Source organism: Merops nubicus, unplaced genomic scaffold (assembly GCF_000691845.1).
Source record: "Merops nubicus isolate BGI_N331 unplaced genomic scaffold, ASM69184v1 scaffold8637, whole genome shotgun sequence".
Taxonomy (NCBI): Eukaryota; Metazoa; Chordata; class Aves; order Coraciiformes; family Meropidae; genus Merops; species Merops nubicus.
In genome coordinates, this window is record NW_008622255.1 from 1 (window position 1) to 52,451 (window position 52,451).

The 52,451-nt window shown below is 45.0% G+C and overlaps 3 protein-coding genes across 3 annotated transcripts; 1 reads left to right on the top strand and 2 right to left on the bottom strand.

Moving 5' to 3' along the window:
• Positions 1-1,244: 1,244 nt before the first annotated feature.
• DOCK5 (dedicator of cytokinesis 5) lies at positions 1,245-30,509 on the top strand (the record flags this gene model as incomplete). The annotated part of the gene is made up of 28 exons (XM_008944714.1): positions 1,245-1,351; positions 1,797-1,933; positions 2,635-2,730; positions 3,652-3,750; positions 6,181-6,275; positions 6,682-6,760; positions 7,273-7,373; positions 8,471-8,529; positions 9,000-9,154; positions 10,938-11,023; positions 11,545-11,701; positions 12,094-12,134; positions 12,247-12,337; positions 13,472-13,591; positions 14,516-14,605; positions 15,370-15,474; positions 16,717-16,858; positions 18,836-18,917; positions 19,103-19,187; positions 19,651-19,737; positions 20,205-20,381; positions 22,651-22,734; positions 23,166-23,303; positions 23,408-23,574; positions 24,339-24,516; positions 26,755-26,893; positions 28,354-28,469; positions 30,408-30,509. Coding segments are annotated over 28 exons (3,115 nt in total), but the record flags the coding sequence as incomplete, so codon positions are not given.
• A 6,704-nt stretch (positions 30,510-37,213) lies between these two features.
• Positions 37,214-40,070, bottom strand: GNRH1 (gonadotropin-releasing hormone 1 (luteinizing-releasing hormone)). The gene is made up of 3 exons (XM_008944712.1): positions 39,930-40,070; positions 39,231-39,326; positions 37,214-37,255 (listed from the first exon to the last, which is right to left on the bottom strand). Exons 1-3 carry the CDS (start codon positions 40,068-40,070, stop codon positions 37,214-37,216), a joined length of 279 nt encoding a protein of 92 aa, XP_008942960.1.
• Positions 40,071-45,083: 5,013 nt separating this feature from the next.
• KCTD9 (potassium channel tetramerization domain containing 9) lies at positions 45,084-51,818 on the bottom strand (the record flags this gene model as incomplete). The annotated part of the gene is made up of 11 exons (XM_008944715.1): positions 45,084-45,297; positions 46,047-46,180; positions 46,449-46,554; positions 47,309-47,458; positions 48,448-48,543; positions 48,628-48,695; positions 49,329-49,457; positions 50,288-50,346; positions 50,800-50,896; positions 51,010-51,053; positions 51,697-51,818. Coding segments are annotated over 11 exons (1,122 nt in total), but the record flags the coding sequence as incomplete, so codon positions are not given.
• Between the last annotated feature and the right edge of the window lie 633 nt (positions 51,819-52,451).

A 52,451-nucleotide genomic window follows, 5' to 3' on the forward strand; every position in this document is an offset into this window, starting at 1 on the left:
ACCAGGGATAGGATGAGAGGAAATGGGCATCACTTGCACCAGGGGGGGCTTCAATTGGATCTTAGGAAGGATTTCTTTCCTGGCAGAGTGGTGAGACCTTGGCCCAGGCTGCCCAGGGAGGTGGGGGAGTCCCCAGCCCTGGAGGGGTTCAAAAAACATATGGATGTGGCCCTTGGGGCCATGGTTTGGTGGTCATGCTAGTATTGACTTGCTGGTTGGACTTGATCTTAGGGGTCTTTTCTAACCTTAATGATTCTATGATTCTAAGTTTGTTTGTCCTCTGAACTTGTCTCATTTGTTGGGAAGATTTTTGGAAACTTCCCCCCAAAAAGCCATTCTGATTATGATGCACATACTGTGTGTGAATCTGAGGAAGCACTTGCAGGGCTTTGGAAGAAGTCAGTTCAGTTTAAAGGAATCTGTGCACCTCAACTGCACATTCTTGGACACACTGAGATTTTACTGAAAACCAAAATTTGAGGACTGGGGAGTGATCAGTTGAAATTTTGTGCCAATTTCCACCAATTTTTAATGATTGCATCTGAGGTAAACTGAAGTGTGTGGCAAAGGCACCTAGCCTTGGTCAGGGAAACAAAAGTCCTGTTTATTCAGGAAATTCGTGGTGCTGTCTGGGTTTCTGTTCTTCAGGGTTCATAGCTCTGCCCAGAGCCTCCCAACCACACTTCCTTCTTCTGACACAGAGAATTTCCTCGTGGACAGGAGACAGACAGCAAATGTACATGGAATTTAATTTAATGGAATTTCAGCTTGGAGTGAGTCATCCATCTGGTGGAAGGGGCATCTGGAAGGTTACACTCTTCCTGTTGTATAGAGCAGTGTTTTGAGTTTCAGCAGTGGTCTGCTGAAGCCTTGCAAAGTTCTGCTTTCACTTTGTATGATGAGAAGGATAATTGTCTTACCCTGGCAGTGGAGGGCAGATAGTATTGCCTATTAAATAAGCTTTTGTGGTGTGTCTAGTGTGTCCTGGGATGCAAGCTTCAGTTTAGGAGGTTTTTAAGCATTCAGTTTCTGAATACTGTTCAGTTTTACTAAAAATCCTGTGCTGAGTTTCTTGAAAATACTTCAGGGCTCTGTAGTGATTTGCCCAGAGACAAAGTGAGCACCGTGTCCACACAGTGACAAAACCACTCCACTTGCCCCAGTGCAGGACTGTGGAAGGGCAGGGTGGAATCACACTGGGTGCAAATGTTGACCAGCTGCTTGCTTTGTGGTTTGCACCCTAGTATCCTCTTCACCAAGTTTATCCAGAGCATTCCTGACAACCAGCTGGTGCGACAGAAGCTGAACTGCATGACCAAGGTCGTGGAGAGTGATCTGTTTAAACAGTTTGGTGAGTAACAGACTGGGGGCTCTGGGTTCTGCATGGGGCCAGGCACCCTTCAGAAAGAAAATGTCTTTCCATTTCACATGTTCTATATGTCAGTCATCAGTGCTACTCTACCATCAAATCTAGTTTTAGAAATATCCCTTGCCATGGAACAACTGAAACTTTTTTTGCAGTTCAGCCTTTATCAGTGTGTTCCTCAGGGTCCTGAGCCAGCGTGCTGATGTAGAAAGGCAGGAGGTGAGAGTGTGTTATTTCATGTAATACATGGAATTATCTATTAGGTTATTTATGACTCTAGTCTGTTAGTGGCAGCTCAAGTGGATTTAAGCATCTTTTAGTGTCCAAGATAAAGTTATGAGCAGAAAGCCACAGTGTGGTCCCCATGTGTACTGAACGCTGGAGAACTTCCCCAGACCAACAAGATGTGGTGCTCTGTTTAATTTTTCAGAATGCAGAGATGCTCTTCTGCCACTGCTCCTGGATCAGCTGAGTGGCCAGTTGGATGACAATTCAAACAAGCCTGACCATGAGGCCTGCTCACAGCTACTCAGCAGTGTCCTTGAAGTCCTGGATCGGAAAGATGTGGTGAGCATGAACTGTCAGGGGGGGCAACTGAGGTTAATTCTTCTTTAGAGAAGTTATGGCAGGGAAATGTTCACAACTTATGCTTCAAAGAGTTACAAAGTTCTGATTTTTACAGAAATTATGTTGCCTTGCTCTGCAGTTCTTTGAATGTCTCTGCATTTAAAGTACCTGTATCTAAACAGGAGCTGTGAAAGGTTTATTGGTGGCTATCACTACAGTACAAAAAGCAATTACTTTCATTTCTGGGGACCAAAATGTTCCTCCCAGCTACTTCGGTGGCTTGTTGAATTATTTGGAGCAAGTCCATGAAAGTATCTGGTTTCTTGTTTTCTTTGCTATGAAATAAAGACAATGATTGTTAGTCAGGAGAATGCAGCCGTGGAAATAGGTGCTAAGTTTCTGTGAAAAGGACAGTTTCGACTGAAGAGCTGCTCAGGGATAAAAAAGCCAAATCAAAGCCCCAGCTTCAGTTTAGCTGTGCCAGGATGAGCTGGTGAAGCTGGTACAGATCAGTTATGCCAGCTTTCCACCAGTGTATACCTACAGGTTTGGGATCGATTGCTTGTGTGTTCTACAGCTCCTTTTTTGCATCCTCTAGTAACAACTAACCCCTGTCAGGGCAGCCCTCCCATGCAGGGAGCACTCCATAGAACAGTATAGATTAAAAACTGTCTCAAATTTTCCTTCTTGTGGATCCCCAGGGCCCCACTGGTGTCCACATCCAGCTGATCATGGAGCGCCTGCTGAGGAGAATCAACCGCACGGTGATTGGGATGAGCAGACAGTCTCCACACATTGTGAGAGCCTTGCACTTCCTTCAGTTATTGCTTTACCATTTGTTGTAGTGGAATTTATTCTCCTGGGAGATTTCAGTGTGTAGCAGTGGTTTATGAAATCATCCTTCCGTTTCCTGCAGGGCTTCTGTGTCACTGAAACATGGCTTTTGGTGATTTTCTCAGTCCAGGTACTAGGATACAAATTGTCCTGCTCCAGCAGCAGTTTGAACTGAGTCACAGTTGGCTGTGATTTCAAGTTCCTTTGGGCCCCCGTGCACAGAGAATTTGGTTTCTGTGCAGCTTATAATACACAGGGAGTCTTTGCTTAAAAAAAAAAGCTCTTTTGTCACCTTGGCTGAATAGGATTAAATGCTGAGGGGTATTTCTGACTACTGTGTGGCTTCTGAAAAGGTATAAGCAAGTTGGTGTGTTTTAATTTGCCCTGTACTGAAGATACAGAAAAAGAGAAAAATCAAGAGCTGGGCATATGTAGCAATGTCTTATTTTGGTAACTCTCAGGTAAATTTAATGCTATTGTCAATGTGTCAGCCATGAGAATTCCACTTACAATTACCAATGTGTCAGCCATGAGAATTCCACTTGGCCATAGTAAACCTGAAAATCATGGAATCATTTAGATTGGAAAAGACTCTTAAGAAATAATGAAGTGGTTTGTATACATATATATATATTCCATTGTTCAGAAGATATGTTTTTTGTGTAAACTGTGATCCCTGGGGAGGTTTCATACTTGAAATGTAGAAAGTCTTGACTGGTTTGGGGTAGAGGACTAAACAGTGACAGAGACTGATGTCAGGACATGGATAAGCAGGTTTGTGATCAGTGGTGTTTGATTAGGCAGAACTGTGACAGTACATGCCACACTTTGAACTCACAGTGCTTAATACAGGGAAATAATCAAATGGTTTGTTCCTTTCCTAGGGTATTTTTGTGGCCTGCATGACAGCCATCCTGAGGCAGATGGATGATTTCCATTACAACCATTACATCAACACTTTCAAAACCAGGCAGGACATTATTGTAAGTAAGCAGGGCTGAGGGATTAGCTCAGTCCATAAAGGATTACACTCTGCTTCTGAAAGGTCATTCCAAGTTGCTGTATTCACTTTGGAATGACTCTGCTGCATCCACCAGCAGTGACTTCAGGGCAGCTAGTGCCACGGCCACTGGGGATATATTCCCATCACCCCAGCTGGGGACACACAGTGCATGGTGCTGACTCAGCAGAGCCTGAGAACAGCATTTGTAGCACTGAGTAAAAACACATTTTATTGAAGTCTGTGCCAGCAAAAAGTCAGGAACCAGAAGAGTGAACACAGATGAAAAGGAAAAGCATTTCCCCTCTGCCTCTTGTTGTATCTCTTTGTGATCCTGTTCTCTTTAATTCTTTCCTCTCGAGTTTAATTAAATGCTTTAGTGAGCAGCAATGCAAATAGCTCCCTCCATGTTAAAAACAGTGTACATTTCATAACCCCAAAGGCTTGTGGTATGAAACCAGGTGAAACATAAGTTTGGGTTTTTTTAGAATTAACAGCTATGTCCAGACTTTTCTCCAAACTGCCCAGAACAAGTCAGAACCAAACCCAGTATTCATGCAGATCTCTGGAGCATGACACAGCAACTGTTCTGGCTTTTTTTTTGTCCTTGTTCTGCAATTTAGAAGTGCTTGCTTCTCTAAACACTGGCTGGGGAGGAGCTGGGAGTTGTGTTCTTCCTGTAAAAGCCAGATCAAAACCCACAGGAGGGTGTTTGTAGTTCATTTTGGATGACAAGGTGATCTCTTTTCCCCTGCAGTTGGAATTCCTTGCATCTGTTGGGCAACATAGCCACCTACAGGACACACACATTTTTGTCACTTTGGCGTCTAAGGCTACTCAGCTACACTGTCTAGAGAGAGCACTCATCATCTAGTTTTGGAATTGCTTTTCGTATTACTCAGGGTTTTTTTCTGTGAAAGAAGCAAAACCAAAATCAAGCAGACTCAGGAATTCTCATAGTGTTCCTCAAGTAAATCAGTGAAAAGATTTTCAGCAGAGTTATGCAGCAATCCTGTGTCTGAGGAAGAAGAGTGCTAGGAAGACAAATCTGCTGAATTTTGGAAAAAGTGGATTTAAGGCAGAATTGAAACAAACTTTACACTGAGTGAGCCTCAATTCAGAATTTTTTCCTTTTCCTGAAGAGCAGTTGAGCTAATAGGAGATCATTGTAATAACTTAAGTACAAGGTAAAGGTTAAACAGGTGCCTGAAAGCTTTCCTGGAATGTAAACTTCAGACTGAAGCTCAGCTTGCAAGCTAAAGATGTCTTATCATACTGTTCTGCACCTTCTGACTCAAACAGGAGAATATTTATTTTGTGTTTTTTTGTGTCTATGTAAGGATTCTATGTGAAGGCAAATCAAGAAGGTGAATTCTGTAGCTAAAACTACCTAGTTATCTGCTTAAATAACAGATACTGGTCAAAATAACAATTTTTAACCTAATTTTTACAAATCCTTAAACCTACAGAAGCAAGTCTACAGTTGTGGTCGTGTAGTAGATGTTGATACCAACAGAACATTGCATTTTGTTTCACTGCAATAATTGTGGGGTTTTTTTGTTGTTTATTGTTGGGTTTGGTTTGCTGTGGTATTTTCAGCCCTGGCATTGCATCATCACTTGGTTGTTTTACCAGTGTTATAAGTTAATTCAGATCTTCAAGGTGCCCCATGTCAAGTCCAGACCTTTCCATCAAGCTCTGATTTAATAATGCCCAAAAGATTTTTACTGAGGCAGCACCAAATTTCTCTCTCCACATCATGTCACTTGCCAATTCTTCAGAGCAAGCTGTTCAGCACAACAGATTTATTTTTTATTCTGATGATCTTTGCAATCTTTCTCATGTGACCTTCTTTGTGTCCCTCTCATTTTGGAATGCTAATGCTCTGTCTTTGTGGAGAATAGAATCCATTCAGCAGGTCACAGGTAGCATCTATATCTGTAGAGACCACAATAGAGAGATCAAGAAAACACTAAACTAAGTGGGAAAGTGAAAATAGGTTCTAAATTTCCATCTTTATGGAAGATACTGCATAAGGCTGTTACACTGCCATCATTCAGACAGTTGGAAACAAGTCCTTTAATACCAATTTTGCATTTTAATCCAGCTTGTGCACCAGAACTCCCAACAACACAGCTTAATTCAAAACAGTAAAGACAGATTTAATTAAACAGATCAACATGTTCTCTGGAATTATTTCTCCTTCTGTAATTGAATGGATGAGATGTCAGAAATAATTTAGTTATTGGAATATACCCACACAATAAGAGATCCTTCTTAGGAGGTACAGTGTATTGATTGCTAATCAATGCAGTTGTTAATCAATACAACTGCAGACATTTGCATTTCCCCATGTTTTCACATGGACCACTATAGTCAGCTTGATGGGCTTTGGGTTTTCTTTTTCCAACAGGACTTCCTGATGGAAACATTCATTATGTTTAAGGATCTGATTGGAAAAAATGTCTATGCATCTGACTGGATGGTCATGAATATGATGCAGAGCAGGTATGTAGTTGCTCCTGGTTTATCCTTTGCTCCTGCTTTGGAGCCTTTCTGGTTCTGAGAAGGTCATGAAAGTGGCAAGTTGTTTGAATGCTGCAGTGGTGAGGACAGGCTAAACTTGAGCTACCATCTGGAATGACACTGCCCTGTCAGATTGGATGACCCAAAAAGTGTTTTGTTTTTTATCCACCTCCAGTCAAGGTTTCTTTTGTTCAGAAACAGAGGAATGGCTTCCCCTGAATGTCCCTCTGCAGCGGCAGAGGTGAAATGGCATTCTGGAGGAATACCTGTCTGGTCAGGGAGGGTCTGTTCTTGTCTCCTGAGCTTACATGTAGGAGTCATAAAACCAGAACTGCAATGTTACTTTTAAAAAGAGCCACTTTTTATTTGGTGGCTTTCTCTCTTTCAGGGTTTTCCTCCGGGCAGTGAACCAGTTTACCTCTGTACTCAACCGATTCTTCCTGGATCAAGCAAACTTTGAACTCCAGGTAATAGTTCCATTGTTTCTGGATGTTCTTACACAAGTCCCACTGTTACAAGATCCCTGGATATGGAGCATGGCTGTGGAAAAAAAACCACAGGCTTTTATAGAAAAGCAGCAGAACAAAAAGCAGTTCTGAGGCACAGAACTGTGGTTAGTGCAGCAATTAGTTGCAAGGCAAAGCAAGTGCTGCAGGCTGCCCAAGGTCGAGCTGAGCAGCATGCTGACGTTGGCTGGTTTGTGCTTGGCTGGTTAAGAACACAATACTGTGTGGATGTAGCCACCATCATTTCCTTGAGTTGGAAAGTACAAGGTAAAGAACAGAGAAATCTTAAGTTGCTGGATGCTTTTTCTTGCCTGCTGTGGCTGAGAACAGACTCATCTGGAGCTCACTGTTGGTACAATTCCTCATCCACACTTACCTGGGAGACTGCAGCTTTTGGGACTGTGTAGCTCTGTCATGCTGGCTGTTCCTTTTCCTTTGTCTTCTCCTGGTTTAGGCTTGTTTCTTTTCCACAGCTCTGGAATAACTATTTCCATTTGGCAGTGGCCTTTCTCACACATGAATCCCTCCAGCTGGAGACCTTCTCGCAAGCCAAGCGCAACAAAATTATCAAGAAGTGAGTTTACATGTTAAAATGCTGCCAGGCCTTTTTGCTTGCAAGAAAGCTCATTTGTACTGTTCCAGACACAGCCCATGCAATCTTAGAATGAGGTGAAGCATGCCATGGAAATGATTAATTAATGGATGGTGATAAAGGGAGGAGTGGTGGCTAGGACAGCTGTCAGGTCTTCACACTGTGGATATCTAAGTGTGGTCTGACAGATCCTCAGTTGTTTGAGCAGAACTTAAGCACCTTGCCAAAAGATTCTTTCCACTGTAAGATGTGTGACAGGAGGCTGGCCACAGTTCCCCAGGCACTACCTGGTGCAATTCCTCAGCCACTCTGTAAGGTGTGTAAGCAAGGATCCTAAAAACCCAGCAACCTTTTAGTCCCCTCTCTTTGCTTTTTCTGTGTTGAGAGCAGGAGCACTTCAGAGCACTTCAGAGGCATTCATCAACCCAAACCCAGTAATGTTTAGTAACTTGGCCAAATTCACAAAGACACTGAGCAGCTTTTACTTCTGCATTTAGCTGGAATCAAGTGCCTAAATATCTTTGTAGACCTTGACACAGAATTTTGTTAGGCCATACATAGCTGTGTTTGCCATCTTTTTTTCTGGAATATTGTCAACTTTAAGAAGCCTGGTAATTAAATATTCTTGCATTCTCTTGATGTCAGCAGTTAAAGCTTTAGGGAAAAACATCAAATACAACAAAATTCTGGGTAGAATTGGATGAAGCAGCAGGGCTGCAGCTTTATTCTGCTCTCAGGGAGCCTGCAGTCTTCTGTCGTAATGGCACGTGGCCATTCTCTTCCCCTGTGCACTGAGCAGTAGTGCTGGGCAGGGTAAGGAAGAAAATAGATGAGGTGGATATCTAACTAAAGGCCTGTAATGTTGAGGAGCTTCCTGGCAGACCCTTAGCAGGGAATTATTCTGTGGGGCCCCTTGCTATAAATGCCCAGTGTGTTCAGGTTTGTGTGTGATGGGCTTTTTTTAAGGAGAGGGCAATAGATTTTGTGGGTTTGCCATTAAATTTCTTCAGCAGCTTTGCAAAGGTAATTTCAGTGCATAGGCCTTTGTCATCTTTTTCTTTCTAATGCTTTTTTTCTAGGTATGGGGACATGAGGAAAGAAATTGGTTTCAAAATAAGGGATATGTGGTACAACCTGGGTGAGTTCCAGCTACAGAATTATCTTTATTCAAGCTGTGTTTCAAATCCTTCATTTCTTTATAAAAGCTGCTCATGTTTAATGTGGGGAATTGCACTTAAGGTTCAGCTGGTTTAAAGCACAAAATCTCTTTTCCTTAAATAGCTTCCCAAAGCTCATCTTCTTTCATGTCAGCTGCTGAGACAATTTCCTAGATTCCTTATAAAGGATGTTCTGCTGTATGAAGAACAAGAGGAGAATTTTTGGGAGCCTTTGTGATTTGTAGCTTAGCATGCCATTCAGTTCAGTTATTTTCTTGGCCTGTTCCTGAATTTTGGAGCTGTAACATGTTAATTCTACCCTAAGTAGCCATTATCCACCTAAAATAGGCGTTCAGAGCAGAATGTCTGTGTCTTGTGGTCTTTATGTGCTTAAACATTCAGCTGTCCAAATCCTGCCAGCAGGATGTATCTGACTTGGCCTTTCTTGCAGGTCCACACAAAATAAAATTCATTCCAGCAATGGTAGGGCCCATCCTGGAGGTGACCCTGGTCCCAGAGCCGGAGCTGCGCAAGGCCACCATCCCCATCTTCTTCGACATGATGCAGTGCGAGTTCAACTTCAGTGGGAACAGGAACTTCCACATGGTGAGGGAGCCTGCTGCCTCCAGTGCTGATGTTCCTCCCTGTGTCTTGGCCAAGAACTAGAAAAAAAAAACATTTAAACCAAACCAAAACAAAACCCCACAAAACAAATATTGTCCCGAACACTTTGGGAAGTTACTGTGATCTGTAGGAGTCAGGACTCTTCAGTTCCATCCCAGACTGCACCTTTGCATGACTGCAATAATTAATTCCTCTCTTTTCATGCCCTTCTGCACCTTCAGGTGTGGAAATACCCACGTCTAAATTGTGAAGGAGTTTGGAGACCCTAAGAGAATACTCTAAAAAAATGATCATGGAATGTTTTGGGTTGGAAGGGACTTCTAAAGGCCATCTAGTCCAACCCCCTGCAGGGAGCAGGGACAGCCCCAGCTAGAGCAGGGTGCTCAGAGCTTGGTCCAACCTCCCCTGGAATGGTTCCAGGGATGGGGCAGCGACCACCTCTCTGGGCAACCTGTCCCACTGTCTATTTACATTTATAATAACAATGTAAGTTCCCCCCAGACAGATTTTTGGCTGTAAATGTTAAGTCACTCTAAAGAAAACTGCTGAACAGTCAAGTGTTAGGACTATGTAGTTGCTTAGTTACTGAGTAATCCCTTATTAACTTCAAATTTGGCAACACATTTGTGAATACTAATGCCACCATTATAGAAGGGAGAACAGTGAAACAAAGGACACACATGACTTGTTGGGGCTACATGAGTCAAAGGACAGCAGGAAATGGGACCTGGATCCCTGAATTCCAACCCTGTGCTAACTTCTGCAGAGTTTACCTTTTATTGCTACTGAGGAAGCACCAGAAAGTAAGGGATGGAAAAGAGGAGCTTTGCTTTTGCCCTGAGGTTAAGTTTTCACTACATATTCTAAGGACTTACTCTTCCAGCTTTCCTCTGAGAATAGCAGACATTAACATCCCAGCTGGCAGGCAGGGGACACTGTAGCTGTGCTGTAGACAGTCTTCTCCCTGGAGATGGGCAGGAGCCATCCATCCAAAAGGCAGTCACCTTGGCATTTCAGGCTGTTGTCAAATGTGATGTGCATCTCCCTAAGCAGCATCCTCCCACCAGCTCAGACCCCAGCTTCAGTGTGCAGACAGGCTCTGTCTTCCCTCGGGGTCATTGGTCTTCTTGTGGCTGGCCCCAGGGTCTCAGGGGTCTTTGGAATGGGTAGAAGGAAGCAGGATGTGTGTGGCATGGATTTTCCATTCCAGTGGTGTTTGTATACTAGCTCTGGTTAGAACTGAGACTGTGTCCTTGACCTGCTGGCTCATAACAGAGGCTATCTTCATGGCTAGACGGATAATCACACAGGGCTTGGGTCCTGATTCAGGGGAAGTTGTTTTAATTAGCAGTCACACGTGTTTATGATGGCCAGAAGGTTGTGGCTTGACCTGAAGTGATGGTGGGAGTTCAGGAGTTTCTTTAGGATGAAGGGATGACTATCCTGTAAGCTGGCTGCTGGAGTGCTCCTCCATCCTAGCAAAACTGAACTGCTCATGGATGAGGGAGAAGGGGAAGAATTACCCCAGCACACGACTTTCCAGCAACTGAGAGAGAAGACTTGTATTTCCTTGCTCCAATCTTGTCATTTTGGCTTCTTGCCATTTTTATTCAGCTCCAGCAATGAAAGTGTCCAGTGTCTGATGGTGGAGCAGTTCAGAAACACCAGGAGCAGATCAGAATCACCAGCCACAGGCATTACTGACACTCAGACCACACTTCAGAGACATGCTGTCTATTTGATTGTGGGTTTTTTGCCTTTTCAGTTTGAAAATGAGCTGATAACCAAGCTGGACCAGGAAGTGGAGGGTGGCCGAGGAGATGAACAGTACAAGATTTTGCTGGAGAAACTGTAAGTTTTATGAAGAACATGGAGGCTCTTTTTTACAGCTTAGGTGGCAATTTTTTTAATGCAAAGAAACCCTAATTCATTACTCCAGTGGTTAGAGAGACAGTGCAGTTAACCATGATCTTAATGCCATACAGGTATTCTGAGACCAGTTGCCTCAAAATGATGCTTTTATTCTGGAGCAGCAACTTGCCCAACTCCCCTGAACTTGGAGATGAAAATCTAGAGGCAGGTGCCAAACTGCAAGGGGCTTGTAAATGGAAAAGCTTGGGAGTGGGAGCCTCAGAGCTAGTGGCATCAGAGCCTTCTTTCAGCACCAGGAGTAGAACCTGGGTTTCTGATCAAGGCAGGCTTTGACTGGGGTATGTCAGGGCTGTGGGTGTGGTGTGCTGCTCCTTGGCACTGTGAGAACTGTTCAGGAGACGTGTTTGACTCTTGCCTGAGAGACCGTGGGTGATTTACACTGAACCACAGCTCAGAACAGTCTCTGAGTGTTCCCTTCTCTGTCTCTGGGTCTTCTGCAGCCTCCTGGAGCACTGTCGGAAGCATAAATATCTGTCTGCCTCTGGAGAGGTGTTTGCTTTTCTGGTCAGCAGCCTGCTGGAGAACCTGCTGGACTACAGGACCATCATGCACGACGAGAGCAAGGAGAACCGCATGAGCTGCACGGTCAACCTGCTGGTAACTGCACACCACAGAGGTCTGGACAGTCTGGAATCAGATTGCAGGGCTGGATCTTGTCTGCATGGCAGTCTGAAGCCCTGAAATACAGGCAGGAAAGGTGGTTAGCTGATAGTTGGGTCAACAGGGGGTAAGGTCCTTGTTCTGCTGCAAAGAGCCCGTGTAACTTTGGACAAATCATTTTCTTGGATTTAACCTTTCTCTAGAGGTGGTAGCAGCCCCACTGCATGTGAAAGGGATGGTTGCAGGGATATATGCACCTAGGTAGGCAAAATGACAGCAGAGATCTTTGAAATAGTGACAGCTGCTGCATAGGTTACCTGTCTAGAGATGATTACACAAGTCCATGGCACTTTACATCAGAAACATTTGAATTTTTCTCTTCTTAACAGAACTTTTATAAGGAGAAGAAACGAGAGGACATTTATATCAGGTAGGCTGTTTCCCTCCATGAACCTGTACAGAAGCATTTATTTCTCTCAGTGCTCTGCACACTGCTGCAGGAGTCCTTCACATCAAGTCACAATTCCTTTTCTTCTCCTTAGGTATCTGTATAAGCTCCGGGACCTGCACACAGACTGTGAGAACTTCACAGAGGCAGCATACACCCTGCTCCTCCACGCAGAGCTGCTCCAGGTATTGCACTAGAGCCAGTTTTAGTTCCCACTCTCAGGGTATGAATTTTAAATGAAATGCAAACAGTAAACAATTGGCTTTTTTAGTTCCTTTTTTCCTAATGTGACTTTGCATTATCTAGGTTCTGGTGGTCACTGAGCTTCAAAATAGTGCATATTGCCCAACAGCTAAATGGACAAAATGTTATTTATCCATTTGTTACTCTTGATGCAACAGTGCTGTAATGAGGTGGGAGAAAAAGACCATGTTCAGGATCTTAGTAGAGTTTTTTTCCACTTCTGTGTGAACAGGGTGAAATGCATTAGTCTGAGCCATCTTAATTTGTCAGCCTCTTCATGCCTGCCACAGATTAATAATTGTACATGTTCAGTTAGTGTCTCTGCATAAAGCCTTAAGCCAAAATCACACCAGTTTTGCAGATATAATTAAACTTGTATTAACATTTTAAAGTGATTTTTAAATACAGCTAAAATAAAATTGAACAAGTTCAGATGAATTCTTAAACTGATTAAAAATGAACTTTTAATATAGCAAAAAAAAAATCATAGACTCATTAAGGTTAGAAAAGGCCTCTAAGATCATCCAGTCCAACCATCACCCAACACTCCCATGACCACCAAGCCATGGCCCCAAGTGCTGTATCCACACATCTTTTGAACCCCTCCAGGGCTGGGGACTCCAGCACCATCCTGGGCAGCCTGGGCCAATGTCTCACCACTCTGCCAGGGGAGAAATTCTGCCTAATATCAAACTGAAACTTCCCCTGGTGCAGCTTCAGCCCATTGCCTCTCATCCTATGACTTGTTACTTGGAGAAAGAACTGAAGCTTCGTGGCTGCTCTCGTGTAGTGGCAGAGCATGATCATCAGCTGTTTTCCTGAGCAGCTGCCTGGGGTGGTTTAAGGATTTACTTCCTGGCTGCAGGTCTGAGATGCAGGGTTTGTGTCTGTGTTCCTGCTTTAATTAGCCAGCAAACTCAGCTCATACCATTGCACAACTTCCTTGCTCTGCTTTTGCATTGCTGGTGGGTTTACCTTGGATGGGTCCCTGCAGAAGGTGAGTCTAGCCACTGGAAGGGTTTGTTAACCTCAGAATGTTCCAGTTCTCTCAATGTTGCCTTTTTCCCCTGTGCCAGTGGTCCGAGAAGCCCTGTGTGCCCCACCTCCTGCAGAGGGACAGCTACTATGTCTACTCACAACAGGAACTCAAGGAAAAGCTCTACCAAGAAATCATCTCCTTCTTTGACAGGGGCAAAGTGAGTGTCTCTGCAGTGTTCTCACAGCTCACTGGTAATTGTTTGGCTTGGGGAATGGAGCTGGCTGGAGCTGCTTTCAAGGTTAAAACCAGATGTGGTTCTTGATGCTTCAGCCTGGCTTTGTGTGTCCTGGTGATAATTGAATTCTTCTATTTCCTTCTTGGTCAAAAAGCATCTGAAAAATTAACCCTGTTAAAGGTACTGGGTGGGTGAGAAAGCTGCAGGTGTTTTCCTTTCTTCTTCTGGGTGATGGCTTTTGTCAGGTCTGCACTGCAGTAGCTGTGGCTTGTCTGGCTGGGGCTGAGCTTGGGTTAAGTTGCACTTTGGACAGATGGTTCTGTTTGGGCTAGATGAGACAAACCCAAGTAACTAGTAATGGCATGAGACAAAATGAGCTTAAATTGTACCAGGGGAGGTTTTGATTGGATATTAGGCAGAATTTCTTTCCTGGCAGAGTGGTGAGGCCTTGGCCCAGGCTGCCCAGGGAGGTGGGGGAGTCCCCAGCCCTGGAGGGGTTCAGAAAATGTGAGATGTGGCACTTGGGGCCATGGTTTGGTGGTCATGGGAGCGTAGGGTGTTGGTTGGACTTGATGATCTTAGAGGTCTTATCCAACCTTAATGATTCTATTCTCTTCTAAGCCTGATGCAGGGATGAAGTGTTAGTGTTGGAGAAGACCACCTGGGCTTCTCTTTTGATCTGATCCCTTTCAGATCTACCAATGCAAAGGGCTGGGTGACTATAGTAATTGCTAAAAATGTGCAGCATGGAGTCGTTGGGAAGCTGGCAGTGCATTAAGGGGCTGCCCAATGGAAATCAGCTGAAGTGTTGGTTTACCTGTCTGTGGGAATGAACACTTTTAACTGAGCCTTTTATTTTACTTGTGCTCTTCTTCCCCCACCTGCCTCCTTTCACCCTGCATGGAGATGTGGGAAAAAGCCATTCAACTAAGCAAAGAGCTGGCTGACATGTATGAAAACAAGGTCTTTGATTATGAGGGACTTGGTAATCTCCTGGTAAGATTTCTTTTTCTTTCTCCATTTTCAACAAGCTGCTGAGTGCTTATAAAATACATTTATGTTAAGGAGAAACTGACATAACCCCCAGGTTTGGAAAGCTTAACATTAAAGGAATGTTTTCATAATGTTTTTTAAAGTGGGTGGTTTCGACCTTGTAATTAGCATGACAATATCACGGGCATATGTTCAACATTCTTAGTGTTAATTGAGTAAGGTAACATCTGCATGGGGTACTTTCAGGCCCCATAAATCTCATCACCTTGTTATTTGTGTGGTAAAACTGTAGTGTATGAACACACAGCTACAGAATCATCTTGGTTCTGAGTTGTGTGTTTTAGTGGTTGAAGATGTAACCAGATGGTCTTTATGTTCTTTCAATATAAGAATCATCTGCCCAGTTTTATTTCTGCCAGTTCTCTGACATTTGTCACCATTTGTGTCTGCTCAATTTCAGAACATATTTATGTTTAATTTGTGTTGCAGTAGTTGAGGATTTCAAGTATCCTTCTGAAATCCTAAAAACACATGGCACTGCTCTCATGTCTGCAGACCAGGAAATGAAGTTGATTCTGGCCCAGACAAACCAAATATTTAACCAAGTAAATGGATAAGTATGAGCTACTGTATGAAAAACCACGTGTAAAAAGCGTTCTGTAGGGGAGGACTAGTGGATCAGGAGTTGTCCCTGGGAATGTGAGCTACACTCTGACACTGTCCTTGAATACTCCACGGTGAAAATGTCAATGACTTTTCTTTTTCAGAAAAAACGAGCCACTTTTTATGAGAATATTATGAAGGCCATGAGACCTCAACCAGAGTACTTTGCTGTTGGATACTATGGTCAGGGTTTCCCTTCTTTCCTCCGGGTAAGGATTCTTCAGCATTCAAGTTCTGGAGTGGTGGGTGCCTTAAAATTCACAACTTTTGCAGAACTTCCAAGAACATTCAGATGCTAAACTCTTCTCCCTTTGAATGCCACCAACATATCTAAGTCCTTTAAGTATTTCACAGCATTTCAGCATATAAAAAGAGACAAGTAGAGACCAGATTTTTTGTGTCACCAGCTTTATTAGTGTGTTGCAATAGAATTTGTTAGATAATTGGTATGTTATGTGGACTTAAACAGGATCTACCTTTTGTATTTGTGCCCTATGCACTTCCTCAGAAATCTGATTGTTGCTGTTAGAAAATGTTTAGCTTGTAAAGAACTTACCTCATTGCATTTCAGCCTGAATCAGCCTAATTTTCAGGACATGGGTCATTTCAGTGCTCGAGCACATTGGTGAGAGTCTGTCCCAGGCAGAAGAACTCAAATACAAAGATGCTTCCTGTCTGGGACTGCTGCTAAGCATTGCTGGGTCTGTGCTAGCTCTGATATCAGAATCCAGGACAGTTTAGAAAAATGACTGGCCAGGCTTTGCTGTTCAGTCTGTGGTGCAGACCCTCTGTGTATTCTGGTAAAGGCAACTGAAGAGAGTCTGGAGTGGCACAGGGGTAAAACTCTTGTCTCTGTGCATAGGGAGATCCCTCAGTCCATGTGAGTTGGTATAGTTGTACTAGCAGTGGGCTGGCAGGGAGTGTGCAGCTCCCTGTGGTAAAGAACTTTCCAGCACATGTTCTACTTAAAATTGGTCCTCTGCCTGAGATTTCATCTGCTGCATGTGGGAGTGAGAACTCTGGAGCTCTGGAAAGCATGAACATGTTCAGTAACACTTGTGTGGAATAAGGAGACTTCTAGACCAATAGGAGGTTCCACTGCAGGACCTTGCTCCTGAAAGCTGCTGCTTAAAATTGGTCCTCTGCCTGAGATTTCATCTGCTGAATGTGGGAGTTCTCAGAGCTCTGGAAAGCATGAACATGTTCAGTAACACTTGTGTGGAATAAGGAGACTTCTAGACCAATAGGAGGTTCCACTGCAGGACCTTGCTCCTGAAAGCTGCTGTGTTCACTCCAACCTGTGTTTCTTCTCTCATGTGTTCTGACTGTCTGTTCAGCTGGGAGACAACCCATCATATAAACTACATCTCTGAGACTACTCTGTCTGTCTGGAAAACTCCTTCTCATGGCTTTGTTTAGTGATAATTCTCTTTTTTTTCTGCTACCCACAGAACAAAATTTTTATCTACCGTGGCAAAGAGTATGAGCGAAGGGAGGACTTCAACCTGAAGCTCTTGACCCAGTTTCCTAGTGCTGAGAAGATGACCAGCACTGCCCCTCCAGGAGAAGAGATCAAGTCTTCTCCTAAACAGTGTATCTTTTGGTTCTAATGTGTTTTGGCACATTCAGGAGGCAGATCCTCCTCCTAGAATAACAGGATTGGCAAACAACAACAATAAGCAAGGAACTTGTAGGTTGTAGCTCCAGGGGACTTGGAAGGCAGGCACTGGGCATGAAGATGAGGCTGTGCAGAACTGCTGTGGTGAACTTACACTGAAAAAGAGAGACAGCTTGATATTGTCACAGTTAACAGAGTTGCTGTTAGGCTGAAACCTTAACAGATTGCAGGTCAGGATTTCTTGTGCTGCCTGCTCAAGCAGGTGGTGCTGCCTGCTGCACTACAGGTGGGATCCAGTTTGGTATTTCGAGGTGAAAGAGGTAAAAGACAGGCAGTAGAAGTGGGATAGAAAGAAAGTGAAAGTATCCTCTGAGGCTGTCTTCTTGCTTGGAGTTAACATTGATGGAGCAGCTGGGTTGGGGGGGTTTTGTTTGTTTTTTTTCTCCCAAGAAGTCACTTTGTAAGAAGTGTGAAGTGATTATGTTGATGAAAGTTGTTGGGGGAGCAGCTGTTCTTTTTCCTTTTTTTCTTTATGCTGGTGGAACTCCACACTGTGTGCCACAGCACGGGGCTGGGCTTAAGATCCTCTTTCTCTTAATTGTGAGCAAGACCAAGTGCAGCCTAGTGCAGATGCTTCAGATTCTTTTTTGTGACAGTAAAAACCAAGTTACTGGGCTTCTAGCTTGGGTCATGTTGTACAGGCCAGAATGGAGAATCTGATGGTCCATTTTGGCTTTAAAAGTCTGTGTACAAAGGCACAGCTCAAGCAGTGATACCAGATGCTTCCCTTGCAGTACGCCTGCCAAGCACTAAATCCACATAGGAAATTAAAATTCATTCAAGACCAAACTTGGTATCAAAAATGCCTCTTCTATTGCTGCTTTGTTTCAGCTACTTCCTTTGCATCTGTTTGTGTTTGTTCTAATTTTTTTGGCTCAAGATGAACCTGAACTGCAAAATTTGGATCCAGATCTGAACCCTTCCAAAAGTTTGGGGGTGTTTGGTTCCGGGTCTTTGGCATAGCCCCATTGCAAAGGGGAGCAGCTGCATAGCTTGGATTTGGTACAGGTTCTTCTCCAACTCCTACAAACACCTTCTGAAAAGATGAGGAGTTTGAGTGCCCAGATCACTGTTGTGTTAGGCTGGGGGTGGTGGTTCTGTAGTTTAATTTCATGCTTTTTTAACCTCCTTTGTCTCAGGCTCTTTTTTACTTCTGCTTAGAATGTTTCCTTGCTCTTTTTTTGATAAAATGCCTTGTTCTTCCTTTGGTGGTTCCCTGCTCATGTCCTGGAGGTACCAGGTGAGCTGTGCACAGTCCCAAGGAATGCCTCCACACTGAACTGGGCTGGCTTCCACCAGGTCTGAACTAGAAGCTGTGCAGCATGCTTAGCATGGCAGGAAGCCCAAGCTAATAAGCTCTCCTGAGAGAAGGAATAAATTAGCTTGGGCTCAGTGCTTGATCTAATGTGGCTGTGTGGTTTGGGGTTCAGATTTGGCTGGTATCCAGCTGGCTCCTTGAGGAAGGCAGAATGACCTTGCCTTGCTTGGAAAATACTGTTTAGATAGAACTACCCTCAGTGAAATTAAGGATGTGTGGGGCTGCCCTACCCACCAGTAAAACATTGCCACTTCAGAGTGCAGCCAGCAGGTGATTCACAGGAATAATCTGTTGATGTAGGTCAGATTGTTCATGCTTTCCTCTTCTGTACAGGTTTTTACTTCTGCAAAGCCTTCAGTCCAGTCCTTAAAACAGAGCTCTGGACAAACAACACTGTAAGCTGTTGTGCTTGGGAATATGATGAACTAGCAAGTATTTCTCTTCACACATGACAAGAGCACATGGAATTGTTGAGAAGTCTGACATTTCATGAAAACAGGAAGAATACTTGTCTCCCTCTCATTATTTTCCCAAAAGAATTCGTAGTTCTTCATCCTTAACTATAGCTGCTCAGATGTGCAGTGCTTTATTGTGAAGCCTGTGATGAACCTGCCACCTAATTATAAAGACAAACCTGTTCCTGAACAGATCTTAAAGTAATTTCTTTTCCTCTATATTTTTCTCAACTAGCCTCAGCACAAGGTGGAGTGTCTTTGGGCCTTGTGTGAATTTGTTTCACAGTCCAGTTTAAACTGGGTTGGTTTTGAGGAGAAACAGAAGAGCATTTATTTGAGGAGGAGGGGAGATGAGAAATCTCATTCTTTATTCTGCTTCTTTCTAGCTACTACAGAGCAAACGAGGTGCAGCAGTTCACCCACTCCAGACCAGTCAGGAAAGGAGAAAAAGACCCAGACAACGAGTTTGCTGTGAGTCCTTTGCTGTTAATGCCTCTTGGCTTGGGTGTCTGTGCTGTGAGGAAAGGGCTCTGTGCTTTTCTTCATTTTGTTGGTGTTTTGAACAACACTGTCACAATTTTTCTTCCCTCTGCCTGTGGCAATGGAGTTTTGCTGTTAAAGTGTAGGAGAAATGAAGAGCTGCACTTTGCATAGCAATCTTTACTTCAAGCCAGTGGGATGATGTCAAGAGGCTCTGTAGCTGAAGCTGTAATGTTCAAAATCCTTGACCTAGAAGCCATAAATACTGTGCTGATTCACATCTAATGTGAATGATGGAGCCATCCTTAACAGCATCTAACCATGAAGGTTTAGTTCAGCTTCAGGCCAGGTTTTAAGATGTGCAGTGGAGAGTGAGCCTTGGCTGTAGGGCAGCTTTCCTTGCTGCCTGTGGGGTGGACTGTTGCTCATCTGTATTTTTTCCTTCTCTGTCTAGAATATGTGGATAGAAAGGACCACCTACACAACAGCATATTCATTTCCAGGCATCCTCAAGTGGTTTGAAGTCAAGCAGATCACAACGGTGAGTTCTGCATATAGGCTGGATCTCATCCCATCCAATCTCTCATGGGGTAGAGAGTGTTGCCCCAGTTAGGACTACTAGTCCTTCCACTGTTGGACATGCCACACCAGTAACATCTGCTTCAGATAAAAGCAAGTGTGTGTCTTCTTTGGTGGGCTTGTCTTCTTATGTCATTCTGCAGACAGCTTGACCCAAGGCAGCAAAATTTTACATTGCCTTTGTAATGCTTGGGAGAGTGGCTACTTCTGTGACACACTCCACAGTCAGCAGCCAAGTCCTAAACCCTTGTTCCTTCAGGGAAAGGTACAAGATCATTCTTGCATTCATCTTTGAATGGCAAGATGCTTAGTACAGGGGGTCCAAAACCCTCTGCTGGAAAATATTGGGCTGCCATTTATACAGGAGGAGTTTCTTAACTCCATATTCAGTGGAGGTGAGTGAAGGTTATTGTTTCTTCTTCCCATCAGGAAGAGATCAGCCCCTTGGAGAACGCCATAGAAACGATGGAGCTAACCAATGAGAAGATCAGCAACATTGTCCAGCAGCATGTGTGGGACAGGAGCCTTCCTGTACATCCTCTCTCTATGCTCCTGAATGGGATTGTGGACCCAGCAGTCATGGGGGGATATACCAACTATGAAAAGGTCTTTTTCACATTTATCTGTAGCTCAGCCTGACCTCTGCAGTGTTGGAGACCTGGATTGAAACGGGGGGGATTTGAGCTCAGCTGTTACTCCTAGTGCACTCTGTAGCTGTAGCTGTGTGTTCAGAGCTCAGAGAAGAGGAGACAAGGACACAGACAAGAGATTTCCTCTAGAAAGCAAGGTGGAACTCTCCCCATCTTTGGTTTTAGTGCTGTGAGTTGCCACAGATGAACGATCCAGCTCTTTTGGGCCTCCTTGCCAGTGGTGATAATAACCTGGTCCTACCTCGTGGGGGCACCGAGGTGCTTGGTCAGCCCAGTGAGCAGTGCAAGTAACACAGAGAAGCAAAGAGCTGGTGGTTCTCCCTTCTGTTAACACTGAATGGAGAAGCAAATGAGGATTTCTCTTTCCAGCAGATAATCTGTCTTTGGAGTCTTGCAGCAAAGAGCATTTATTTCATGGGAAAAAAAAAAAAAGCAGTATTTCTTAGCCAGATGTGTTCAGCTGACTTCAGCTGAACAGTGTATGTTCATCCATTTTTGTCACATTTAACTGAAGCTGCTTCTTCCCAATATCTAAGGATGATATTCCCAGCACAAATGATGTTCCCAGCACAAAATACATTGCTCATTTCCATAAACGGAATGGATGGTGTTAAAACATGTTTAATTCTTCTCAGATGCTTTCCAGTCACATGAAGTGCAAAAGCTAAATGGGAGAGGGTCTGATTTATCTGGGGTCTAACTCTGCTGATTCCAGAGGAGCTGCATGCTTTGCCAGGGCTGACTTTGGCCCTAAATCCTCCTGTTTTATGAATTAAGGGTGACATGAAGTTTAGAATTACGAAAGTGGGAAAGCAGTTAAAACTAGGAAACACAAGGTATCTGTAACCACATCTGGAAATACTCATTTCTGCTTCATATTTTCCTATTTCAACTAAAGATCAGTACAGAACATTTGGCTTTTGTGGGCGGCTGAAATCTTGAGATTTTCATTGTAACCAAAAGCCAAAGTCTGCGTTTTCAACATCAGCTTTCTTGCAATAATGAAGCACTTTCAAGAAGGACCCTTTGGGACCCACCCTCAGTCCTCTCCCAGGGTGACCTCCTCTTGACATCAGCCTCTTTCAGAATCATATCCATAGGCCTCAAACACTTGTACACACAGTGAAGTTAATGGAACACAGAACTGAAAAATAGATGCAGAAGTTGACATAGATCAGAGGCATGATTTAAAAGCAAACTGAAAATGATTAGGGGTTTTATCTAGGAACAAGAAAAATTAAATTCGTCTAACCAGGAACTGTGAAACATTCCAATGCAACACACTGTAGCCCATAATGTGAATTGGCACAATTTTAAGGCTTCAGTCCAGGAAAGTGGACTTGTGTCCAGCTTCAAACTGATACCAGATTCTGCTGATGAAAGGTAAACACATAAGAAGTGTAGACTAAAGGTGCTTTGTTGAATCAAACCATGAGTCAAAATCTCAACACAGTCTTTATTTCTACTGAATCTTTGTAACAAGCCCCATGTGAAAATGTTCTGCTTAAGGGCTTAAATCATAAAAGCTTGAGGAAATTGCAGGCAGGAGGTGCTCTGGTCAGCTTCTGCAGCTGAGGTTGGTTGTGTGTCAGTGTGTCCTGCAGGTCACTGCATGTGAAAAATGAAAGACTTTTTGAAGTAGGAAATCAAGGGACTGGGTCTGCTACTCACACTTGAGCCAACACGTAACGTAACCTTGGTTATTCAAATCAAAACTGGTTTATGAGAGGGGAATTGGAATTGAGGAAAGCTCTTCTCATGAAGTGACTTTTATATATAGCTGTGTTTCACTGAAAAAATAGTTTTGGTTTGGTTTTTAAACAACAAAAAAGTCTCTTTTCTTCCAAGTTTTCAACAAATAACCGTGGTTCTTTATCATAGAATCACTCTGGTTGGAAAAGACCTCTAGGATCATCAATTCCAGCCTTCCTCCCAACATCTCCCTGACCACTAGACCACAGCCTCAAGTGCTACTTCTACTGTTTTTGGAACATCTCCAGGGGTGATGACTCCATCACCTCCCTGGGCAGCTTGTTCCATTGCCTAACCACTCTCTCAGTAATGGTCAGACTACACAGAGGTTGTCCCTTTGTGTCAGGGAGGTAGTAGAATTTGGTTTTAATTTGAGAAATAACAGCAATGAATTGCTTTTAAAGTACAGGGGTCTTCCACTCAGAGTGTGAAAGCAACGTAGTGTCTGTATCATCTTCTCTCTTTGCTTTCAGGCCTTCTTCACAGAGAAGTATATTCAAGAACATCCTGAAGATCAAGATAAAATTGAACTGCTTAAGCACCTGATTGCTCTGCAGGTATTGTGTTCTTACAGTGCAGATTGCTTCCCTTCAATTATTTACATTTTTCATACAACAGGGGCTAGGTAAAGCTACTTCACAATCATACAGCTTTGGGGGCTAAGAAGTGATACCCCAACATCTGACATGCTGTGTTTTCCAAAGCAGAATATAGAATCTGAGTGAGAAACAGGGAACTGTAGGTATAGATGGGAGGTGTTCATGTTCCTTGGAGCTCAAAGTCAAGTTATGTCAGTGTCACAAGTTAGGAGGCAGCAGCTGAGCTTCCTTACTGTGTGATGGCTTTTTTTTTGCCTCTGCACACTGCAAATGATGTTGATTTAAGTCCTTTGAGTGTATCCAAGATGTGTAACATGCATAGAAAATTCCTCCCTGGAGCAGGAGAGCTGATCGGTCCTTTTGTAGCTTGATTTTGTCCCTCCTTTCAGATGCCTTTGTTGGCAGAAGGAATCAGGATCCATGGTGAGAAGCTGACAGAACAGCTCAAGCCTCTGCACGACAGACTGACAGCCTGTTTCAAAGAGCTGAGGAAGAAGGTGGAGAAGCAGTATGGTGTGATAACGTTGGTAAGCATGCCTAGCTGTTCAGTGTTTTCCCTTAAACACAACTCTCCCCTTCCCCCCTCCTGAGTTCCTGCTCCCTGATTCACCACAAGCCTGTTTGTCTGCAGCCTCCCTCCCTCACCGAGAGGAAACAGAGCAGGTCAGGCTCTGTCGTGCTGCCCTACATCATGTCTTCCACACTGAGGAGGCTCTCAGTCACATCAGTGGCATCTTCTGTGGTCTCTACATCTTCCACATCATCTGACAGCACGTCCTCCAGACCAGGTTCTGATGGGTTAGTAACCAGCCTTTACGTGTGGTTTACCAGAGTGGGGACATGCTTTGGCTGGAATTAGTTCAATGGGATTTTATTCCATACAAAATAGTAATACCTACACATCTGAAAATTTAAATGGAGGCCAATGTTATTCCATTTGACAGACAGGGTGTGTGAAGCAGCTAGGGATAGTTCTGGGATTTGAGCCCACAAGTGTCTGTCTCTGGAGTCCCAGTTATCTGTGTGGTACTGAAGAGGGATGGAGGCAGTGTGTGTCAGATGCACACTGCTCCTGTCTCCCAGGAATGCTGGAAAACAGAGGTGTAAGAGGTGTAATTTAGTTTGACATGGTCTGCAATGAGGTGAGTAGTCACATGGTGCTGGTTCCACCCAGCCCCTTGCAGCTGCATGTGTGGCATTAAAAGGAGCTGCCACAGATGGAGACATCTCCTGATGTCACTTGATATCATCTCTGATAGTCAGGGAGTCTGGGTGACTTGCTGAAGGTCACACAGCAGACTCTGTGGTGGAGTCCAGGATAAAATGCAGGTCTGTCTCCCTCTGCAAGTAGATCACACTTTATCTTGTACATAAGACATCATGCTCAAAATTGTTGGGGTGACTTAGGAGCACTGATCTCACTGAAGATTCCGTGGTCATAGCTCAGGTGTTTCACAGGGATCTCTCCTGCAGCCTAAGATCATGGCTTTTAACAGGCACTGCTTTAAATGTCTGAGGGACTAATGGTTTGTGTTTTTTCACTCTCTTGGTGTTGGCCACAGATCTATTCTGGAACCTCTCTTGGAGAGAAGGATATCAACAGCTTCCAGAGCTGAGGAGCTGCCCATGAGAGACGACGGTGATAACCGGATTAGCAAACTCAAACGGAAGGACTGGGGGATTAGCAAGTCTCAGGTTATTGTAGAGAAGGAACCAGAAACAGAACTGACTTCCAAAATGGTAAATAATAATGATAATAATATCCACATAACAAGATTTTAGTGTTTCCTTTGCTTTCAGCCATCCTTGTCGTCGGGAGCTTGGCTGAATAGCGGGAGGGGTTCAAATACCAAAAGCCTTGGTCATCTGAGCAATTCTTGCTTTTTTTATTTGGAAAATTTGTGTCACAGCCTGAACTGCAGTTTGGCTTGAGGTACAGAGTGGAAGCGTGAGGCAGTGATATTTCATCTAGGTGCTCAGTGGCCTCATTTCTTGTAGGAGTGGAGGACTGTGTGGGGCACTCAGCACCACGTAGAATTGTTCTGGCTTTGTTGGAGTAAGCAGATACTGCTAGCCCACTCAAAAATCCAGCTGGCAAGCCAGATGTTTAGCTGCTATCACTCAGCATCACTGCACAAATCAAATGGACTGCAAGGTGAAGATCAGTTTGATAGATTGGGGAGTTGAAAAAAAAGATGGTCTGGTAGTTAAGTCACTAGCTTGGGACTTTGAAAAACTGGTTCTTCCAACGTGTGCTCTGCTGCAGACCTTGTGAGGGCAGGAGTGTTTACAAATGGAGGGATAAAAGAGAATTTATACCCCCAGAGCAATCTTGTAAAGAGGAATATATTGGAGATGGTGAGGCATTGAGGTTGACAGTGGGATTCAGAATAAGTTTCAGGCCAAAAGGAGAGTTATGTGACCTTGGAGTATTCTCCTGATCTGTGCACAGACTGTGTTACGCTGTCAGAGCACGTGTGAGAATTAGACATCTGAGTTTCTGAGCTGGTGGCTCAGTGATACAGAGTGATACTGATGTGATTGAGTGATACTGATGTGATTGAACACAAGCTGCGTAAATAATGAGAAAACATGAGTTCTTCTGTTTCCCTTTCTGTCCCAAGATCTCAGCTGAATCTGGCAGGAACAGGCCATGCTGCTATATATTCAGGAATTCTCATCAAATCTGAGCCATGCTGCCAGCACTTGGAGTCTGCAGGATATTTATAAAAAGGGGAACTGTGGTTCTAGGATCATGTCATTTGGTATTGACAGGAACATCTGGGATTGTAAATATTAGTGGTTCAGGAGGCCTGGCCCTGTGCCTCTGGAAAAGCTGCCATTGAATTAAACAGATTTAACCCACAAACTGTGATGTCAGCTGCTGATCACTTTATTAAAAGTAAAACCAGAGGGAAAGGACCTGGGAGAAAGCCCATTTGTATCGACCAGTTTGCTAGGACAGGAAGACACTTCTGTCCAAGGAGAGGCACAACAGAACACCCACCCTCCCTTGTCCCCTCATATCTGAGGGCAAATGACATGTGTGATCAGCTTACTGAAAGGAATGAGCAGTCAAGGGCTGTACTCAGGCTTAAGAACACTGCAAAGTGCAGAGAAAGCTGTTTTTTATAGCTGGTCTGTTCCATAGCTTCATAATGCAGCACAGGAATTGGACAGGCTGGTTTTATACAGCTCCTGACTAAGCTGCCTGGGAGCTGGAAAGCCAGAGGGGACTCAAGGCTTGCTGTATGTCCAGCAGCTTTGGTCTTTATAGTTTTTATATTCACTACACAGCAGTGTGTGGTCCCTCCTCCACAGTGAGAAATATGGAACTGCTCAGTGGTGGAGGTTTGATCTCTAAAAGAGCCCAGGGAGCCCAATGACACGTGTAAGTGGCATCCCTCTCTGTAGAGCAATAAACTGATATTTAAAAAGACCATGATGGTCATGCACTGGACTCTTGGGACCCTATCAGGTGGCTTCATGCTTTGAAGAGCACAGGGGACACCTGTGACACTGGAGGGGACTGGAACAATGCAAGGGGTTTGCTCTCTGAAGCCTGAACTGGATTTCACAGCCCCAAGGAGCTGGATGATGCTGACAGTCCTGACTTGAACTCAGAATTTCATCTTTGCTCCTTAGAAAGACTTTCCCCCAGAAAAAATCAGCTCACAAAGCTGCTAGTCAAATGCAGCAATTTTCAGCCCAGCATTTGCCCTTCTTGAATAATACACCGAGGTGGTTAAAAGCAGATTACTGTTGCTGCCAGGTTTGTAAGGCCCCACAGGAAACAGGATGTGTCTTAGTGGCCGTGGCTTAGCCAGGGCAGTGGTTTCACTCTGAGGTTCCCCCTGCACCCACCTTTCTCTTGGCTTTTCTGGAGCTTGGTGCCTTTGTGACAGGTCTGATGATCTGATACCTGTGCAGCAACCTCGCTGGCTTCTAAAGGTTTTGTTTGCTCTTTCTTTCAACCAGGGCATGTCAGGAAAAGCACAAAGGCCAAAGAGTCTTCAGTTAGGAGACAACAGGCTGACGTTGCTTCAGGGTTCTTCACTCCAGCAGTCAACCACTCGCAGCCCACCACCCATCACTCCCAAAACCCCAAGAACCCAAAGTAAGTTCTCTTCTGGGGCAGCTGCCACGTCCTTCAGGGCAGCACCTGCAGCAGCAGGAAAACCTCACTGGGGAGGGAGGAACTGCTCTGAAGAACTTCACAGATAGTGTCTCTGGGCTGTTCGTGTTTGTAGACGTTTTTGTTAGATAAGAGAATTTGGCTGCATTATCAAAGGCATTGCAGTCATACTGGTGAGTTACATCCACTTGTTCAAAAACGGTAGATCAGATGAATTCCAGAGGATGATTTTTATCACTTGCAGTTTCTTTCCTGTTTTCTCCTGTATTGACTTGTGGAAGGTGTAAGAAACCTCAAAGTCAACATCACATGAATCAATGGAAACACTTGTAAATGCATCAGGTCAGGTGGTTACAGCACAAACTAGAGGAATCTCTCCTGTGAGCTCACTGGATGGAACTGTGTTAATCCAGAGTGCTCTTTCTGATCAGCTCTGTGCATCATTTTTGTGGGCAAGCCCTGAAGGCTTTGTTAATTAATGAACAGTAACTCCCATGATGTGGAAAAAAGTTTCAGAAGTTGCTCTTCAGCTTGGAAATCACCTAATAAATGTTACACCAGAAAGAGATGGAATTTATCCTGTAGAGTTAGCAAAATGAATACTTTCCACACTTAGCTTCCTTGCATGTCCAGTAAGCTCTGTGGTTAATTCTGAGGCAATACAGAAATATGGCTGAGGTAAAAATAGGACTTTGGTGTCACCACTGACAACTTCCTTGCTTTCTGTTGCATTTCTCCTCTACTCCTCTTTTTTTAAAAGAACAGAAGTTCATGTGTAGGACCTGACTGTCCTCCCTCTTGGGTGGATTCAGAATCCAGTGTAGATAACAACCTAAATCAGCATAAAACTGTTGTGAGAGGATTAAAATTTAAAGAAAAAAAAAATCAGTCAGGGTGGGGATGGAGTGGGGAGACAACCAGAAACACAAACAAATGCAGGAACATTGTATGAAGAAAAGTCTGTGAAAGGAATGTGAAACCTCACTCTTCCACTTAGCAAGAGGTTTTAATTGCCATTAGTAGCAGGGCAGCTTCCCAGGAATTCTTCTGAAGTTTGGGTACTTATCTACTCCATCAACTGGAGTTAAAATCAAAGTGAATTCTCAGGTTGAGGCCCGGGCTGAAAGGAAACCCCACTGCACACTGCAGATGTGATAATGGATTCAATTTTCTGGTCTCTCAGGCGTGCATTTTTCACATGAGCTTAGGTTCATTTGATGAAGATAGAACTCTGCTGGGCATTCTGAGCTTGAGGGAGGTACAGCTGTGCCTCTGCTTTGACATGCCCACTCAGGTTTAGCCACTAAAGCAAAGAGCTGTTAGCAGATTGAAAGCACAAGATATTAAATGCATCTCCCTTAAAACTCTACGTGGTCAATCCCATTTCCCGTTGCTTTTCCACCTCCTTTAATGTCTTTTCTTCTTGCTGTCCTTGCCTCTAGGTTTCCCCTCCTTGCAGGCAGATGGATTGGCAGCTGCTAGCTTACAGAGCACCCCACCCCCACCCCCACCCAAAAGCAAACCCTACGAGAACAGCACCCCCAGGAACTCTGCAGAGGTAAGGAAATGAGAGCTGACATCTTCTTGGAAGGCAGCTTTGGAGAAAGAGACACCCGTGGAATTTTCCAAGCTGCTTCTAGGGTGGTGCTGCTTGAAACTTGTCTAATCATTTTACTGTTTCACTCCCTGAAACCACAAAAGAATAAGAAGATTTTTTTCTTCAGGAGAAGGCTATCAAGTGCAGTTCCTTCTTCAAGTGGGAGTTGTGTTGTCCTTGGTTATTCAAACTGTGTGTGGGGGTGGGAAGATATATTGAAAACAAACAAGCACAAGGATTGAAAAGTTCCAAAAACATGATCAACATAAAACAGCACAGTAGTTTGGGCCTGAAAAAAAAGGGAAAAAATCACACATTTTCACAAATGATAAATGTCTCTGAGTCCTCAGCTCAGAAGAATCTAATTTTTCAGGGTATGTGTCATTAGTCACTTAAACCAGCCTGGATTGTATCACCATCTTAGCCACAGCTGCCTTCTCAATTTCATGAAGTTGGTTTCCTTCTAGGAACACCAAATTACCACTTTTTTTAATGCTGTGTCACTGATGTTTCTCTTACACTATGGGATTCCAAATGACTTGCAGATATTAAATGTGCAAAAATTCTGGTCAGAGTGTCAAAATCATGTCACCTGTCCCTGAAATGCAGGTGCTCCTGATAAGACACTGTGGTCACTTCCCAGAGTGCAGCAGCAGCAGCAGGCATCATCCTTTTGCAACTGGGAGAGGGATGGAAGTTTTCCTCAGTCCAATTTGTAAATAATTTTATGGAGGATCTTAGTGGGATGAGCTGGAATTCAGCCAAAAAGCACTTAAAGAGTGATTGCACTGAAAACATATTATCTCTGACAGCACAGGAAGACAACAAAAGAGCTGATCACTTCATTCTGTTAGGAAGAGATGATGCTGGTGGAAAGCTTTGAAGGAAGGGATAAGGTCTTCTGCTTTGCCCTTCAGTTGGTCAGAGCTGCCTGTGCCTCTGCAGAGGGGCAGCACAGCTCCTGTGGGTGGTGTGAGTGGCGGAAATCCGCCAGCCCTGGGGATGCTGTGGGAGTCACTGCTTGAAGAGGATTAATAAAAGAGCCTCCTTCCCTTGAGTCTTGTAAGAAAACTAATTACTAACATGTTCTGACTTGCAACATTGACCTTGGCTTGCAGCCAAATGCAAAGGATTGGAGAGTCTGTAAAGAGAGGTTGTAAAAGTATTTTCCAAAGCCTGTTATTACTTTGTTGTTGTAAAGTTGACTCTGTTCTCCTTCACTTAGAGTAGTCCTGAAATCTGAGCAGTTCTGGCCAAGTAAGAGGTGAGCCACACAAGCTGGTTCCTCACCTTTCACATCATGTTGGGTTACAGGATGCCCCTGAAGACAAGCAAAAAACCAACTTGAAAGAACCCCTTCGTGCACTTCCCTGCAAGGCTGAGGAGCACCCTCCAAGCCTCTCTGCTGGGCTGCAGGGCTGTGGCTTGCTGGAGTAGCAAAACTCTTTGCTTGCTGCCATTTTATGGACTTAGCTTCACAGTTCTGATTGGGAAGTGTCCCATCCTTTTGGCCCCTACTTGGTGCAGCTCATCAAGCCAGCAAGATAAAAATAGTTGAGATTTGAAACCCTGAGGGAAATGAGTTCAGAAGGAGGGATGGAGGGGCAGATGGCTCTGATTTAAAGTCAGGCTGCAGGTCAGGAGCAGCTAAAACAGATCTGCAACCAAAGTGTATTCTAGCAACTAAAGCCTTTCTGCTGTTGCCTCCTGTCAGTCTGTCCTTGTTTGCCCCTCTCATCAACTGCACGAGGCACTGAGAGAGGCTGAAGTCAAAGATTTGGCCCTGAAAGAAACCTCAAGTACTACAGGGCCTTCTGGGCTTCTTGTTTGGTTAAGGGAAATGTCTCAACTTGTTGCTAATGGTTTATTTCTCTGTGTGTTTCTGTTTTATCTTCTCAGGTTGCTCCACCACTACCCAGCAGACGTGAAGCCAAACCTCCCCCCCCACCCCCAAAAACCAGGAAATCCAGCGTTGTCTCTTCAGAGCAAGGACTGCAGTGAGGAGCATCCCTTGCTGGTGTGACAGCAAGTGCCCAGACTGAAACAGCTGCTTCCTTTTCACTGACATGCTGGGGCTCTCTGACCCTAAGGACCAGTGACTGTTCCATTCCAGCTCTTCCATTCACTCCCCATGGCCCTTGCTTTGGGAGCTGTTATTGTGACTGTCTTCACCACCTCTGGTTTACCTTTCCAGTACTGAGACACTGATCACAGAACAGCAGAGGTCACCCTACTGGAATTCTCTCTGTCTGAGTCTTGTCTGGCTTAGAGTTGTCTCACCAGTGCAATTTCAGCAGCTTGTTCCTCATGTGAGTGTGTCACAGTGGTGATTTGCACCAGTGTTTGGAACAAGCCTCACCAGCAGGAGAGGTGTCCTGCAGTGTTTCCACAGGAGTTCTTCAGAGCTGCACTTGGGCACCAATTGCTCCCTTGGTGCCTGGGGCATGAGGTGAAGCAGATCAGAGCCATCCAGGTCAGAGCCCTCCCCAGGCTGTGGCATGGCAGGTGCTGGTCTGTGATGTGCAGTCTCCTGAGGTCCTGGATTGCAGGCAGAGACCTGAGCACTGTTAGCAGAGCAAGAGGTCTGTTTTTCCTGCTAGTCCTTGCATGTGTTTCAGATGAAGCCCAGACATCCTGCCCTGTGCCAGCTCTGCTCCAGCAGTGCCAGGTGCTCACTCCCCGTGGGGAGTTCAGGTTCACCTAAACAACCTTGGCTGTAATTTCACTGTTGATTCTGGTTTTAACACTACAGAGTGGTTGATATTCCTCCCTGAGTTCTCTTACCTGCTTGGTTTGTGCTTGCACTTGGGGCTTGCACAATATTTCATCTCTGTGCTTTTCCAGAGGGTGGAGAAAGTTGCTTCTCCCTGTGAATATGGGAGAAGAATAGAAGCTGCTTTGATACCAGCACTGTACTGGTACCAGCAACTTGGGGAGGATGAAGTGTGCAAAACTGGTTGCACATCCTGCCTTCAGAAACAGTCTGATAGTCACTGTGACCTCTACTGGGGCTGGGCAAATTCATGCAAATATAATTCTAATTCTTTTTTTTTTTCCCCTGCACCCATTTGTGGCAGTACTTGCACTTTGTTTTATAGCCTCCCTTGATCTAGGTTTTTAACAGCCACTAGACTTGAAGGAGCCGTTTAGATCTGGGATGTGTGTGAAAGTTTTGACAATTAACCACCTAGTTTCCTGTTGCCTGGATTACTCCTGCTCTCTGTGCTTTTTCTTTCCTTGGAGGATAGGGTAATCTGTTTAATTTTACTTTTAGTTATTTATTCCCTGCTCTGCCTGGATGTCATCATCAGTCTGTCTATTTGTAGAGAGAAAAAAATGACCTGATCTTAGGTTTTAATGTTTTTAAATTCCTGTGACCTGTGCAGGAGGCTGTTGCAGTGTTGGGATAGCCTGTCCTCACAGCTGCACAGGGACTGGAAATTCAACCCAAATGTCCTTGTTGTTCATGGACCAGATGGGCTTTAGATGCAGCTCTCCTCTCTGCCTGAGCTGCCACTGGAGTCTTACCGGTACGAAATGGGATGTCACCATTGTTGATGAATGCTCCTTGCAGTGTATTTCTGCTCTGTTCTACTCTTAGAACATCCAGATGACTCCAGAGATTCTTCCAGCAGCTCTTTTTGTGCTGCATGGAGCAGGATTTTTCTTAACTGCCTTTTTCAGAACTAATGCACTGGGAAGAAATTCAGTTTTCTTGTCAAGCTACATAATTGAAACTTTCTTTATCTATCCCCCCCACAGCTGCAGCTGCCCATTGGTGCCACATTTGCCAGTGGCAGACAAGCCAGTGAAGTTTGGGGGTTTCTTCCTTTGTAAGAACTATCCACTTGCCCTGTCCAGGCAGAATACTTTGCCATGCTGGTCTCCCTGTGTGACTGGCCTGTTTATGAACAGCTTTTGTCATGGCTGTTACTTTCCACTCGTGTTTTTCAGGAAAGGGAAAAAAATCACTTGTTATTGTTGTTCCCTTTCACTGTGGAACTCAGGAAACATGGGAGCTGGCCTGCAAGGTTTAGATTCAGACTTTTTGGAAAGCTCAGAGTTTCTGAAAAGTCATCAGCAAGAGGGACCAGCTGAGGAATTTGGATCCAGGTTTATTTCTGACCCTATACAAAAGTTTGGCTGTTTGGTTACAGCTTGTGGCCTGTTCAGCACTGGTATTGATGAAGATTCTGTCATGGGCTTTCTCTTCCAGGAAATAATTTTCCTTGTTAACTGTAACTGTCATTTAGCTTCTGATTGTCTGGGAGAAGCTGGGGTGACCCACTCAAAATCCTCACAGTAGCAAATACAAATACTGTTGGGTTGGGTTTTTTTGCAGGCCACTGCACCATTGCTCTGCTCACATGACTTAAATGGGGTTTATTACCTGCTGAAAAATAGAAGTTCCTTAAACCTAATGAAAGCTTTTCTCAGCAGAGCCTTTTCCAGGGAAAACCAAAACCAGTGAAGCCCCAGGGATTGTTTTGTTCAGACTCAAGTAGAACTTTCTTTTGTTCTCACATTCCCTTAGCTCCAGTGTGCCTCCAGTCAAAGCAACCTGCAGGAGCTGCATTTCCTTTGCTCCCTGCCTGGCTCTGCACACCAGATTGCTTTCATCAAAGGGTCTGACTGGATTCACATCACAGAACAGGTTGGAGATATTTTGGAAGCTGCACTGCAGTCACATCACATCCATCTGCAGTCCTGTTTGCTAGAGCACACATACAACTGTCTTCTGGGCTGCTGCCTTCTCAGGGGAAATCTTTGAAACCTTTCTGGACAACTTGCCCATGGTTCACCCCCTCTCTCTGGAGCATTGAAGGACTTGTCAGCTCCATGTTATGTCTGTGGACATGGATGCTGCTTGACTTGAAAACCACAGGGCTTTCTTGTCTGTCTTTTTTTTTGTCCACTTCTTCCTCTTCTTGTAATCACTGTCTTCCTTCTGCTGCACGCATGAACTAAAGGAACCTCTGAAACTCCACTTGAACAAGAACTTTTTGTCTTTGGTGAGAGTTTTGCTCTGGGCAGAACAGCAGGATGTGGTCTGGATTGTAGAAAAGTACATATTAACACCACCTATTGTTAATTCAGTGCCTTTCCCCATTCTGCCTCTGCCTGTTACCTCATTCTTAGGTGCATTTCCTTACCAGAGCAGGGTTGCTTTTAGCTCCTTTGGTAAGTCAGCAGAAACAAAGGAGACTCTGCTGGAGTTCCAGAGGGTGGTTTGTCTGTGGTGGGTAGACACAGTAGCTATCAAATCTGCCTGTTTCTGTTCCAAGTGACTTTTTTTGAGTCTTGCTTCCCTACCTGTTTGATCTGCTTTAGTATCTTGAACTTGTAGATGTGTATGCTCAGCAGGTTGTGGGGTTTTTCCTAGAGGAGGGAACTAGGCCATGCAAAAAAACCCTCACTGGAGGAAGTCTGACCTTAGGAAGAATTTTTCAGCTGATCTTTAATGACCCTTTAGATAATGCTCTTTCATGTGAGAAGCCTTGGTTCTGACAGCTTTCTGTGGCAGTTCTATAGACCAGGTTTGTGACTAATGTCCTTAACATGTAAGTGGTTAATCATTCTCTCCCCTTTTCCCTTGGCTCATGTAGCTGCCAGCCCTGGGCAATAAGAACAGTTGCTGTCTCCCCTGTGTGCTGATCCCAGCTGCCAAGACCTGAGCTAGCAAGGTGCCCAAGTCTCCTCAGGAGTCAGGCAGCAAGCAGGGGTGGCTGTAGCCCATCCCTGTGGTGGCTGTAGCCCATCCCTGTGGTGGCTGTAGCCCATCCCAGTGGCACCAGCACTTTAGGAAGCATCACCAGTGCTTTGTGTAGTTTGAGCAGTGGTGCAAACAGGCCTCTCACCTGTATTTTCATCTTTGGTTTTTACTTGGAGGCAGCTCCTCAAGAAGGAGCTCCTGTATGCCCTGTCTTGCCCTGCACTGCCTCACCTCACAGGTTCCTTCACCTTTGGCTTGGCTTCCTCTCCAGAGTTCAGGCTTCTCTTCTGGCTGTCCTTGGCCACTTGGAGACTCTTGTGGCTGAGGCATCCTCTGAACTGGAGAGCAAGAAACAGCTGATGCCTGAAGAGTACAGAGCAAGGAGATTTCCCTTCCTGAGATGCTTGGGGCGTTCTCCTTGGCACATCTGTGCCAGCAAGGGGGGTAAGGTTGGGGTTCTTTGCCACTCAGGTGATGATGGAATTTCTGTACTCTGCCTAACTGATTTAGGGCTTCATGCCAGTTTTAGGAAAACAAAAAATTATCCTCAAAGTGTCAGATTTTTAAAGGGAATTGAAGTGTGTGAGTTGAGCATGGGGCCTGACTGATGGAAATAAAGTGGAATTAAGTGCCCACACTCTGGAGAAATCCCACCAGACCCTGGATTTTTTTAAAGTGTTCTGCTCTTTGCTACAGTCCCTACCTGCAAAAAATTGTCCTCAAAGTGTCAGATTTTTAAAGGCAGTTGGGAACTGAAGCGTGTGAGTTGAGCATGGGGCCTGACTGATGGAAATAAAGTGGAATTAAGTGCCCACACTCTGGAGAAATCCCACCAGACCCTGGATTTTTTTAAAGTGTTCTGCTCTTTGCTACAGTCCCTACCTGACTTCAGCTCTGAGAGTTAATTTTCAGAGGCAACTTGAGGTCTCCCTCCTTGGTTTTCAAAATGAGAATCATCTTTCTGTGTTAATTTGATGCTTTTGGAAACGTCATCTCCTGTCTTTTAAACTGGAGGGCTAAAAATGGGAGGAGAACAGCCCATAATGGTGTCATCTCTGCACAGCAGCAAGGAAACAAACAGCACTGTTTCTGCCCAGTGCACAGTTTGGAATAAAACAAATCTCAAAGTTAAATATCCAGTCTGCAGAGAAGAGAGAATGTAATCCCATTTCACAGCCATGCTGCTCACAGCCAGTGTTACATTTCAAGTCTTAGAGGATTTATTTCTTTTTCCTTTGGAGAAATACCCACAACACTTGTTTTCTGGAGCTTTTAATTAAAATTTGTCATGCTGTGATAAATTCCTTTAAAAATGTTACAGGCTCTAATCCACATCAGGGGAAGAGAGGAACAGACAGCTTTCCATTTTGGTGGATTATTGGATTAGGAAAGGACACTGATTCCAGTGAGAGCAGCTCTGGGATCTGCAGGGGCACAAACTCCTGCCTTGTATATGCAGTGGATTTTGGGAACCTGCAGCTAATAAATAACCTTCCCACTGTGCAGCCCAGTGTACATCCCACAGACCAACAGTGAGTTCAACTTGGAGCACTAATAGCTCAGATTTTCTCTCCTTATTTATTTTTATAATTGTAAATGAAAATAATAACTTTAAGATGCCTGTAATTTAACTGATTTTTTTTATATAGTGTAAACATTCCTGACCTGTTAACTGCTACCTTCTTTCAGTTTTTTTTCTTTTGATTAAAATCTTCTCTATCTTGTATTTACTTGTTGCAGACCAGGTTATCTAGTGGAGCAGGGTGAGCTTTTCCTAGGAGGACATCAGAAGGAGAAAGGGAATAACTGGTGTGGTTTCACTGGTGGCATGGCAGGAGAGGGGCTGCTGAGAGCTTCACCCAGTTCTGCTCCTGTGAACAGTAAAGCACCTCCAGGACCATGTGCTGGGTGCTATGGAGAGGCCACAGAGGAGTCCAGAGGAGCTCAGCAGAAGGTGAAAAGTGCCTGTTGGTGCTGTGTTGGTTTGGCTGTTCTGATTTTAGGCTGTCCTTGAAATCCCTGCACAGGAACGACTTTGAACCCACTCTCCACACGTGTGGTCTGCAGTTCCTGTGCTATTTAAACAGGTCCAAGCCCTCAGCAGCTCTGAAATTCAGCCCCAATATGGGTGGTGTTCCTTGATGTCACTTTTCATTGTTGGTATTATAAAGATTTAATGGCATGATAAACCTTGGGACATGTTTGCCTTGAATTCAGGAGAGTGTGGATGTCATGTAATGTGTTTTTTTGAGCCTTTTGAGGTCCTGGGTGTGATGGGTCAGTTCTACAGCCCACCTCTGCAGACTGCACATATCTCCTTTTTTTTGTTCTCCTGTTTCTTTTAGTCCTCTGCAATTGAATCAGCAAAAAAATGCAGCTTTTAAATTGGCTCTGAAGAAAGAGGAGGAGCTAAGCTCTGGAAAGGGAGCCTGCATCTCTCTGGGTGAATGACATACAATTCACTAAGTCTGTAAAGCAAGGTGTATAAATTGTTGTGTTTTTAAAAGTGTACTAACCCTTGTAAAATTTGTAAATACCTTTTTAAAATAAATGTAGTTTTTATGAGTGAACCAGTTGAAAAAAAGAAAAGTTTGTATAAAAGTCTTTCATACATGGGCTGTTGAAGTGCCAGTGGAGCATTCCAAGGGAAGTTTCCTCCTGGTTTTTAACAGTGTTGTGTTCCTGTTCTGTCCAGAGCCCAGTGAGCCCAGGCAGTGCCTCTGTCCAGACGTTGGCTGTACCTGGGAGAGGAAAGTTCTCATGGCCAAGTTTTCCCCACAGGACACAGAGCAGAGTCCCCACCACTGGACTGGAACGTGCTCTCTCTCACATGTAAGGTAGTAATGGACACAACAATCACCTTCTGCTATTTAAATGCAACTTCAGAGTATTTATTCATGTAGCACAATCTAGACAAAGGGCATTTGAAAAGGATTTTAGCATAGCTTTGAAATTTTATTCTGGGTCCATTGTTCCTTTTGGCTTTGTGGGTTTAAATCTTCTCTCCTCTAGGTTCTCCTTCCAACAGGCTTTCCTGGAAACACACAGCAGATAGGTTTTTTTAGAGAAGAAATAACTTTGATGATGGAATTTTAAAGCCTGGTCAGATGCTAGAATATTACAGTCTGCTTTGGAAGGGGGATTAGGATGGCATAAATCTGACCCAACATGATCTCTCTGCCACCTGCCCGTGGAGCTGGGGGTTCAGTGTGGGGTAACTGGCTCTGACAATGGCCCCTCTCATCCCAGAGGGCATGACCAACGTCCCAGCTGCTGATGGGGCCACCACTGCAGCAGTTCCTGGAGTGCCACCCAGCAGCTGTTGAACTCTCCACTTTGATGGCAGTTCAGGACAAGAAACATGAACTTGCACAAAGCCTCAGTCTGTAGAATGTCTCTGTGAGCTTAAGCAGTTGGCCAGGAGGCCAGAGACAGGAAAGCTGTGCTTGAAAAGAGTATTACAGGGTCATTAGGAGTGGCACAGTTGCTTTATTGCCATTCCCTGCGTACCTTAGTGCTGTTGGAATGGAAACCTCTGTCACATCCTGCTGGATCTGGCTCCTACTTGAACAGTTATTTATGTTTTTACCTCAGAGTTGAGAGCCTGAGGTGTTTTGGGTAGATGCACTGTCTGAACATGGTTTTTTTTTCCCCTGATGTGTCTCAGCAAGGTGAGTTTCTGTTTGTGCTCACCACCAGCATCTCCAGGAAATGATGAAGATAATTTCAGAAGTTTTTCCACAGGGTGGACCTTTTCCAGACCCCTCCCCTTTCATTGCATAATATTCCTGTAGCAGCTCCAGGAATGTGTTACAGTGGAGAGGCAGCATCTGGAAATAGTTTAATTTGTTTTCAGTGAAATTAAGCAGCTAGAAATACGAAGGCCATGGAGTTCAGAGCATGCTATGGGAGCAAGACATTCACACTAAGTGTTTGCTGCAGAGGTTTAGAAGGTTTTACAGCTCTGCAGAGGATTACCAGCAGTTCCTGAGCAAACCTGAGATTGGGGAGGGTGGGGAGGTGCCTTCAGGTCTGCAGAGAAAGGCCAAATTCCCCAAGAAGTATCAAGGACTCATTTCAAGCACCCTCAGAATCCCTCTGGTATCTTTTCCTGCCTAACATAGTCTTTTGCATTAGAAGAGAAAAGTCTAAACATATTAAGTTACTGTTGCTGGCTCTTTCTGCAGTAGTGCAATTGGAAACCAGTCACAGACAAAGATTCCATTTCATGTTCAGTACAAATAGGATTAAAGATGACCTAAAAAAATGATATTGTTCAAGTAGTTCCTGCATGAAAATCTCCTGGCAGACAGGTCAGAGTCTGGCTGCACTGCTGTTGGTGAGCTGGAGAGCCTTTGTGCAGGCCAGGCTCTCAGAGGAAGGCTGGAGTGCATACTTGGAACTGTTGGTGTCAGAAGTGAAGTACAGATTGAGTGCTTCAACTTTTGGGAGAGCTCAGAGGGGCTCTGTGGGAAGTGGTGACCATCTGGCCTGATCAAGGTGTCGCTGTATTAATTAAAGAGCACATTTTTGCAGCAGAGCATTCTTTCTGTGGCAGTTAGTTTGTACATGAAGTCTCTGCTGTCACTGCATTAGAGCATCTAATGGAAAATACATTTCCCAGTCTAGGGACTTTGGGAGCAGCAGCTTCCATATGGCTCCAGCCTTCAGCTGGCAAAGTGAGCCTTTGAAGTTAAGCATCTGTGAATGCTGCATAGATTTGTGTTAAGGCAGAATGCATTTGAGTTTATTTTGGGTTTAATTTAGCAAGTAATGACGTTGCTACAACAGAGCATAAGACTGATGTAGTCCTGTCCTAGGGCTGGAGCTCTGAGGTCCTTGAGAACCAGGCAGATGATAAGGGCAGCACCAGTATTGCCACATGAACTAAACTTTGATGCCTCTTCCTCCTCCACCACCTTTTTTTCTTTTCCCTCCTTGTACTTTTCCCATCCTGGACCAGTGTCCTAATTCTCCTGTGTTGATAAAGGAAGGAAGATGCTCCTTACCATGGCTTCCTTCAGGCCCCTGCTCCAGGGGTGCTGGGAGGAGCCTGGGCAGCCAGTCTTCTGCACTTCCCTCAGCTTTTCCATTTCATTTGCAATCTGAAATGAAAGTTTTTTTGCTAAAGCAACTCTACCCTACTCAGAGCTGAAGCAGAAACTGTTCCACTGCACAGCTCAGATTCACCTCTTTCCCAGGTGCTGTGCTTGTGCTACAGCAAACTTGGAGTGGGGGTGCTGGAGCTGCTGTTAGGGGGGCGTCCACGTGAAGTGTTGGCAAGGGTGGTCACTAGTCTAACTGGCCAGCAGCTGGCAGTGCCCATTGCCACCTTCTCACTGAGGAGGGTGAATGTTCTCATGGAACAGCCCACCAGAGCATCAGCTGAAATTTCGGGCGAGGATGAATTGGGGTTTAACCTGGGACACAAGTTTCCACCTCTGCTGTAGAGCAGGCTGCCCAAGCTCTGCCCACAGCAGCCAGCACTGTCCCTCCTGCAGGCTGTCAAATGCCACCTGGCCCTAATGCCAGCTGCCTTCCAACTACTGCTCAAAACAAAGGGTGTGGAGATACCTCTGTATGTGTCCTGGGGGGGAGGAGACAGCTACACAAACACAGCAAAGCCTGCAGCACCTCTTCCTGCTGGTGTCTCTCACAGGTAAGGGATCCTGGCTCAAACAACAGGGCTGTCTCCATGCAGAACCTACCTCTTGAAATGATTCCACCAGGTTCTCAGCGTTCCTTTTCCCTCCTGGTTGCAAGCCATAGGACCAGTGTTGAGCCAGGCAGATTTCCACAGACAGGACAAACAGCAGGACACTGACAAAGATCTCCCTGGACTTCTCCATCCTGTGAGAGAACAAAATGTCATTCTGAGCATAATGATATTGCAGCTCCATCTTTATCTTACAGAATTACAGAAATGCTTCATTTCTGGATCTGCAGTTCTGATCTTCTGTGCTCTGGTGGCATCGTGCCAGCTGTGAGCCACAGCTGGATTTTGAGTCCCTCAAAGTGTGGATGAGATCGTTATAAAGAGATTTAACATCTGAAAAAAAAACAACTGGGTGAAGACCTAAATTAGGATTTGGGAACACCCTTTCAGAGTTTTAGGAATGTCTGGACCTCAAAGGTTCCATGAAAGCCCCTCTTAATAGTTGAAAGATGTGTTCAGTTGAGCTGGGTTCTGTTCAAATGTCACTGCTCCTTAAAAAGTGCTCTTTGGGGTCTCCTCTAATGCCAGTTTCTCCTAACAGGAGCATCTGTAAGCACTGAAGAATTAAAGGAGGAATATGGAATGTTGCTCAAGAGCATTACCTGTTTGCTGAGAGAGGCTGCAGAATAACTCCAACTCCTCTCCACTGGAAAATGTCCTGCCAGTACTCTTCTCATCTCCCCTTTTATAGGCAGCCCCCCAGCAGGTGACTTTATCTAATTCTATCTCACAGCTCTTAAAATCACCGTGACGCAGCCGAAGCAAAGCCCATAATTGGAACACCCCTGGTGTAGCTGTTCAACTCAGCTCTTTTCCCTCAGAGCCATAAAAATAACAGCTTTGCTTTTAAGAGGCTATAAACCTGACATTCAGATCTAGCTGGCTGCTGTGACCCCAGGGGAACTGCACAATCTTTTCTTTCAGTGAGTTCTAAGTTTTCGGGTGAGCTTGAGAACTCAACCACTCCACAGATTTGAAAACTCAACAACAATTCAACAAATGGCTTCATAAAGAACAGCCTCTGATGGGAAAGTGCATGGAGCATTCTCCAGGCTCCTTCCAAAGTCCTCCTCAATATTTAAATTGAGGTGGCTTGATGTTCTTTGCTCTATAAAATGCCAAGTGGTACTAAACTGATCAAATGGGCAAGTGTATTATGCTGTCAGTGATGGAGTTTCTGCTGGGCAGGACTCCCACACAGCACTGTTCAGGGTTTTTGATATATATATGTGTGTGTCTATATGTGTATCCAAGTTTTTAATTCTTGAGAGCATATGCACTGCAGTTTTCTGAAGGAGTTGATGGCTGCTTGGGTGCTGGAGTGACATTCAGTCATTTTGACTACAGAAATCTCATTTTTTTTTTTATCTGCTGGGCAGGTATTTGGACTTACTGTGCTCTCTTTTATGTGCTATTGAATGTATTGTGGTTAATTCTTCAAACATCCTCTCTTCCTGCTCCCATGGCCTCTCTGGGATTAATGGATTAAAAGTAATTTAATAAGTAAATAATTTAAGGAGGATTTAGTGACTAGCAAAGAGTAATTCTTCCTGCTCTAATGCTCCTCCTACTCATGGCAAGGGTAGCCAACATTTAACTTCAGCTGATAAACTGATCAAGCTGTGAAAATAGTTTGTGGGAGAGATGCCACCTCGGCGTGGGGACATCACTTCAGAGGGGAGATTTTCCTCTGCCTGTTTTGAGGCTCCTTCCTCCCCTGATGAGCCTAGCAAAAATTTGGGCTATTTAAAGGTAAACAGAGGATTTTGTTCATCCCAAGGGATGATGTTTAAAGAGGAAAAGGGGTTTCCTCAGCCAAATAATTGCACCTCTTACTAACTCACCTTTTTAAGCTACATCTAATGATGACCCTTAACATCTGGCAACAGCTGCTTCTCCACAGGTCTCAGTTAAGCTACCAAAGCTCCTCAGAAGGGGCACGTAACTGCACTGGGGAGGGAGCTCCCCTCTTCTCTAAACCTCCAGGCAATGATCCCAAGTTACAGAAAGGAGCTGAGAGGTTAACAAGAGATGGCAGCTGGCTTTGTTTGCCCACAAATACTTCTATGGCCCCACAAACCAGGCTGACTTGGCAGAGACCTGTCTGAGCTGAAGCCTGATCCAGGCTCTGAGGGTGCTTCAGTCTGGGCTGGTCAGGCAGGTGCCAGCTTTGGGTCTCAAAAACATCAACGTGTGGAGCTGGGTGTTTATTTTGTGAAAACTCTTCAGTTTTCAGCCACTGGAGTGTGGTTGATGTAGACCTTCCAGAAGAGTGCCCACACCTCCAAACACAGGGGTTTAAGGTTTTTGGGAGAGCAGTGTCAATGCCTGCCAATGCTGTGAAGTACCTAGCTGGCCTTGTCAGGAAAGCCTGGGTCTGTGGACTCATGGAATCAGAGAATGCTTTGGGTTGGAAGGGACCTTTAGTGGTCATCTAGTCCAAGCCCTCTGCAGGGAGCAGGGATCTGCAGCTGGAGCAGGTTGCTCAGAGCCCCACCAAGCCTGACCTGGAATGTCTCCAGGGATGGGGCCTCACTCCAGTTCCAAGAATTGGGACCTCTCTTAGCAGGAGTGCTGCAGGGCACAGCCCAACATGTGGAGCCTCTTGGGCTTCTCAGGCAGCACCCCTGGCCCCAGGAGGTGTGCTGGAGGGGAGGAGCTGGAGAAGGAACTCGGTTCTTTGTTCTCGGGGTGTTCCACAGGACTTACACAGCTGTGGGATGTGTTGTTGCTGTGGTGCTACAGAGTTTGTTAGCCTGAAAGCATGGGCACTTTATAGACCAAAGTCAAGGACAGGATTGTTTGGTTTATTTCTCTTGAAGACACAGTTGAGCTGCTTGTGCTGTGTGATGAGCCTCTGATGTGGGAGGTGCTTTAACTGGGGGATGTAAATTGTGGTTAATGACTTCCAGCTCCAGAGAGTGAACAAGTATGAAGGGTGGAGACAAAGAAAAGTTGAAAAGTGTTGCAGGTAAATGAGAACTCAAAAAAAAAACCCAAACCAAACCATCAAATTCTCAAAGGGCATGTGCTGGAGCCACAGCAGCAGTCCCCAGCACACAGGCTGCAGGGGGTTTCCTAGCAGGCAGCTGTGCTCTCTCCTCACTTGCTGTCCCTCCCATAAAAACCAGCTGAGACCTAGACCAGCTTTTTACATTAAGACAAGCAGGACACTTTTGTATTTCACACTTTTATTTAATGCAGTTTAAATTAGGCTTGAACCTGCAGTTTCTGAACAGGCCACTTTGGGCTATTCGTGCAGCTTTGTCATAGCAAAAGAGGTACCTTGAAGTCACCTGTGAGTGAATGATGCCACATGCTGTGAGTATTCAAAACATAGAGCTTCAGTGAAAGTTCAAATATATTTTATACACAGTGATTATGAAAATAGATCTTTTTTTCCCATACAATATTTTACTTCTGCCAGCTACAAAATATGATAAAGAAAAATAATTCATTTATTTCTCTAGCCCTAGGAATCTTCTTCTACTGCAACATAGAATCACTCTCAATGAAAGCGATGAGGTGAGAGCAAGGACTCCAAAATCACACTCCAGTATTTCCCTTGCATCTCTAGGAGTGTTTCCCCAAGGGTAACAGTGCTGCCCTGGGGCCAGAGCAGGAGGCCTGGGAAGCTGGAGGAAATAAAATCCCAATTCTGAGCCACATGGCTGTGGGATTTTGAGTCCCAGAAGTTCAGGTCGTACACCTGAGGGAGAATTCTGCAACTCCCCCTAAACAAATTATATTCTGGACCTGAACCAACCTTTCTAGGCTGATGGCAAAGCAGCATTTTCATAACTACTGAGACAAGACTTTGTCAAAGACAGGAAATCTGCACAAGTTGAAGACAACCCACTGAAGTAACTGTGGAAACCAAACTCCTACCAAGTTTTAGGATACTCTGGTTCTTAGCTTCCAGTAAAAGCTCTATTCCCTTGGATTCAAGGTCAGTTTTAACTTTGGGGTGTTTTAAGTAAGCATCTGAGGTAAGAGTTCTTGATGCACCTTTTTTTTTTTTGGTATAGTTTCTTTGTGTGCTTTTTGATTGTGTGTACAACGTGTTAGATGAGCACTAGCTTGGTGCTGCAGTGGAAGGAGCTTGTTCAAGTGCACCACAACTTCTCGAGGTGCTGTGAGGGCTCCTGCCCTGCAGAGCTCCCCAGGGCCCCCCTGCTCCCAGGGCAGGCTGCTCTGCCCTCTGCAAGGTGCTTTCACAGCAGCAGGCCCACAGTCAAACACTGAGACCTGCCTGGGAAGAGGGTTGTTGTGTCCATGCTTTCAAGGATTGAGTGTGCAAACACAGCTGCATAGTACACTGAGGGGAAACAAGTGCCATCCATTCATACCCTGGGGTAACAACGGGAGGGTGGAGCACGTGCTGCAGCCCCAGTGCCCATCTCTGCTTTGGTGACTGGTTTCTCCCCATGTACAGTTCATTTCCTGCAAAGAATGGAAAAAACCATTCCACAGGAGCTGCAGTGTGGAGTGGTCAGGGCGTTGGAAAGCCATTTCTGGTAGTGCAACTGCACACTGATCTGGAAGAATTAAATGAGACATCCAATTTCTGAGCAGGGGGGGCTTAGTGACAGCTAAATCTGCTGTGTGGGCAGATCCCTTCCGTGGCAGCAGCTCCCACTGCATGTTTCAGAAGATAAAGCTGTGCTATACCTGCTTTCAAACCACTACAAGGCAACAGATGACCCATGGTGACAGTTAATGACTGTTTTCACCCCAGAAGAAGACAGTACCTGAAAAACATCCTGTTGTCTAAACCACATGTGTCATCTAACACACACTCTGCATAACTGAGGAAACAAACTATAAATACACTAGTCTAACTGTAAACCTGAACTTTGTTGCTACTATACATGTATAACATTTTCTATTCATATTGCAGCTACAGGTGTAATAAATAGAATTGCATATATTGTGCTTTATAAATTAAAATGCATTCCAAAGTGAGGCAATGCTGAGCAGTGAATCTATTTAACCTTCCCCTGGCCACACGTCCTGGTTCTAGAACCAGCCCACTTCCTCACTCCCCACAAAGGTAGAAAGTGGCTGTTCCTACCTCTTAAAGAAAAGCTCCCTCCCCCCAGAGTGATCAAAGAAGAGTTTACTTAGGCACTACTGCAGATGTAAGTTGTCCAATAACCATTGTTTCTAGCTTAATAATGGGAGGAGGTGAAGGAAGTCAGGATGAGTGTTTTGATGCCTTCCTCTTCAGCACGGTCTCTCCCCTATCTGACACTCTGGGACATGTGCAGAGGTGTCAGCATCTCTTCAAAGATAGCTCCTTTTACATTGGATCCCCTCAGATTAGCTTCTTGTAGATCACACCCTGACAGATCACAATTCTAAAGGGTAAAAGAGAAATAAATGTTAATTGAGTATACCCAGAACTCAGTTCAAAACTCTTACCTTAGCTACATTTCTACAGCCTACAAATACTTCCATAAACTCCAGTGTAAACTTCTAGCTCATTGCTCTGCTCTAGAGCTGAGGTTACTTCTTGTAAGACAAGAGTTTCTCTTCACAGTAACAGCTGGATTTAGTTTCAAGTTGTTAATCTTAGTCTTTATATTAAATTCCCTTCCAGGAGCTGCTGATCTGTGCTGAGCAAAGCTAGAAAGCAGCTGCCTCTTGCAGTCCCCAGGCATTGCTCTGGATGCTTCTTGAACAGCCCCATACTCAGCCTGCAGCACGAGCCACTTTGTCTAAGGAGTGGAGACAGCAGCAGGTCACATGCCACCAGTCAGGTAAGATTCCACAGGCACTCTACAAACACCATCCCAGGATCACAAACCACCAGACCCACAAGGCAACTGGAGTCTCCCCAGTTCTCCAGCAGTGACCTCACACTAGGAGTCAAGTTCAGCAGTGTTTCCATCCATCCCTTCTGATGCTACCAGCCACTCCTGGGACTCTGAGGTGCTGGCAAGTCTAACTGAGGCTAGGATGAAATGGGCTTCCTTAGGTCATCCATAGCTCACTAAGACTGAAAGAGATGAGTACACTGTCCAGTTTGAGGCTGGTAGTTCAGCCAAAGCCCAGCAACCCCCCAAGGTCTATCACCCAGTGAGTGCACCAAATGAATTTAACTCACTTCCAGGTCAGTTCCTGCCAACGTTGCTCCTCTAAGGTTACAGTTCTTTAGTTTTGCATTTTTCAGTGTTGCAACTCTTAGGTTGATTCCTGTCATTTGACTGCCTTCCATGTCAACACCTTTCAGGTTAGCACCTACAACACAAAAAGAGTAGTTTTATGAGGAAAACCAATCAGAAATGTAGTAAGTCCAGAACAATGCCTCCTCAGAGCCATGTAAATTGGCAGAGCTCAAGGTAGAACTTGGAATTTAATGTTTATGTGGTTACACAGCCTGGTGCCTGTGGCCTCCTCATGAAAACATGGGTTGTACAAACCACCACTAAACCTTCCACATGCCATATACATTTATAAACTCATGGTTCAGTCTCCACAGAGTACATAACATGCAAAAACCTCCTACCTTCCAAATTAGCTTTAAGGCCTGATGGATCTTCAAAATTGCAGCCTTTTAGAGATGCTCCTTCTGCATTAGAACACAGCATCTTCACCCCCTGGAGGTTTGCACACTGAGACAGACATGCCAGTCAGATTCACAGAAGTGCCAAGATGAACAATATCAAAAACAATCATAGGATTGTTTTGGTTGGAAGAGAGCTTTAAGATTGAGTCCATCCATTCCCCAGCACTGCCAGGTCCCCACTGCCCCGTGTCCCTCACCCCACATCTCCACAGCTTGGAAACCCCTCCAGGGGTGGGGACTCCACCACTGCCCTGGGCAGCCTGGCACAGCCCTGGGCAACCCTTCAGGGCAAGAAATTGTTCCTCAGCTCCAACCTCAACCTCCCCTGGGGCAACTTGAGGCTGTTTCCTCTTGTCCTGTCCCTTGTCCCTTGGGAGCAGAGCCCGACCCCCCCCCGGCTCCAGGCTCCTGTCAGGAGCTGTGCAGAGCCAGAAGGTCTCCCCTGAGCCTGTTCTCCAAGCTCAACCACCCCAGCTCCCTCAGCCTAATCAGAGAGTAGTTTTCATTTATATTCCAGAAGTGAATCCTACTAGAGCACCCCAGCCTGGCTACTGTGTGAAGTGTAAGGACTTCCTACACCATCACTTCTCTATCATCAGGAAGACAAAAAATTCTCTCCCACTGCCCCTTTTTTCCTTTTTTTTAAACTTAAGATAGCTTCAAAACCCTTCTGAAGTGAGCTCTAACTAGAAGAACTGCAGAAAATATTGAAGAACTCCATGTTTTACACTTAGGTGCTCGTTCCAATTCCTCTTCCCTCCCAAGAGCTGGAGGGCAGCCCGGGGGGCAGCGGCTCTTACGTCCAGCACGGCGCCCGAGAGGTCTGCCCTCTCCAGGTTGGCACAGCAGAGGTTGGCGTGGGCCAGGTTGCAGCGGCTCAGATTGGCCATCTTGAAGTTGATGTAGCGCAGGTCCAGCCGGGAGAGGTCTGCTCCACTGAAATTGAGACCCTGGAACACACACCCAGCCCCCCAGCAGTTACAGCAGGGGAGGTGGAGCTCAGGACGTGAAATCGTTATTGTTTGTGTATGGGTGTATGAATTTACACAAGGATACAATCTGTACACACACAAGACCTTCTATTCTACTACATAAGACTAATTAGATGTAAATGTGAAACTATCAAGCACTGTCCTTGCTAGTGCAAGTGTATTTTACACTTAAACACAACAAATTGCTCCTCCAGGAAACCTTCCACCTACAGAAGGGAAGCAGCTGGAAGAGCACACTTGGATTTCATGTCAAGGTCCTTCTGCCACAGCCTGGAACCAAAAGCCAGTTAAAAGCCAGGCAGAAGAGGTGCTCGTTGGGTGCACCCATGTTGTCACACTGCTGCAGGAGGTGCCACCACCAGACACTGACATGACAAATGAAGACAAAAAATTTGCCCCTGGACTGGGCACTGGGGAGGCCACAGCTTGAGCACTGGGGTCAGTCTGGGGCACCACAGGGTAAGAAGGACACTGAGGGGCTGGAGCGGGTCCAGAGAAGGGCAATGAAGCTGGGGAGGGCTCTGGGGAACATGGCTTGTGAGGACAGGCTGAGGGACCTGGGGGTGTTCAGTCTGGAGAAGAGGAGGCTCAGGGGAGACCTTCTGGCTCTCTGCAGCTCCCTGACAGGAGGCTGGAGTGAGGTGTGGCTGGTCTCCTCTCTCAGGTAACCAGTGATAGGATGAGAGGAAATGGGCTGAAGCTGCACAAAGGGAGGTTTAGTTTGGACATTAGGCAGAATTTCTTCCCTGGCAGAGTGGTGAGACCTTGGCCCAGGCTGCCCAGGGAGGTGCTGGAGTCCCCAGCCCTGGAGGGCTTCAATAAACATGCAGACATGGCCCTTGGGGCCATGGTTTAGTGGTCACGGGAGCGTTGGGTTGATGCCTTGATGACCTCAGGGCTCTTTTCCCACCTTGCCCCTTCCCTACGCCCATGAAGGGCTGCCCCACCTGGCAGCGCAGCTCAGACTTGGTGGGGGTGGCCAGCAGGAACCGGACGAACTCCTTGCGGGAGATGGGGGAGTGATCCTCAGCTGGCTGGGAGTTCTGTGGAGACAGGGCAGCTCAGCTGCAGGCAGGAACACACCCCTGCCCGGGACAAACACCCAGGTAGGAGAGGGAACAAGTTACCTTAATAGCTACTTCTAGATGTTCAATGAGGGAATCGATACCAAAAAACCTGGCTTCTTCCAAAACACCTACCAAGACAAAGTATTATGGGTTATTTCCAGGGAGCAGTTAGGACACTCAAGCTCCCTGCCTGGAGAAGGCAGGGCATGGACACGTGCCAGAGTGTCTGTGTTAATCCATCTTTACTACTGGAGAAGCATCCATCCCATCAGCTTTTCCTCCTTGTTATACCTTTGATATATTTTAACTGCTTATTGAAGTTTAAGGATTCTCAAAAAATGCATAAAGTAATAAAACTTGACAACCATGTACATTATCTTAGAGGCAACTGGACAGAGGAAAACCCAGCCTGTCTGCAGCTAGAAGGGAAAAATAGCTCAGGAAGGATGCTTCCAATGCCAATATTGGCTTAAAGATACCAAATCTAGAATTACAGTTGGATATTAATCTAGAATTACAGTTGGATATTAACCCAGCAGGGAGAATTTTTCATGCTCTCAAGATAAATAACTTCAAACAGTGCATCTTCATTAAACCAAGCAAGTGGAATTTTAACGCTCAAGAATAAACTCACAAAAGAAAAACCCCAAACATGCAGATGAGCACACCAAGGTCCCACTGACTTTATCACGTTTACCTGAGGGCAAAGTTTAACTTCTAAAGAGTAATAATTTAGGAGATGTCACAGAGGCAATACCTACCTAGCAAATTAATGCCATCATTCACAATGAGCTGCCCGTGACGCAGATAGTTCAAAATGGGCTCAAAATACTCCGGGCTGCGGTCGATCAGGAATGCTCCTCTGTGATCCTGCTTATTTCCCCATGCATCTGTTTCCACAACATATATATCATTAAATTGGATATATTAATAGAAGAGCATTTGCTTCAGTTCCAGTTTTACGACCAAAGGGTACTGGGTTATGAAACATTCCATGTCTTAGGGAACAGGAGAATAAGAGGCAGGGTGGGAATCACCTTCAGACAAACTCACCCCTGCTGTAACTAAACATTTGATCACAGACTAAGAATCATTGCTGGAATAAAAGCAGCATTAAGATTTCAGCCTGCCCTGTCTCCCACAGCCTGTCTCACAGGGTGTTTGCTCATTGATTCTGCTGACAAAACAAGAGGCAACAATAAGATGAAAACCCAAAAGCAAAGAAAGACTCCAAAATATCAGCTATGGATGGAAGTTCAGTCTTCAGTCTGTGAGGTGATGGGTGTTACATGGGGGCAATGGAGAACTGAACAATTATTTACCCCTGCTCTAACTAAACATTTGATCACATACTAATCATTGCTAGAATAAAAGCATTAAGATTTCAGCCTGCCCTGTCTCCCACAGCCTGTCTCACAGGGTGTTTGCTCATTGATTCTGCTGACAAAACAAGAGGCAACAATAAGATGAAAACCCAAAAGCAAAGAAAGACTCCAAAATATCAGCTATGGATGGAAGTTCAGTCTTCAGTCTGTGAGGTGATGGGTGTTACATGGGGGCAATGGAGAACTGAACAATTATTTTAAAAAATTATTAGACATTTGGCTTTGATACACTTTTGATATTTTAACACAGGACAAGTCTCAGCTTACTAGTGCCTTCTGCCTGCTTGGCTGATCTGTTAGCTTAAAAAAAATAAAGTTTACTTCACTATACTAACCTTTATCTTTAAACATGTGGGCCAACATACTGTCAGGCTCCTTATTAACCAAAGTGCTCCTAGAAAACAAAGGCAGCACAATGTTAGTTTTCCAATGGAATGTTTTCCTCAGGAGACAAACCTGCTGGTTGGTGTTTTCTGCCCCCAGTGTGTGCCCCACATTCCAACAGCACTGTATGGAGTTAACTTTGTGTAGTGGGACAACAAAATACATTCCTGACCTATCACAAAGGTGTTTTAAATACAAAGTGTTTAATTAATTAAAAACAAGGATCAAGCAAGGCCTGTTCAGGCTTTGCACCATTTTTATTTCATGTATCAACTGTTTGAGAATTAATTAGTTGCCAAATTATGGCAGCAAATACGAAATACAGAGTGAGCTGCAGAAGTCAAAGACCTCCCACTCCACAGTAAGTTCATTTTTCTTGCTCACCATGTGCACTACCAGCCCCTGTGACTACTGGACTGAATTCAAGCCCTTTAAGCCCCAAACCAGCCAGCTGCCTTGTTACCGTGTCGTGGTGAAGTATCGGCCTCCAACGTTGAGGGTTAACCAGTCTGTGTGTGCCCCTGTGAGCTCCTCCTGAGGCCTCCCATCAGTCTGGGGGTCTACACAGATGAGAAAGGCACAGGAATTAGGAAATATCATCTTAGGTTTACATTAAAGCAAAACAAAACCTCTTTCCACTAAACAGGAGGTTAAACAAGAATTAGAGACTTACCAATGAAGGGTTCCCCTTCACAGACAAACAAAACATCATCATCCCTGAAAGGGGAAGAGGAAGAGAAGGAAGGGAAAAAGATTAATCATTATTTTCTGTTCATCCAGGTGACAGTGGGAACCCCTCCTGCTTAGGGTCAGCTAAATACACTCAGTTAGAAGTTCAATATCTGATTTTTATCTCACTTTTGCAGGTTCCAGTGGATTGTGACACGATGGACTTCACCAGAAATGTTATGAGTATCAACCAGGTAGGGATCCCCTGTTACTCAAACCATTTTAGCTTTACAAAACAGCAGCTTCTCTCCCCACTCTTGGGGTATTCCATGAAGCCAAGGCAATGCCAGAGCCTGTCTCCTTTTCAGAAAGGTTTCATCCAAGTGCTGACTAGAAAAGTGGGATTTCCCTGGTACATACATGACCCTGGTACATGACTCAACACAGGAGGATGTTAAGAAGCACAAAATGCAGCCTGCATCAAGCTCTGACTGATCCAGACAGAAATGCTTTGAAGTTCATAAGGCAGTATTAATTTTCTCGAGGCACGAAAGCACCTCTGGGCCTGCTGGCTGGCAGTGATAAGATGTTTTTAAGGCAGGCACTGGTTATTGATTAAGGTCAGAGGATTAATAGGCTAGAAAATCTCTTAATCCACATCTGTGGGTGACTTTCCTTGGCTAAGCCTTACCTAATCAAAGCGATATCATCGATGAGGCCACCCTTGCCGTTGTAAACACTGGTTGCTTTTATTCCAAGCTTGTTACTCGCCACAGAGAGCAGGTCTGACAGAGTCCCATACACAGCCACCACCTGGGGAAGAGAGACAGCCACAGTCTGGATTCTGCCACTTCAGACTTTGAAACAGCCCAACGCTGAGGTTAGAAACAGAGCTGCCTTAAAATAGGGACGCCTTGCACATCTCTCAGCCAAGGCTTCCATGTCCCAAGGTGGCAGCAGCTGTGGAAGAATGACTGTTGGTACTCTAAGGATACTGAATCAGTTATTTCTCTAAAGAAATACAATTTGGTTTGATCCCAGTCTCTCTTGAATTTATTACTCACTCTAAAACTAAGCATTAAACTACTGTCCCATTAACAGTCTTCGTTTCAGTTAGATGGACGGGAAAAATCAGGGCTGGTGCCCGCAGAACTGCACTGCGGAGCCTTCTCCTGGGTCTACAGACCTCAGATACTTTCACTCCTGAGCCAGGTTCCTGCGCTTCCACCCCTGAAACCCTCCTCAGGTTTTAGAGAGGCGAGCAGGGTTCAAGGAAGACCCTTCACAGGCTACTCGCTAGTGTCAATCGGCCACGGCAGAGATGGAATCCCGCAGGATTTAACCCGCTCGCCCCCACGCCGCCGGACCCGCACCGACACCGACTTCAGCTGCGGCTCCAGCGCCCAGTCCTGGGCTCGTCGCGACTCCTCGGCGCTCGCAGGCGGG

What these genes read in the sequence shown, in the direction of transcription:
- GNRH1 (XM_008944712.1), bottom strand. Translation starts at nt 40,070, where the DNA reads ATGGAGAAGTCCAGGGAGATCTTTGTCAGTGTCCTGCTGTTTGTCCTG. An exon ending in TGGTGGAATCATTTCAAGAG is followed by an intron (nt 39,327 to 39,929) that starts GTAGGTTCTGCA and finishes CTTTCATTTCAG; the next exon opens with ATTGCAAATGAAATGGAAAA. An exon ending in GGGGCCTGAAGGAAGCCATG is followed by an intron (nt 37,256 to 39,230) that starts GTAAGGAGCATC and finishes GTGTGTTTCCAG; the next exon opens with GAAAGCCTGTTGGAAGGAGA.